The following is a 60,948-nucleotide window of genomic DNA, read 5'->3' as shown; positions in this document are numbered from 1 at the left end:
CAAATAAAAATATTCATCAGAAATTTTACTTTTTTATAATTCTGCCCGCACTGTCCCTAAAACTCCAATTTCCCCTTTCAAATCCTGCTACTTCCAACCCCAGGTCACTATCATCTGACGATATCGATGTATCTGTTTGATGGATTGGTTCGTCCGTAATTTCCGTGAATTCATCCTCCCTTCCCAATTCTACAGTATTACTTGATATTTTAGTTACGCTTTCAAATAGGTCCGTATCACTAAGACATTGATTTGCGGTAGCATTAGGTGTACACTGGTCCTTGATTGTTTATCAGATTTCCTATTGGATAATTTGGCTTTTTCTGGAGATGAATAGGAGCACGGTGAAAACATGCTAGTGGTTCCCTCGACCGATGATACCGGAGTAGCTGTTACGTATGATTTTTTTGCAGGTGCCAATCCAATATCAAACAGGGTTGGGCTGGATTCGTGTTATTCTGAAGGGTATGGTCTCGATTTTCGCGTGAGTTCTTTTTTATTTGATTCAAGTGTCGCTTGATCAATCTTCGCTGAAAACAACTTCCCTAGTTCCAGCATAATGTTTCATCTGAACTTTTTGCATATGCTCAAGATTGGTTTTAGCAGCTTCTTCACTAACCGTGCCTTGCAAGCGATTTGGTATCATCAACTCCAGCGAACTTCGTAGGTCCCTCCCTAGCATCATGTTGGCAAGAGAGAATCCAGTTGAGCAGTGCACTGCCTTCCTATAGACCATCAAAAAGATGACAACTATAATGTGAACATTCATATTCTGCTCTTGTAAGCACTTTAAAAGGGATGTTTTGAAAGTTTTGACCATGTTCTTAGCTTCACCGTTTGTTGCAGGGTGCCCTGGACTTGTCAATTTATGATGTATGCCATTCGCTGTCAGAAATTTTTTAACATCGGCTGCCACAAACTGGGTGCCATTGTCACTAACAAGTTCGTCAAAAATTCCGAATCTGGCAATGCATTCAGCTAGCTTTCCCAAAACAAATTGCGCTGTGCACGATTTTGTGGTGAAAACTTCCACCCACTTCGATAAGGCGTCTACCATGATAAGGAAGTACGTGTTACGAACAGGTCCCGCAAAATCTATATGGATCCTACTCAACACCTTATTTGGTGGTTTCCATGGAATCAGTTGTGCTTTTGGTGGAGATTGGCTTTGAAACAAACAAGCCGAACAATTTTTTGCATATCTTTCTATGTCTCCGTCAATACCCGACCACCAAACAGCCGATCTCGCCACACTTTTGGTTTTCGCTATGCCAAGATAGGACCGATGAATCTTAGACAGAACCTGGTGCCTCAACCTCAACGGTACCACCACTCTACAACCACGCATCACCACGCCATACTCCAAGGAAAGTTCTTGTATAAACTTTGCATATGGGTTGTGCTCAATCGTCGAACCATCTCTATCACCTTTTAACACCTGGATCACGTTGCTTAGACTTTCATCTCTTGACAATTTTTCCAACAATTTTGGCACACTCAATAGTCCACATTCATCAGTGTTAATAAAATTTAAATAGGAATCCTCTTCTTTTCAAACCTTTCAAGACTCAACCGGAAACCGGGATGGATAATCAGCAATATTTAATTGAGACCGAACATGTGTTATATCATAACTAAAACCGGATAAGAAATGAGCCCATCTCTGCATTCTGCTAGCGATAGGAGGAATACCCTTCATCGGATTAAAGATGTTCAGTAACGGCTTGTGATCCGTTCGGATACGGAACTGATTGCCAGCCAAAAAAAAGAAAAACTTATTGACGCCGTAGATAATAGCCAATGCTTCGCAATCGATAACACTATAATTCACTTCAGCTGGGTGAAGAGTCCTGGAACCAAAAGCCCCTGGCCGCTCAATTTTCCCCTCTCTTTGACTCAACACAGCTGAAACACCTCGGTTGGAGGCATCACATGTTAAAAACAGCTCCGCTTTCGAATTAAAATGTGCCAAAGTAACGTCTCTGCCAATTTTATCCTTAATGGTCTGGAATGCCTTCTTGCATTCCTCGCTCCATTGAGACTTCCCCTTACCCTTACTAAGTAGTGCACTACGAACACTTGTTCGAGACGCTGTAAATGCTCTTCATCCGTGGATCCAGTAATGATAACATCGTCCAAAAAATTTGAAACTCCTTCCACACCACAGAACAGTTTCTCTAATCCTCGCTGGACTATTCCCGAGGCCGGCTTGACTCCGAAAGGCAACCGATTCATTAGATACACACCCTGGGTTGTTGAAATAGCACACAACTCCTTTGAACGTTCATCCAACTCAAACTGGTTGTAGGTCTACGAGAAATCTAATTTAGAAAATTTTCTGCCACCGTTAAACTTAACAAAAATTTCCTCCGCCGTTGGTAACGGATTTTTCTTTCTTTCAATAAACTATTCAACGTTATTTTGTAATCTCCGCACAAACGTATGCCACCATCGGAACCAGTGGTGTCCCCCACTGACTGCTATCACATTTCGTAATAATACCGTCTTCTTCCATTTTATCCAATTCCTTCGATACTTCGTTCTGGAACTTGAACGGAACCTGTCTTGGTTTCTTAAAAGTAGCCACTGCATTATCGGTCAGTTACAGACTAATTTGAGCGTATATTTTTTTTTATATCTGTATTATAGTGACTTTCAACTAATTTGGCTGGTTCGTCACTTTTACTTCCATTTTTGGAAGAATGTCGGGAGTGAGAATTGAACTCGTGACCTTTAGCGTGAGAGGCATGGATGTTACCACTACGCCAGATCGCCTCCATTTGAGCGTATTTGTAACGCCCTAGACCTTCCTTAAATAATTTCGAATGCTGTTTCAGAATTTGCGTTAGTTTTGATTCCTCACTTAGATTCACATTTTGTACCACTGCCAATTTTACATTGAATGCTTTCATAAAATTCTTGCCAAGCAAGGGTGGGCCACGCACTTTTACTAATGCAAATAAGACACGCCGAACTTTATCATTGTATTTAATTGTAGGAGTGATAACTCCCAGCACCTTCATCCTTTCTCCGGAATACAACTGTAACTTCAGATCTGATTTTTCCAAACGCCACCGAGATAGTTTTTGTCTGTAGAATTCTTCCGAAACAACACAAAGACCTGCGCCAGAATCCAATTTGTCTATTCTAACATCAATCTTGTACCAATCTACGTTCCTATCCGCTCCAATTTTATTCAAACTGATAGTAGCATCCTTACGTATGGAATTTTGATGTAAGTCCACTTGATCCACACTCTTGCCTGCCCTCTCATCGTCTTCTGGGCTCGTATGCTCGTCCGCTGACACATAAAAATTACGCTGGTCATCGCACGTCACCTTCAAATGGCCTTTCTTGTGACACTTCTTACAGATGTATTCCTTGAATCTGCAATCGCGTTTGAAATGCCCCGTCTTGTAACATGCCAAACACTTGCCATTGGATGCTTCTCGCCACGGTTCAGCTTTCGTCTCTCTTGTCTTGAAGTTTACAGTCTGTATGCCCTTCACAAAGTGGAGAGGGGTTAAGGGTTCATTCACTTCATATTTTAGGGCCAATTCTTGCGCCTTCTCTAGAGAAAGTTTTTCGTCTTCTTCGCACACTCTGTCGAACGCCTTGCCTTCCAGTCCGTCCACCAGCTTATTGACAAGGTTATGTTGTAGCGAATACCCAAACTTGCAGTTGGCTGCTAGGTTCCTAATTCGAACTATCCATTGATTGACAGATTCGTTGCCATTTTCGTGTCGATGTGCACGGAAAAACAATCTTCTTTCCTTGTGCACTACTAAAGGAGGGGTAAAATGTGTAGTAAGCATATTACATAGTTCCACATACTCTATGTCCTTCGGCTGATTCGGCGTAAACAAGTCTCGCAGTAGCTTATACGTTTTTTTACGTTTACTTTCTTCATATTATCCTCCACCTTGTTCGACACAAAGAACTGCTCGAGCTGCTCTCTATAGAGCTCCCACTCCTCCATCTCCGCGTCGAATGTACGGAATAACGCTGCACCGGCCGCCATTTTCAATGCCCAACCGTCACACCGAAGTTTAACATTTGCTTTGTTTTTTTTAGTCCGTTTTTACTTCAATCCACTACAGTATTCACTAGCTCGTCGCCAATGTAGTGTTGTGACTAAACGAAGGCAATAACAACTCAATTATAATTTAATTGTACATTTATTGTATAATAGATGGATGTTTCCTCGTTACGATCTTATACTTGAATGGCTGAAAGCCTTTTTTTCACCTTTCTTCTGTGCTTAGAGGTTGGTAGCTTGTCGGTAACAGTGTTGCTAAGCTGCTGGTGATATATATCTTACACTTATGCTTCATCTGTATGGAAGCCCCCCTCCCTTTTACAGAGAGGGAAGGAGTGTTGAATCACGATAGAAACCTCGACATGCCAAATTTGGCTCGATTTGCTTGATTAGTTCTCAAGTTATGTAGAAATGTGTGTGGGGAGAGTAGTATCGAACCACCTTCATCGATTCCTAAAACCTCTATATGCCAAGTTTGGTTCCATTTTCTCGATTAGTTCTTGAGTTATGCAGAATTTATGCTTCATTTAATTGGCAGTTCACTGCAGGGGCACGCTTAGCTGTGTCTACATAACGGCGGTGTAAAAGTCCGACACCGCATAAACCATTGCTTAGCAACCGTTGGCACTTGACATCACTTCTATCATTTACGAGCACTAGGTAAGACGTTTCTCCATTGAGACAGCTACGCTGGGTGATTCCCTAAGAAAGTTATATTCATGAAACTCACAATATATACATCATTTTAAAGCTTAAAGTTTTCAGCTTTCAGAATATTTCACGAACATATTGTTATCTTGGTGTGTGTGTGTGTGTGTGTGTAGATGTAGCGGGCAAACATATAGAGAAGAAATAAAAAATCGATCTTTTTCTATTTTTACAGAAGTTTTGTGAATTAACACAATTTTTTTCTAACCAACTTTATCAACAAGCTTTCATTTGGTACCTATAACGTTCATGTAGGACCTTTCCATACAGAACAATTTTTGTTTGAATGAAAAATTACCCCCTCGTCTTTGATGATGAATATTTCAACAAACAATGATCGCACCGCAAACCGAAAGGTAGTTCTGAAAACTAAAATAAATTCTGTACAAGTTTAATTAGTTGCTTTGACGAAAACAAATTGATTTAATTTTTTTGCACCAATTTAAAAAAAAGTACCAAAAACAGGATTTTAGAAAAACTTCTGTAATTTTGCAAATATTGCAGTGAGTACTAATGTTAGCAGGGAAAGTTTTAGCCTAGTGTATCCCCAAAACACCTCTGAACGTTTCATATTGATACGTTCAGCCGTTTTTTATTTCAGTCGTTCGATCAAAGTTTGAAGTAAATTGAAGGAGCACTTCAACGCACATTGTATCAGAAATTCATAATGCGTACTCTTTTGTCTTCATGCGTTTGTAGGTTCTAGGATTGCGAGGAGTGTTTGTTCGTTCTTTGTTTTTAAGAGGCTTTAAACTTTGCAGTTCATTCGCCGTAGATGCACTCCTCGACCACAAAATCATGCAAACGGAATTTTATTAAAATTATTCATCATCAAAAACGAAGGGGAAACTTTTCATTCAATTAAAAATATTTCTGTGTTCAAAGATCCTACAGACACTTAATGGGGATCGAATGAAGCTGGTTGATAAGGCTAATTGAATTTGAATTCTGTAAAAACAGAAAGTAATCGAATTTTTATAGCTTCTCTACATTTTTGTCCACTAAATCTACACACACCAATATAACAATATGTTCGTAAAATATTCCAAAAGCTGAAGGTTTAAGTTATAAATTATGTATATATCATTATCTTAATAGAATGTTTGGAATGCTTATTTTCGACTCTCAAAAGTATAGAAAAAAAAGATCTGCATGGTGGGGTACGATTACGAGTTTGAGTCACTGTATTTACCTTTGATAAAAAATAAACTGTTTCAATACTTGAAAAAATTGATGGCAATATAGTTGCCACTGCCTGTTAACTTTGCCTTGTAAAGTCACTTCATCGCGCCTTTGATTATGCAAATTCAGAACAATATTTCTAGTGCAGCGAAACAAATAGGCTTACAAAGAAAAAAATCAACGCTTGAATTTTTCACCAAATACATTGTTTATTTGAAAAAAATGCATGATCTTATACAGCTTATCCTAAATATTGTTGTATATTCAACGAATTTAAACAAAATTTTGTGTCGACGCTCTAAAATCGCAGTTTTTCTACATAAAAATGATTCCCAAATTAATTTCGGACATTTTTAGCAGCCCTAAAAAAATAGGAATATTGTTAGATACATTTAGAAGTCTTTGGGTAAGCAAAATATTGAAATAATATTCCAAGTGCAGCGAAAAAATTCGAAATTGTTCGTGGCTGGCAATATAGTTGCCTCGGCCAAGGCGCAAAACTTTACGAGACCATAACCCGTAGCATAATCTGGAATAAAAAAAACACAAGAAAGCTCTACGAGAATCTATCTATATATATATAAAAATGGAGTGATGTCTGTCTGTCTGTCTGATTCTTATAGACTCGGAAACTACTGAACCGATCGACATGAAAATTGGTATGTAGGGGTTTTTGGGGCCGGGGAAGATTTTCGTGATATTTTGAGACCCCTCCACCCTCTCTAAGGGGGGGCTGCCATACAAATGAAACACACATTTCTGCATTACTCGGAAATTAACCAAGCAAACGAAACCAAAGTTGGCATGTGAAAGTTTTAGGGTGCAATAAATGTTTCTATGATGGTTAGACAGTCCTTCCCCCACTCAAAGGGGGGGGTTGCCATACAAATGAAACACAAATTTCTGCATTACTCGAGAACTAATCTAGCAAACGGAACCAAATTTGGCATGTGAAGGTTATAGGATGCAATAAATATTTATATGGTGGTTAGACACTCCAACCCCCATCTCTAAGGGAGGGCTGCCATACAAATGAAACACAAATTTCTGCATTACTCGAGAATTAATCAAGCAAACGAAACCAAATTTGGCATGTGGAGGTTTTAGGGTGCAATAAATTGTGTGTGTGTCTTTGTTCTACCATATTTCCTGTATCAAAAATTTATTCCATGTAACGGAGAAACATGTTATTTGCAAGTGGTTGAAAAATTTTGAAAATCTTGAAAAATAATCTGATAGTATAATGATGAGTTTTGGTAGAAGTACTAGGATTTTTTTAGTTAAAGGTAAATTCAACGGGGTCGATTAGAAGATCAATCAATGAACAGTTCTGCGATTGGATTCATGAACTTGCGCTTAGTAAGAAAACGTGAATGTTGATAACAAAAAACAAATTTTGGGCGGGACGAAGTTTGCCGGGTCAGCTAGTAGACAATAAATTGAATACCCTCAACGAACAACGGTCGCCATTCTTAACATTTCAATTATATTTTCTAACTTTTTAATAATTTAAATAATTAAAAAATATACTAGCACTACAGAAATAAGACACCATCTTGTCGATGTTACTTCATTAAACAGATTGGTAAGTTACTAAGTTTTTGGTTCCTTAGCTACCAGGAGAGGAAGGATTTTTGATACAATTCGATATCAGTCAGCTACACATGTGTACCAGAATGAACGATCGACACTTTGAAACACTGGAATGTCCAAAAGGCTGACGAAGATTAACTCAACGTTCAAACGCATGCAGGGGATGTATGCATTGGGTTAACAACAAAGCGCCTGATTATTGAATCGCAGACAAAATAAAATACTCTTTCGTCGTTTATGTTATACTCATCCAATTTATTCTCAGTGTTATCAACTGAGGGGACGGCGTCCAACAAGCTTATCATCACTGTAGAGACTATTTGCGGAAGCAACGAATTTCTGCAGTCGCAATTCGTTCGCTGTGTCAACCAGATCGTTCCCTAGAGACCAGAAAACATATTTTGAGCCACGATGAAACTGGTGAGCACGAAGTGTGATGTCCTTTCATAACTGAGTAATTTCTCATGTTACAATGATTTCAGTATGTCCTATTTGCACTTATTGCACTGTTACTCGGAATAGTTTTTGGTGCCCCCCAAGAAGTAACCAACAGTCTGGCTGGAAATGAGGTAAAATTCAAAGCAGAATAAAATTCACCTTTTTTCTTAAAAAAAAGTTTCATTTGATAAAGGGTACCACAAAACGTGAAACAACTGCTAATGCAGCGAAGAAGTCATCTGAGGAAGATTCCGAGTCTACTGAAAGTGACGAAATCAAAATTATTCTTGATGCTGATACAGCTTCCTAAGTGTGATACATTCGTCCATACGAGTGGGAATAATTTGGAATAAACAGATCTTTAGATGTAAATCGGTGTCTTTGTTTAAAGGATTTTGAACACGATTAAATATCTTAGATCTTGATCAAAAAGTTACGAAGTAAAACGAAGACAGTTATTGGGAATCAGAATTAGGATTGGGCGATCTTTATAAAAAGATCGATCTTATTGAATCGATTTTCCAAACAGCGTAGGGATCGATCCACTGATTAAATCAGTACCAAAGAATCGATCTTTGCTGAATCGATTTTTGAAAAATTAGAAGCTTGTTTCGATTTATATGCTTATCCTATATGAATACTGTCGTTTCTTTAAACAGGGAATACAAATTTCATATTTCTATTCAAATATCAAAAGCATTTCCTCTTGTTCCACAGCATGAAGGCCACAGCTACAGGGAATTCATCTTGCGCCGTCAGGTAGTTGTTTTATTTGATGAATTAATCGAAAAAGTATCATTAGAAATTGAACAACAGCCCAGAACTTAGCTAACAATGATCCCATAAAAGCCAATCGTGCCATACGATTCTCGATTTTGGCGCCAGATCTAAAAAACAACCTTTCGCCAGTAATTAATGTCAACATCAGGTTCATTGATCCTACGCGCAGCCTGTTACAGTTCATCCCCTATGTAGCTTCCATTAGTTCTGTCACTGTCAGCATTTGTACTGAAGTAAATCGTAGAAGAAGCGATCCAAATGCTGACATTATGTTTAAAAGAAATGTTAGCTGGCCTTTGGTGAGATAAAAAATCGATGTACACTGAAAAACAAATCTACAAAAAGATCGAAAAGATCGAAAGCAGAAAATCGATTTTCTCGATTTTCTCGAGTACAAAAGATCGATCCAAAAAATCGGAAATCGGAATGGAAAAGATCGATTGTTTGAGAATCGATCCGGGATCGCCCAATCCTAATCAGAATACTCATATGTTAATAAATAATCAATTTTACTACTGACTACAGAACGCGATCAATTCATAACTTTTACCTCCTAAATTCAGCGATGATAATCTTTTATTACAAGAAAAATCATATTACTGAAATATTGTTTTTTGCTAATCACTGTTTTATTTCATATACTGGAGAATGTAGTTATCTCGCTTCGAAAAAACTGTTCATCTTTTGAAGTCATCTACAAATCGGCCCTTTCTCTACTATTCCCTACAATAGGAATTGTTAATCAACGTTGCCATCATTAGTATTGAGTGATTGTCAGAAAGAGATTTCTGTAGAATTTGGCGTGTAGCATGGGGTCAAGCGTTGTCCAGATCCAGCTCAGTGATGATAGTTTATGATACACCACACCGAGTGGAGCAATGATTGTCTGATTTGACTTTCGACTACGGAATATTGTAAGAAATTCCCACATATTCTACGGGTTTAGAGTTATAGCAGATAGCAGAATTCCGTTCCGTCTTTGAAGTAGCTGATTATTATTGTTCACAAGCAAAAAAATGTTAAAGAGTTGTGTCCAAACCATTACCGCATAGTTGACGTAGAACTACGTTAATATATTTATTGTATGTTGATTTTGAATATTTTTGAACAAGATACGCCGCACTTGCAGTCGACCAGGTGTTAGGAAAACGCATTGTGATCTACATATATATATATGGAAAATTACAAGCTCTCAATTCAGTCCTATTTTAACATGTTAGATATTGAACATTATATAGTTATCCATATTACATATTACATATTACGAACTAGTAAAAATGACTTAAAATTGAAACGGCGAAGTTCCTCTAGGAACTTAGGTGCCATTCTGAAAGAAGATATACACCCCTATTCCATATTTCGATAGATTCGGAATACAGGGTCTTTCAGATTAAACGCTTACGCAACAAATTTTAATAACGCAATAAAGCTTATTTTAGGACATTTTCGATGTGATCACCCCTTTTTTCGATAACGCGTTTTAAACGGAGAACAAAATTCTTCATGCTCAACTCTAACATTACGACTTCGATGCTGTTGAAAATCTAACTTATTTCTTCTTTAAGTTCCTCCAAATTTTGTGGCTTATTAATATAGCAACGGTCCTTTACACACCCCCAGAGGAAGTAATCGACTTCGAGAAATGTTCAAATTCTTACCATAAGAGGACAAAGTATTATTATTATTAAAGTATAATATTATCGTCCCGAAGTGGGGAATGCAGTGTTACCATCGACGAAGCGAAAAAAATTATAAGGAGCTATTCGATTTATTTGCGTGAGCGTTTAAACTGAAAGACCCTGTAGATTATCATATTTGGTGAAAAGAAAATCTTTTACGCATATGTTTGAATTTCAATAATGACAGAGTTATTTCACTTCTTCTCTGTTTAGGCTTTAATTTAAAAAATACACTACGTAAGAGGATTCCGTTGCTTCCATTTGAACGATGAGAAAATTTTATACAGTATACAGTTGTGAAACATCCAAATTAATGGATTTTAGTAACATTTTAGAAGTGGAAAACATAAAATTTATTGATTTTTTAGGTGTTATTCTTAATGTTATCCAAAAATACAAAACAAATTCGAATGTTTCTATAAACCAAATTAAAGCACTCTAACCGCTCTACAATTCGTTATTTGACACCTAACTTCTATCTTCTACTCTTTCGCTGCAATATAATTTAAAATATTTTTTTTTCTTAACTGTATATAATCGAGTCTAAAATTATACATGATCGAATCATATATAACCGAGTCCGACCTGTATATATAATGGATACCAACGGTTGTGATCGATCGAGAGGTCTGCCAGAACAGAGCTTGAAACGGTGTGTTACGTGAACCACCCTGTTATAAGAATGACTAATATTATAGTGGAAAGCATTATTGCTGCACATTTTAAAAACTTAACAAGACTTTGAGCGTGCGCAAAATGAAAAGAAAAAGCACAGGATGAAAAATTCGGCAAGTAATAAAACGTGAACAGGTTCGTGCAAGATAATGTGTTGGAGCATACGAGTCCTTCAGGCAAGTATTAAATTTCTCTGTATTTTAAACCTATTTAACGACTTCATAACAAGCTTGCCCATAGGTTACAAATTCATTTGCGTTCTGAAATACGTTGGAGCTTGAATGATAATATACTCATCTTCTCATTTTATTCCAGAGCTAAATAAAATGAACTGAAATAAACTGATTGAAAGAGAATTTACAAAATGCTTGGTTACCTATGTGCATGGCGTAACAATTTTTTTTATTAAATTATTTCAGGAAACATAAGATATTAAAGATTAAAATATGTGCCAGAGAATAATTATTGCTACATATATGAAGACTGATACCAGAGGAGAATCGATCCTTTTTTTTAGATTTAAAGATAAAGAGTAACTAAGAGCTATAGAAAAACAATTGGGGAGAATAATTGGAAGCTACTTAAACTACACAGCTTCAAACTTTGAGTTCGATTTACTCGAAAACATAATTATGTTACTTAGTTGGTCTGACTGAACACCACATATACATCACGCACTTGGACGTATTACATAAGGATTTAACTGAGATGTTTTAGGATCTTCAAAATTTTCAAATTCCTCATTGGATAATAAGTTCGTACTATATCACAGCCATGGAACAAGCCAAAGTGATAATGCAAGAAAAGTTGATTATCATCAGCACAGATGAGGAGCTCAAGCAGGAGTACAACCAAGGTTGTGAAAGTTCTGGTTACAACGCAACATTGAAACACAGTATCCTGTGATGTGGGATATGGCTGGAAAATATCTTCTCGTTTTTCCCTCATCATGCTTTGTCGAAAAAGGCTTCATTGTGGCTACAAACAACCATAAACCGAAGGAACCATTTGAATTTATTTTGTTGAATATGATAAGAAATTTTATTTATGTATTATAGAGACTTTCAACACTTTTGACTGGTTTGTCACATTACTTCCATGTTTTTGGACGAATGTCGGGAGTGTGAATTGAACTCGTGACCTTTTGCGTGAGAGGTACAGATGTTACCACTACGCCAAATCGCCTCCGTGAGAAAATAATGTCAAGTTTACTCATTGAACTAACTGCAATGTCTTTATATTGATAATTATCCAGTAAGAATAAAAAACTAAAAAAATTTGGCTATAGGGGTCTGAGGTATGACTTCAGTCTGGAAAAGGGGTTTCTTGCCCAAAATAGTTTGAGAACCCCTGCTCTAGATCTATCGAAAGGAACCTCAAACAAAATCCAAAGTGATTCTAGAGTTTTGTAAATTCAAAACGATAAAGGACTGGTCTTCTAACCTCCTTATTCCTGGATCAAAAAGTCGCAAACACTAGTTCAGAGAAGTTGTGAATTTTTCGCCGAATTCTTTCGCGAAAGTTACGCCGCCAAATGAAGATTCCGTGGATCCACTTGACTTCACTCTAATGACGTGATTGAATTGGATACGTTTGAGGTCTCATCTGAAGAGTTTATCGCAGTTGTAAAGGAACTGGTCCATGGATGGAATTCCTGCATGTGTTATTAAATAATGCTCTATCGAACTCATGAAGCCACTGCATATTCAATTTGTCAATGTCCTTGGCCAAATTCTCGACCGACTGGAAATCATCCGTACATGTTTTCTCTCCATAAGAAGGGAAGCAAAACTGATGTCAGATGATATAGTGGAATCACTTCTCTATGTGAATGCTCGAAATAGCTAGAAATCACCATTTCCAACTTTATGTTCAACAGAATAAAAGGTCACATTTCACAAACCAGCATGGTTTCTACCCAGGAAGTGTAACTACAAACGTCATTCAGTTTATCCCGATCTGTCTTCGAAATATCGGTCTGCGTAAATAAGTGGATACAATTTACACCGACTTGAAAGCAGTTTTGATCGGGTTGACCACTCTATTCCTCTGCGTAAACTGCGTCACATGGGCTGCTCTGTGTCAATGTCAATGGCTTTAATCGTACTCTGTAATAGAACTCTTGCGGTCAAGATTTGTTCGTCAACTTCAGACTGGTTTTGTAACCCCTCAGAGGTGCCTTATATTGTGAGTACAAATTGAAAAAACTGAACATTTGGACATTGATCAATTCACGAAAATTATCTATTTTTTTTCAATGAGTTCTTGATTAATTTCTTAGATTTCGCAATCGATTTTGACACTTCCCATTCATCTACTACAATATAGATGATTATAAAATTCCCAAATGTTCTAATGACGTCGAAATGAGAGCTTCGAGTTTTCTATACATTCGTGTCCACAATGCGTTCCTCTGACACGAACATAGAAATCGTTATAGTCCGTGTTAGGAAAACGCATTTTATACATCTATCGAGTTGCACAACGTGAATCACAAATTAACTTATTTTACGATTATAAACTACGAATGAAATGTTCTAATCTCACGGTACATTTGTCATGATGGTTGAAAAGAATTCCTTGGCTCGCCTGTTTCAAAACGATTTCCGAGTTTATTCTTGATGAGCTGCACATTTATGCACTCTGTGCGTCGAATACGCTTGTGCTGAAATTCGTCCCTACATTAGAAATTTATTGGAGTATATTAAAAAAATGTATTTAATACTAGCTGACCCGGTAAACTTCGTCCCGCCCAAAATTTGTTTTTTGTTATCAATACTTTCAAACATTCACGTTTTCTTACTAAGCACAAGTTCATGGGCCTGATTCTCGAATACACTACGAATACACTTCGAGGTGGAAACGGAATGAAACGTTTTCGCGATGACAACGGTACGGTGTCGACATCTGGATACGATATTATTTTCCCACTAAACTTATCATTATAATATCAAATTATCTTCAGATGAAATTTTCGTATGAGATGATTATACCACATGAAGAAAACAATGTTTTCCACTCACATTGAATACCAGTTTGATACGAAGAAGTTAATTTTCATTAATGATTTTTTATTTGAAAAGTGTTCATTCTGCATGAAAACTCATCATTATCTTCGCTTCACTAACTCGTAAAACGTAGTTCAATGGCGTGCCGTTTATTTCGTTTCCACCGTGAAGTGTATTCGAGAATCAGGCCCCATGAGTCCAATCGCAGAACTGTTCATTGATTGATCTTCTAATCGACCCCGTTGAATTTACCTTTTACTATGAAATTCCTAGTATTTCTACCAAAACTCATCATTATAATATCAGGTTATTTTCAGTCACAATTCTCGTTCAAGATTTTTCAACCACTTGCAATAACATGTTTCTCCGTTACATCGAATAATTGTTTGATACAGAAAATATGATAGAATAAAGACAGGCCCATCCCCTCTTCTCTCCTTAGAGAGGGGGGAGGAGTGTCTATTCACCATAGATATATTTCGCGTCCCCTAAAATCTTCACATGCAAAATTTGGCTCCATTTGCTTGATTAGTTTTCGAGTTATGCAGAAATTTGTGTTTCATTTGTATGGGAGCCCCCTCTTAGAGAGGGGGAGGAGTGTCGAACCACCTTAGAAACGTTTCTTCTCCATAAAACCTCCACATGTCAAATTTAGTTCCGTTTGCTTGATTAGTTCTTGAATTATGCGGAAATGTATGTTTCATTTGTATGGCAGCCCCCTTCCTTTAGAGAGGGGCTGGAGTGTGTAACCACCGTGAAAACATTTATTGCGCCCTAAAACCTCCATATACCTAATTCGGTTTCGTTTGCTTGATCAATTCTCGAGTAATGCAGAATTTTGTGTTTCATTTTTATGGCAGACCAAATGAGAAATACTGGGTAAAGTGACCAAAAACATCACTCAAATTAAAGTTTGATGGCCACACAATGGACGATGGAATGGTGCACAACATTATGAGTCAAGTCCATATATGATCATATGTGGTGAAAAAACGACATTCTGATTCTCATTGGTATATGTATGCAGATTCAAGAAATATTATTTAACGTGACTAATAAGGTTATCAATATGCACTAAAATTGAAATATATTAACGTCATAACGCCAATTCTCCGCAGCGTGATGACGCCTTAGCCGATGAACAACATCAGTTGTATTTGAAAATAAATCTGAAACAACCAAAAACACGTGACTCTCGCAGAATATGCGAAAGTGATGCTACGGTTAAGACATCGCACTTCGCATCGCATACACTGAAGAGGTACATCTTCATCTTATCAATAATGCTCATAGCTCTGCTGCATTGTTGGTTTAGAGTTCAACGTCTAGGGATAACCTCGTCGATCCGATCCAAGTTACTATCAGCTGGTGAACTGGATGAGCAGCGTGAGATCTATGCTCCGTGACTTATCGAGGACTCGTTTTGCCCTATACGAGGAGCAAGTCTGCGTGTATTGAAGCAATCGAACAGAACATTGATAATCATAAAGCTGTTCGCGTAAATCAGTTTTCAGTTGAGTTCCGTTATAACCAGACGCCGCGATCGCGAGGCAAGCATAGCCAGTTCAAATAGAATTGATAAGACAAACTTATTATTTATAAATAACCGAACAGGTGCTTAGTTTGAACAAAATGTTTCGGCTGAAAAGAAGTGCTTTTGCGAAGTTAAAGACATTCCATAATGAGAATTCTTTTTTGAATAGAATTCCTGGTAGATTATCCAAACAAAATTTATCATCTTCGTCAACGTTACCGGAAAGCGCAGATGTGGTGATCATTGGTTAGTATAAAACATGGACCGGTTTGCTTATGTTTGAATATACAGTACCACGATCATCTGTAACTCAAGATATCTAGCGAATTCTAAAAGTTTACCGGCCTAATTATACGGATTGATGTTTGATCCGTGAACCTGTATGTAACGAGATTCACGTCCTTATCAGAGCGGAATAAATAAAAGAAGCGAACACTGATTATAAACGAGTTCCAATTTCTCTCTGTTTATAATTGTGTACTGATAATTGTGTGCTTTTCAACAGGCGGAGGATCAGCTGGATGCAACACCCTGTATCAGCTAACCAAGAGAGGAATTCGGGCAGTTCTGCTAGAGAAAGCGAAGCTGACGGCAGGAACCACATGGCACACTGCCGGATTAGTTTGGCGTTTACGACCGAACGATGTGGAGATCAAGCTTCTGGCAGGCACCCGCGACGTTCTCATGAACTTGGAGGCGGAAACTGGACACAACTCGGGCTGGATCAACAATGGAGGATTATTTATTGCTCACTCAGATGAACGGCTGAACGAGTACAAGCGGATGGTTACCCTAGGTAAATGTTTTGGTATCGAAAGTCACATTTTGAATCCGGAAGAAACCCAGAAGCTGTTTCCATTGCTTGATCCAAATTCGTTCACCGGGGCATTGTACTCACCCGGGGATGGAGTGGTCGACCCGGCTATGATGTGTACATCCCTAACCAAGGCCGCCACCGCAAATGGGGGGTTGATATTCGAGGATTGTTCAGCGGAGAAGATAGTGACGGGAGAGAATCTGTTAGGTGTTATGGATGTAAGAGGCGTAGTAACCAACAAAGGTACAATTCGAACAAATACAATCGTTAATGCTACCGGAGTCTGGGGTAGGGATCTTATCGAACCGTTAGGTGTTCATCTTCCCTTGATCCCGATGAAACATGCGTATGTAGTTTCGGAGACAATGGATGGCGTTCATCAAATGCTGCCGAATATTCGCGATCACGATTACGCAGTATATTTCCGCATTCAGGGCAAATCGATATGCATGGGAGGCTACGAGAATAACCCTATCCTGCTGGATAGAGTAGCTAAAGATTTCCACTTCGGGTTGTACGACCTCGATTACTCGGTATTCGATACTCACATTCAGGGAGCCGTAATGATCTGTCCTGAGTTCGGCACTGCTGGTATTAAGAGTACCGTTTGCGGTCCGGAATCGTTCACGCCTGACCACAAGCCACTTATGGGACCAGACCCAATCGTTCATGGTTTGTTCCATAATTGTGGTTTCAATTCGGCTGGGATGATGTTGGGTGCAGGCTGTGCCGAACAGCTGGCCCAATGGATCATACACGACAGACCTGATCTGCATATGTTCGCATATGATGTGCGACGGTTTAGTCCGAAGCAGAGGAAGGCCTACAACTGGGCCACTGAAAGGAGCCACGAAGCATACGCTAAAAACTATAGCATTGTATATCCGCACGATGAACCTCTATCTGGGAGAAACTTTACTGTGGATCCTTTCCATAAAGTGAGTAGATCGATTAGCGAAGTAACCAAGTTGTTGCAGAACTATGTTTCCTTCGACAGCAAATGATACAATATGGGGCCATCATGGAGGAACGGCACGGTTGGGAGCGACCCGGGTACTTCCTAGCCGAGGACACTGTAGTCGTACAGCCGTACGATTGGTACGGGTTTTATGACTATCCCAAAAACATCAACACAAACTATGAGGAAACGTTGAAAAAAGATTACACCTTCGGATTTCCTGAACATCACGATCTGGTGAGATCAGTGCTCGAATGGTCCAAACATTAGGGTTTCACTTTATTCCAACACACAGATTGGGGAAGAAGCGCATACCTGTCGTCAAGAAGCGGTGGTCTTCAATCTAAGCTATTTCTGCAAACTGTTTCTCACTGGAAGCCAAGCGAAAGAAGCTGCCGATTGGATTTTCGCTGCTGATTTGAACAAACAAATCAATAAGTAAGTAATCCATAAGATGATCTAAAGCCCATCCAGCTGATTTTGACGTAATACAGGACTATCTACACTTGTGCCTTGAACAAACGTGCTGGCGTTGAGAGTGACGTTACCGTCAGTGTTGTTGAGTCCGGACAAGGCGAGCTGCACGATCCCATTTTCAAGGTATGAATGTATATTTCATTCTATGAAATCTAATGTACTATGTTTGCACAGGGCCGCGGTTATTACATTGTAGCAGGAGGTGCCTCCGCTTACCATACAAAATCTCACATTTGGGCAGCGATACAGGAGAAAGCTTTGCGCGCAGTTGTTACCGATCATACCGAAGAATTGGGCGTTCTTTCAATTCAAGGCCCGAAGAGTAGAGAGATTCTCCAAAAGATAACCGATTTCGATCTCAGTGATGAAGAGAAGCTACCTCTGAATTCGACTGCGGTTTTGAGTATCAAGATTAATCCATTTTACACGTGTAACGTCAGGATTCTTCGAGTAAGCTTCGTCGGAGAACTGGGATATGAACTGCACATTCCGGAAGAGAGATGTAACGATGTGTATAACGCTCTGATGAAAGCTGGACATAAGGATGGACTAAGGAACGCGGGATATCGTGCACTATATTCGCTGAGCAGTGAGAAGGGTTACCATTTATGGGGTAATGATTTGCGGTCGGATGATACACCCATTGAGGCAAACCTCGGGTTCACCTGTAGAAAGAAAGGTGATTATCAAGGAAAAAGTGTTGTCCAAAGACAGCTGGAACAAGGAGTGAACAGAAAATTGGCATTCTTCACGTTGAATGATCAGGTAAAAAGCAACGCTGTACAATATCGATTTCCAATTCAAAATATCCAAATCAATAGGTTCCGGTATGGGGTTTGGAAGCAGTGTACCGCAATGGTGAAATTGTTGGCCACCTGAGACGCGGCGAGTACGGCTACACTTTGCAGAAACCCATCGGTCAAGCCTACATCACCCGGAAAGATGGAGATTACGTAACAAACGATTACATCCAAGGTGGACGGTATCAAATTGAGATTATGGGTAAATTATACGATGCCCAGTGTCATCTTAGAAGTCCCTTTGATCCCAAAGGCGAACGAATGCTAGGCATTTATAAATAAATTTTACTGCTTTCGTTTTACTGCCTTCATAAGCCTCCCAATTTCCCTGTAAGGATAAACTTATCGCTGTGAAGTCTATAAAAATTTATTACGTGTACCCTCGCAAGTGACATCCAATAGATCCAGAGTTCAGCATGTCGAGCTAATAGCAACCGCTTTGCTGGTCCTTATATGTGAGAAACGATCAACCACAAATTTGTTGTAATTTGATCTTGCACAAAGGCGGATGAAAAGGACGACAATTTTCAAGTGACTTTCGCAAAAGACTACGACAGAAAACAAAACAAATGAAAGAGAGAGTGGTCGGAAAAAAGGTTACGCTCCTTGAATCCAGCCAAACACACGAGGAAATCTGATCTCGCTGTCTGAAGTCTGGAGTTAAGCTCTGGTAGTACTTCCACAAAACGAACGGCCACAGAAATGCCATAATAAATTATCTCTAATTTGTCACCATTTGGTCACAGTTCATTTCGGAACGACACGCGACGCTTTCTGCTTAGCATGGATGAGTTTCTATGAAAAAGGGAAAATTGCATGATACTTCATATTCAAATTAAGTATAATTATGCGCGTTTTGACATTGATTTGATTTTTTTTCGTATTACATTGACTGCTAAACAGCAGTGAGTTGTTACAGTCAATTATTTTAATAAAATACATTTTTTTGTGTGGAATAGACGAAAATCGTTCCCATGATGTGCAAGCTATTATGGCTCATCAAAAAAATAGTTTTTTGGTACCAAAAAGACGAGGGAACTGATTGCCTTCTCATTGACATAACTTTATGAACCATCTAAACAAGACTTTGCGCGCCTTCCGATAAGAAATTAAATTCCTCTCAATTAATTATTTATTTTTGGTATAAAATTTGACAGTATTAGAGCAGAATAGGAAATTATCATGAATTAACCAGACTTTTTACTCAACTCCACGGGCTTGTCGGTTTGTTTTTTTCAACTTTCGTTTTCGTCAAGCAAAAGTAAACTGAATACTTATATTAGATGTTATAATTCCTTTCATTCCCCGCGGCGAGTGACGTGAGATAGCAAAGTTTATCAAAATTGACTGATGCCGAATGTCTTAAAATTGCATGAAACATCGAGATTTACTATTATCTATAAACATTGTCAGAAATCGACTTTTCAGACGAAAAATCGACCGAGTACAAAAAAGTTTATTTTTGACAAAAAAAATTTCGAGATAAAAGTAAATTTTGACGTTTTACACAATTTTAAGACATTCGGCATAAAAACTCCGATTTCAAGTACTTCCCTTGGATGATATCTCGGTTTTCAAACTACTCAAATTTTGACGTTTACGACACAAGTAAATGAAGTCCGATTGAGCTTATATTTTGCATATGGTATTTTATCGTGCAAATCTAAATTTCGCAGGAAGTCCCGTATAAAAGATCTATCGACCTTTTATTGGCATCCTAAACCATATGTTTTCCCTCGTATTCCGAAAAAAATGAAAAAATTGCCTCGTATTCGGAAGTCCCAGAAAGTCGATTTTCGACTAGAAAAATTTACCGAGATGACAATAAATCTTAACGTTTCACGCGATTTGAAGACATTTGGTATAAAAAAAAATTAAAACACCAATTTCATGTTGAGACTCTTCGGAACCTTATCAAATTATGGGCCCTATTCCAGAAAACGAGACAAGCAGACGAGTAGACCGTTTGGCCGCACTCGTCGATGAATCAGTCGGATCGTCTAGCTTGTTTGATGTGTTTGTTCACCTTGTTGATTGAAAGCATCGGTATTCTTCTGCTCCGCCTTTATCTTCAAAAATTGTTTCACGGCTAAACTAGTATTGCATAAGCAATGTATGTTTTCAACTGCAACCATCAAATTCAATTCAGTAATTGCTAGATTTTACAGATTTTCAAATCCAAACTCTTCCTCTTCCAAACAACACAACCAAATGTAATCATTGAACTCTTATCCAGGGATGCTAGATGACTGTTTTGAATATATTAACACGGCACGAAAAGGGTGACGAAAATCATCCTAAATCAGTCTGTGCTGAACTGTTCAGTTTCTATTTGGTATCTGAGTCCATAACATATGAGGACACGACTTCAAATCTCATCTAAGTGACAAACTGTAGTAACGCCTTTGGCCTACCGTGGCCTGAGCCATCTCATGTAAATAGCTGCGTAGAATAAAGGTGCATCGCTGCGCTGATTTTAGTATTGTTGAGCCCCTCGTTTCTATGAGTATGAACGTCAGATTCAACACAACATGTGTAAATAAATTTAAAATAGTTTTCTTGTCGTTATGCTATGTTGTTCTTTTTAATGTAATAAATGTTTTTTTGTTTGAGTTAAATATTTTATAGAGTTATTTACTGGCTAGCGGTGTGGCCTAAGTACCGGCAACTGTTTTTTTGTTGTTGTAAAGGTCTTTTGTTGCAGTTCGTTGAACATTCACTCCTACGCTCCGAAGCGAGCTTCGTTGTGGACAATATTTTCGCTAATTGGTCCAGTGAGGAGAATTTGTTGAATTTTGTGGTCTGGGGATCGGCCCAAGCGCTCTCGGGTTTTAATCGTGTCCTCTGGAGAAGCGGTGTTCGGGTTCACTTTGCAGCGCAGTTCAAATCGAGAAACAAATCGGGTTTGGGGAAAGGGATAAACCTGCCCTCGGAGCTCGATTCTCATTGGCCGGGCAACCAAAACACGGCGGTTGGCCTCCCTTACGGGAGTGGCGCTTAAACCAACTGCTTGACTGCGTAGAGCCCCGGTTAGGAAGGACTCACACGCCTCGAAGGCGTGTCGGGTTACAAAGGGGATTTTCAGAAAACTACTTACATATACGAATGTTAAATTTGAAGGGTTTATTCAACACTTTATTGTATACATGAAATTGGGCTTTTCGAAAAAAAAATTGTTTGATGCCAAATGTCTTAAAATTAGATGAAACGTCGATATTTACTGTTATCTCAAAAAAAAATGGAAAAAATCGACCTTTCAGGCGGAAAAAACGACCAAGCCTATTTTGACAAAAATATTTTTTTCCGAGATAACAGTAATTCTCAACGTTTCATTCAATTATAAGACATTTGGCATCAAAATTTTATTTTTAAAAATCCCGATTTCATTCATTTTTCGTGATTTTTCGGTTTTCAAAAAACATAAATTTTGACATATACGACACTAGTAAATGAAATCCATATGAGCTTTTGCATAGGATATATTATCGTGCAAAACAACATTTCGCAGCATGTTCCGTATGAAAAAGCGAGGTAACTATTTTGGTTGGCACCCTAAACCGTACGTTTTGCCGAAAAAAGGAAGTCCCAGAGAGTCGATTTTTGACAAAAAAAAGCTCGAGATGACACTAAATGTGTCATCTCGAAATTCATGCAATTTGAAAACATTATGCATCAATTTTTTTAAACCCCTATTTCATGTACCCATTTTTTTCCCATTCATCCATTAGCACTCTAATGCTCATAGATGTTAGTCCGTCTCCTGTTATAAGTGAAAAATCTGATGCTATATCCGCTATAGTTTCTCCACGATGTTACTCAATTGGAAGATAAAAAATAATAAATGGAAAAAAAACTGATATTGAAAATTCTTGGATTTTGGCACCTCAATGGGTCAGCGCCCCCGGCAACTGCCGGGTTTGCCACCCGCACACTACGCTGCTGCCTGAGGGAATCCGCATTGCAGATACATGCAAGATGGGAGACTTTTTGTTCCCATCGAAGTATGATTTCTAGCACTGTCATCAAAACCGAAGTGCCTAGGGAAATTGACATTGCAAATACATGCAAGTTAGGGGTACTTTTGATTCCATCGAAGTTTGTTCCCTAACGCAGCCATCAAAATCAATGTGCCTGAGGGAATCCGCATTGCAGATACCTGCATGTTGGGGGAATACTGTTCCCATCGAAGTATGTTCTCTAACACAGCCTTAAATACCAAGGTGCCTGGGGAAATAGGCATTGCGAATACATGCAACTTGGGGGGGATTTTCGTTCCCATCGATGTATCTTCCCTAACACGACCATCTAAACCAAGGTACCTGGGGAAATTGGCATTGCCAATACATGCAAGTTGGGGGAAATTTGTTCCCATCGAAGTATGTTCCTTAACACAGCGTTTGTTCAAATTCTTTACTTACACAGCAAATATGTTGAATTAATTTGAATTCGAAAATTGTTTCATTCAATCAATAATTTAATCAATACAAATACATTGATTACTAAGCCAACGGTTGTCCTACGTCAACCTTGCGGTTATATCATAGATATAACCCACTCTTTTCTATAACAAAAACTGTTTATTATCTTGAACAACAATAAGTTGAGCTACAATATTCTTCGAAAAACGAATATTTTAGCGGTATGTGGACGCAGGAAATGGGCATATTTCTCAGGGTGACCACTTTGCCCGTACTTCCCCTACGTCAACCATGCTTATTTAGGCAGTTTTACCGGACGCAAAAAAAAGGTCGATTATAAAACTGTACTATTTTCAATTTTTAAAAGTAAAACGGGTTTGCTACCTTGAACGAAAATTATCTAGGCTATAATATTCTTCGAAAACGGGATGGTGGCGGTAGGTGTACGCAGGAAATGGGCATATTTCATAGGATGACCAATTTACCACCGTTTTTCCTATATCTACCCATCCCTAACTATTTATCAGTTTCTACTCAATCTACTCTACTCAATTACTATACTTTGTTCATATTTATCTAAAGACTCCAGACTGCATGATATCGATTACTCGATACATATGCGTGTAACTTGGCCCAGCGTTAGCTAGGAAGCAAAGTAACCATTTCATAGTAGTGATTTCGTCCACATTCTTTCCTAAATGATATGTTTTAGTTCAACCAATTAGTGTTAACATCGAGCAAGATGCACAATATTGTGAAGGTGGCCGTACACTGTTTGTTTGGAGGTGAAATATTATACACTTTTTGACAGCTAAAGTTTGGTTAGAAATTTGTATAAACACTGTTTTGTTTGCCACTTTTCAATTACAAACAATGTCAAGGATCGAACGTGGAAAAAATCGACTAAAAGATTTAAGGCTTCGGCCAAACAGTGTATGAGCACCCTAAGTGGTACGAATTCAAAACTGTTTTGGTTTGTTTTGATTCACCAAATATCCATTAAATATTAACACTCATCAAATGAATTAAATGATACGATATGGTCGATTTTTCTCCCCTCTTGTTTATGATAAACACACGATCTATTTCGTCTGCGATTGGTTGAACACCAGCCAATGCGAAGCACCGAAGATATTCACTCCTCCCATATAAGAGAAGCACTGTGGCTGATGAATGTGGAAAACGCGGTTTCTCTCAGCACTTTTCCACGAGAAATGAGAAAGGCAAAACGTGGAAAAAATAAACAAACCGCTTTAAGCCAAGATTTCGCTCCTGCGTTTGAGCCGCTTTGAGTGTTGTTTGAGGAATGACTAAAGTTTAGTATTATACGAACGGTGTTCTCGGCCACGCGGAATTGTGTAGTTTGGAGTGACCGCGTTGTGATTGTTTCAAGTAGAGGTGCGTTTCAGGAAATGTTGTGATAGATAAATTAAACTAAGTGAAATAAAACAATCTTGTGGTTGCATTGACAAAGTTATAAATATATTATATTTTGCTGAAATGCCGAGACGAAAACGAAGCAGTTCACCTAACTTGGATTTGCTGGAAGATGGATTCGACGATGAGCTGAGTTCTAATGGTAAGAACATTGAAAAAAGTGGAATGAAATACAGATCAAGATATGATGTGAAACAAAGTAATGTCATAATATCAATTGATTTTGAGAAAAGAGGTGATATGCGTAGTGGAATAGTGGAATGTACGATACATTGAAAACGAAACGTGATGGAGTAGAAGCTTAGAATAAAGTGATTCCAGACCAGACCCAAATTGCAATTGCAATAAATTCTGCAATGAGCAAAGTAAAAACGACTGATGTTTGGTTGAGGTGCTAAAAGAATTTCAAATGGCTTCATAATTGTTTAGTGAACAATGTATAAACAAATAGTGATGTCGTTAATGTGACATTTGTTCCTGTCTGTGAAATGTGGCTCTAACTACCTCGATGAACATTGGCATGAAAACAATCTTTTTCGCCTATTTAAGCGCATTTACGCTCTAACGGACCGTAGTTCGTTAAACCAACCAGAACGAATAAATGAAATTAAAACTTGTAATTAAATGACAATATACGAGTGGTAATAAGCTTTCGAATGGAAATAAGTAATAAAAATGTGATAAGCATTTGAATGGTTGATTCGCTTTAATTCTGTAATTTCAATAACAATCATTTGTCATTTATCTTAAGGGGGTAGTACACAATGGAAACATGAAAAAAAAAAATCTGACTTAAAATGTTCTATGGGATGTCTACTTTACTGTAGTTTTCGTCCCATGTTTATCCGATGCTCGGTTCCAAAATTACAAGCCAATTAGTGGACCTAAGTCTTTGCGTAAGGCGCGGATCAAAAATTTAAAACGCGTTTTTCTCGAAACTAAGTTTTGCAAACTGGTGGGAGTTCTACCTCCGGAATGGTCCATCTGATTTTGAGAAAATAGTTTTTTTTTCAGATTCCCCACTAAATTTCCTGTCATCGTACGAAGGATTTTTTTTTGATATTTTGAAAAATAAAATTCTGGTGAATATTTTTGTCTAGATTTTTTAGGCAAAAACGCAATTTTTTCACGAATAATGTCGCCATCTCGTCAAGAATCAATATTTTGAAAAAATCCTACGTACGATGACAGGGAATATATCCAAGATTACGTAACAAAATCATTAGTTGAAAACGGTCCACCACTCCCAACTTGTAGAACTCCCACCAGTTTAGAAGGTTTTGGCTGCAAGGGTTCAACAAACCGTTTGCGGCTATTCAGGGGACAGCCCAGTTGACAAAAAAATATTTTTTGTTTGTTAGCAATATATACCTAATATAATTGTGATATGAGATTGATCATAGTAATTTATTTTCTCGTTTGAAAAAAATCGCGAAAATCACATACTTTTTATGATGTTCATAGTGTGTTCCCCGATCCGAAAAGTTAAAAAAAAGGTGTTTTGACGAATCATTCGAGGGTATGAAAATGTCCATGCGTATCCACGGTCCACGGCCATAGAATTCACCAAATCGAAAATGTTTTTTTCGAGTTTGTAAAATTTTGGAATCTTGTAGTTAAAGTTCAGTTAAGAAATAGCTCCATTGATTGTTTCTTCATTTCTCCTTCCTTTGCAAAGAAATATAATGCATCCGACAAATTTCTTCTGAAGAGTACCTCGTTGAGCTCCCTTAAAAATGATGATGAATCATGCCAGAAGTCTTCATAAATAATTAATTGTGGTACCTCGAAGTTTTTTTGAAGCGATGGATTCTGTTGCCAAAACTCATTTCTCCTTCGCGTAATTGGCAAATGCCAGGTCCTTTGGTGGAGGGCAAAGGTGCGCGCTTATTGAATTCAACTTCTGAGATAACTTATACAAAAAATAAATGCTTCATCATCAGAAGCGGGAGAAGCATCATTACTAGAGAGTGTATGCAGTGTCCAGTAGGAAGGAGGGGGTGTTCTATGTTTTTTATGGGTGGAGAAGAGTGGGTGTTATGGTCGAACATACCACGTGGAAATTTTTGGGAGGAAGGAGACTGACAACATAAAATATCCTCAAATGTCCAACATTTGAAACAGAATTCGTTTATATTAACAAACTAGCTAATCCAGCGAACTTCGTCCTACCCACAATTGATATATTGATATAAATCATTTCGAACACTCATGTTCCCACAGAAATTATTTTTATGTACGTAATCTATACTCGCGGTATATAATTTAGTTTTTTACATATGCAGACTAAGACGCATCAATCCTGATACTGACTGTTTAAATCCGTTGCTCCGTTCTTGAGTTAAATCGTGAGGAACGGACATCAAATCATTTTTATTTATATAGATCAAGTTTATAAATACATAGTTACCCTCACTTGATTTATTTGAAACTCATTGTAGAGAGAAAAAACAATATTGATTTGAAGTTCATTGTGAAAACATAAACACTAACGAAACATAACCGTTATTGAATCGAATGCATGGTGAAAATAAAAACATTTTTCATTTGAAATTTGTGTTGAATTATTTTTATGCAATTGTTTATTTTTATTCTACATCTTGGATTTCGGTTCTGAGGTTTCCGATGCTTTGCCTTGGAGCGCTAGTGCTTCGTTGTGCTGTTGTGGGGTTTGCAGAGACAGACGACGTATCCTCATGAAGCTAGAATCCCAATCTCTTCCTGCCAGTTTTGCAACTTGGTTGAATTCGTGCTGGAGGTTTTTGGCTTCCACAAAATCAAACGCCAGACACCGTAAATCTTTGAGAGTCATACCATAGAAAGCTCAGACTGCTCACTCGTAAATACCTATCTGGACCGCACTAGGTACTCGCTGACAAATTCCAGCAGAAGTAGAAATGTCAATAGAAGAAGATTCAAATCATAAATCACTTGCTGATATGAGCCTTTTCCTCAGAGCTGATTCAGAAATACGGAGGACTGCCGCAATCCGACACTTCTAGACTCCCTTCGAAGCCTCTGTCGGGCCATTTGAGCATTTCTGGAGTGCATTTCTTCAAATCAGTTTTCTTCTTGTGGGTCCCGTTAAAATTTTTGTTGAAAACATTTTATAATTTTTTTTCAGAGCAAAACGCTAGTGCGAGCTTTTACCCCACAGCCACTGCACACCTTTGCCTCACAAGCAATTTTTTAACTATTCGAATTTTCAAAAAAAGCTCTTGAACTTTTTCACAAAAACGAATACACACTATCATCTACTATAAAATGAAGGTTTCCTTGACTGTGTAGTTTCGAACTTTCCAGCTATTTTAGGTAAGTGAATCGTCATCTCCAAAACTGAAAAAATTAGATCAAAACATCGCAAAACTCTTTTCTCCCCATAATTTTTTGCCACTTTCATGAAATGTACATATCTTGTTTATATGTGTTTTCCTCGTTTGCTTCAAAATGGCCAATGCGCACCTTTGCCCCACACTACTCTATAGATGAATCATTGTTTTTATTGAACATCAAAAACGTTTTTACATGGGAATTTCAACATTTTCAAAATAATCTCTTATTTACGCTGAGTAGGGGTGAGAATGGGTCAAGCATAAAACTGAACATATACAGCTAAGTTGCAATGTAATTCAAATATACATCAATACACTCACAATTAGTAACAATTTTCGAAATTCAACGCTTTTTACACCGTCCCTAGACAGATTTTTTCGAACCTATGAAGAGGAATTGGAGACATGCACGTATAGGGGGAAAAGCGTCTCCTTAGCGACAACTTTTCAGATGCCACATTTTCCAGAATGGCTGAAGCTGCTAATTGAAAGTCTTAAAAACAATCAATATATCATTTTGAGTTCGGGATTCAAGAAATGTGGTAATCATCCGATAACTGTAAAGCCACTACTAAAGAGCATCTCACATATTCCAAGTTCACCAGAAAGAATTGAGACCAGAGGAATCTAAGAATTCCTCAATTCAAAACGAGAAATAGTTGATGAGGGCGACAAACTAAATCGACGAAAGAAGTTTGATATCACTCTAGGAACCAGCGTCACGGCGGAATTAAGAAAAATCCTTTCTAAACATAATTCTTAAATGAAAACAATATTCCCCAGCAAACATTAAATCGTATAATTTTGCACGTGCCTACCCAGCAAAACATTAACAAGCGTAACATCATATGCCCTCAAATTTGGTTGGCATATAATGCGCCTAACTGGCATATGCATGCAAAAGTGGAGGCCATATACCCAGCAAACATTTTTTATTACAGACATAGAAAAAAAAACAAATGGCGCAAAATATTTTCGTGAAATGTTTACTATAGCCTCACGAATCGCCATTTTTATATATGAGTATTTATGTTTGTAGAAATAATAATTGTTTGATTGACTTGTGTTGGGAGTGGAATATGAATGTTTGAAATGGCACAGATTTATGTCTGGTAAAAACTGCTCCGATGTGGATTCGAACTCCGGTCGTCTGGATTATCATCCATCAGCTATCTTGCGCGGCTATCTGAAATTTAATTCAACAGCGGTTAAAACTTTCGAGTCCATCAGCATTTCATTGACATTTCAATATGATGTAATATGTTCTTTACTAGGATCTAATATGATTCCCTGTTTCATGATTTTCATCAGCATGCAACACGATTTACTACAGTACTGAATCCATTTAAATTATATGCTTATACGACACACAAACTGCATCAGCGTAATATACGCATATGATGCGGATTAAATATATTTTACGACAATGTGCATCATAAAATTGATGTTTATTATACCGAATTGCGACTTTATTTGATAATGGTATTTAAAATCGAGTTTTTACATTTTATGCGATTTCAAATATACACGATACATACTTTGATTGATATTATATGCGATTGTGATTTATTCGGATTTCTTGTAAGACTTGGCACGTGAAAAATTATACGATTTAATGTTTGCTGGGTAGTCTTACAAGAAATCCGAATAAATCATAAATCTGAATTACTCGAGAATTTATCAAGCAAACGAAACCAAATTTGGCATGTGGAGGTTTTAGGATGCAATAAATATTTCTATAGTGGTTAGACACTCCTTCCGCTCTCTAAAGGTGGGCTGTCATACAAATGAAACACAAATTTCTGCACAACTCGAAAGCTAATCAAGCACAATTTGGGATGTGAGCCTTTTTGGGTATGAGAACTGTTTCTATGATGGTATGACACGTCTCCCTCCTCTGGAATGGAGAGGGGGTCCCATAGAAATATTACACATATTTCAACCAAAAATATTCCAGCCAAACATGGCAATTGAAAATTTTCGGAAAACTCTGAAGGAAAAAGGGAAAATTCGGAAAATAAAATTCCCATATGTTCTACAATTAAATAGTGACAAGTGCTGGTAGTCCATTTGATGTTTGCGCTAGCGAAATTGATCTTTGTTCGAAACTGGAAATGGATTTTAATGTGATGAAACGCACTCCTATATCTTCTTTTATCTATACCAAAACAAAGGATCGCCAGATGTGCTGATAAGAGCAGAACTCAAGGAAGGAATTGTCCGATTTAGGGCTGTCTTTATTCTATTATATTTTCTGTATAAAACATTTATTCCATGTAACGGAGAAACATGTTATTTGCATGTGGTTGAAAAATCTTGAACGAGAATTATGTCTGAAAATAATCTGATATTATATTGATGAGTTTTGTTAGAAATACTAGGAATTTTATAGTAAAAGGTAAATTCAAGGGGTCGAATAGAAGTTCAATCAATGAACAGTTCTGCGATTGGACCCATGAACTTGCTCATAGTAAGAAATGTTCGAAGGTATTGATAACAAAAAAAAACATATTTTTGGCGAGACGAAGTTTGCTGGGTCAGCTAGTACAATATAATTTTTATATAAAAACATCAAATTAAAAAACATCGTTAAGCTAATACATATACATATAGCTCACAAAAAAAATTAAAAAAAAATTATTTTTCAAAATCTTGCATGTATCAGTTTAGGATGTTTTAGGATGCAATAAATATTTCTATAGTGGTTAGACACTCCTCCCACTCTCTAAAGGTGGGCTGTCATACAAATGAAACACAAATTTCTGCACAACTCGAAAGCTAATCAAGCACAATTTGGGATGTGAGGGTTTTTGGGTATGAGAACTGTTTCTATGATGGTATGACACCTCTCCCTCCTCTGGAATGGAGAGGGGGTCCCAGCACTTGCTTTTTCAAGGAAAAACTAATTCCGACTAGCATGACACCCATACCCAAATTTAATACGACCGCAAAGTCTTAATCGCCACCTATCATAATTGAATGCACAGCTATATATTCGATTCTTTCTTTCTATACAGATGAAAAACCAGGAACACCTATACAAAGGAATGCCGCCAACGCACGAGAACGAGCAAGGATGCGAGTTCTGTCGAAAGCATTCTTCAATTTGAAGCGCAACATCCCCTGGGTTCCAGCAGACACAAAGCTATCCAAACTGGATACTCTACGACTGGCTAAAAACTACATTAGCTACCTAGCGGCCACCTTAGATGGTCAGTCAGTGGAAGATTTTTCCACAAATCTAGCGCAGCCACCGAAAACGGTAAGTAATAACCTGCTTCCACTGCTTCGAAGGTGGCCAAGACCCCATATGAAAAGGCAGACAGCAAATTTGAATGGAACCATCCGTTTGCTGTACTATTCTATTAATAATAACCGCTATTGACTTTTGAGATTTGTCTGTGGGAATGCGAGTGGCAGCGCTTCCAGGTGGATTGTTTCACTCAGTTTTAACGTCTCGGTATTCCACTCTCTCTTTTTGTGCGATCAACTAAGTGGATGTTTTCCAATCATCAGAAGGAAATTGAGCGCTAAATGAAGGCAAAGTGTGAAAATACGTCAAGCATGTTCCTTTACATATGCGCCCAAAAAACCATCTATTATAGTGTATATCAAACGTGGACATTATGAGGGAAAACTGTCGCTAATTGCCTCTTCCGATTTGAAGCCGTCGTCGTTAGAAATAATATTTTTATGAGCTATTAGCCGGGTTTAAAACTGTGTGGTACTGGGATAGGGATTTGTGTAGAATAAAAGCGCAATTTGCGTTGTTATTAATACGCTTTACGATAATCGTTACAATGATTGTTGTAAACAACGTACATCAGAGGCGAACAATGAAATGTTTACAATTCTTCAATTGCTTCTTGTAAACAAATGCTTTGAGGAAGTAAACAATGCCCTCGGTATCTTCATGAGACGCAATACATAAATCAACATACACTAAACAATACGGCATTATCATATGGATGAAGCGATATTAAGAGTGATCATTTGTAGAAGATAGATCTTGAATCGTCAAGCGTTGGGAACGTGGAAAAGGACATCCATATTAATGATTACGCATATGGAGTGTCTATTGCATAAACAAAAAATCTAATAATAACAGACGCCTTGCTTGTTTATTCAGCAGAAGTTTCTCTGACCGTAATCTGACGATTCAAAAAGTATCAGGTTTCATAAGAAGTCACACAGGAAACACTTCACATTGCTTGCGCGATTCCCACAATGAAGCATGATGCATATTGACACATATGAATAAGTACGCTAAAATTCTGCATTTTCCACTCGCTTCCTTTTCAGGCATGGCCGTTCATTTTCCAGCCAGTGCAAACACACGAACCATCAAAATCAAAGCTGGTTCCAGTGGTGGCAACTCATGGCAGCTATCCTGAGAAATGGCCCAACACCCATTCGTGTGGTGTGACGAAGGCGGCATCACTGAAGACGGAACATAATATCAAATCTCAGAAAATCTCGCCATTAAGATCAACGTCAACATCTGCTGCTTCAAAAGCCAATGGACCATTCGCTCCCGGAGCGTCACATTTTATGGAATCGCAGACTACCGAATTGGATCATCATCAACACACCCTGCAGCATACCGCTAGTCAACATCTGCAGCAGCATAGTTTTCACCATCAATCGACCGCCAATAATTATCCTCATCAACTTCTTGTCACTCCGATGAGTGAATAGTATTTGAAATGTATGTTTCGCAAGTTCGTACTGTAGTGATCAAACCAAAGCAATATATGTATTAATTATTTAATAACCATTAAATTTAATTTGATAGACTATGTAGACTGCAGTTGTAAATAAAAAATGGTTCCTTACTATATAACCTCACAGCATAGAATTTTGAACAAGAGCAAACAGATATCTTCATAATTCAAACATTTGATATCAGTTTGAGTTAAACGTTCCTGTATTTTATTCAATTCATTGGTCTTTTCTCAGTAATTAGAACTTCAAACAAAATTGTTTCGAAAAACGACGAGTGTTTCGTATAACAAAAAGCAAAAAACTAAAAGTAATAAAGTGTATTCTAAAACAGAATTCAATATACAATCATTGACAATGATTGTGCACTATTGGATTTACAAGTATTAGGGGAAGTCAGGGTAAAACCGACACCCCCTGTTTTCTCAGATTTTTTGCACAGTTTCCGATGTCCCCTTTACACACTTGGTATTTCTTACGTTTCGAGTCACCATACAGCTGCGGAAGTCGCTTTGCTGTCAAAACAAACAACAAAACAGAACCGGTAAACAAACAGGAGTTAGAGTTGGTCCTTGTCAGAAAATTTTGGAAAATTTAATACTTTTGCGAACCTCATTCATCTTAGATGTTCTGTTTGTCTTGTGAGACGATAGCAATATTTGTTGCTCATCGATGCTCGAAAACACCGGACCAGGAGCAGGAATGCATCTATCATCTGCTTGAGAACCGTCTGGCTTTTGAACTGGCCAGAAAAAAACAATGTGAAACATCCTTTCAATACGAAAAACACAAGTGCTGAGATTTCTAGACCGGAATCCGAACCATTCGTTCCATAAATCTAAGACTGCATCAGCAGCAAGAGCTGTGAGACTGAATAAGCTGAACAGCGAACAGCTTTTTCTTGCAGCTGAGATAACAGTTCGGCTGAAAAATTTCTAAGGTAACACAGTAAAACAATTTTTTTTGCAAAATACAATTTTATTATTTAACTTAATTGCCTTCGAGGGCGATACAGCGATTATAGCGATCCTGCAACTTTTCGATACCATTTCTATAGTACATAGTAGTACTTTTGGGTTTTGCTCATAATAGGCCTCAGTTTCGGTAGTCACTTCATCATCGGTCTTAAATTTCTTGCCAGCGAACATTCTCTTTAGGTCTGCGAACAGAAAATAGTCGCTGGGGGCCAGATCTGGAGAACACGGTGGATGCGGAAGCAATTCGAAGCCCAATTCATGCAATTTTGCAATCGTTTTCATTGATTTGTGATTTTTCCATTTTTTTCACAATAACAAAAGTAACTCACGAACCAATCGATGGATTGCTGTCAAATTTTGACACGTATCCATTGAGAGATGGTGCTTTGTGATAGTCAAGTACATTTTTGCAAGAGGTGCCATCTAGACGTCAACCTTGTGAACTTTTCAGCCGAACTGTTACATGAATTTGTTTGCTTTTTTATCATTCAAAATCTGAGCAATCCAATTACATTCAATTTGCCACTATTTTCCCTCTCCCTTCTTAACATTCCTTTACCCGCGCATAGGTCTGTGAGACCAAGAAATCAATAATTGGTTCATTTCTAAGAAAACATTAATACTACGACCAGGGCTTTGCATAATCATAGTAAACTGAGGATAGTCGGCTGACTATCTGACTGACTATATCCGTATTCAGTTAGTAATGACTTTTGGCTTCTTCACGCAGTTTCTCCGCCAGAACGACTAAACAGTCAGTCGGGCGTTTAGTCGTTATCTTCCTCTACCGACTCGATCATATCATTTCATTCTTCCCAGTTAAATTGTCCTCATTGCATTTTGAAGTGATTTCCCCCAAAACGAATTCCTTCTTCTCTTTCTCTATCCCATGCACGTGTGCATGCATCGATGTTTGAGTTCAACGTGGTTTGACATTCGCTACAGGTGAGCTAGATTATTTTTTATCGTACACGAAAATTACGCGTATAAAATAGCGTGCAGTGTGTATGCGCTATTTTGCACGCTATATACTAATACTAACGCGAGGACCTTTATAGCATACTTGATAAATATATAAATTCGAAGCTACTGAGAGTAAAGTCGGTCTTCATTTTTCACCTTCGAATATTTCGGACCCTGACTAGGATTGGGCGATCTTTCGAAAAATCGGAAACTTTTTTCCTAATTTATCTGCTTATTCTATAGGAGGGTCGTCTTTTCTTTAAACAGGGAATACAAATTTCATATTTACAATGAAACATCAAAAGCATTTTGTTTTGTTCCTTAGCATGCAGCACACAAAAAATTTTAAATCTAGAAAAAAACAGGACATTCATCTTGTGCCATCAATGAGTCATTAGGGAGGATATTAATTGAAAAGCCATTATTAGAAATTCAATAACTAGTATTTGTCCAGTACTCAGCTGAGAACGATCCCATAAAAACCAATCATGCCATGAAGGCAAGCTGGCGTAGTGGTAACATCCATACCTCTCACGCACAGATCACGAGTTCAACTCTCACTCCCGACATTCTACCAAAAATAGAAGTAAAAGTGACGAACCAGCCGAAATGTGTTGAAAGTCACTATAATATAGAAAAAAAAATAGAAATAAAAAAATCGTTCCGTACGTCTTTCATTTAGTCGAAGCCGATTCTTGATTTTGGTGCCAGGTCTCAAAAACTACATTTTGCATGGAATTGATGTCAACATCTAGTTCAGTGATCCTATGAGCCACTGGTTACAGTACATCCCCTTAGTAACTGCCGCAAGTGTCTGTCTGTATGCGATCCAAATGTTGACATTATATTTGAAAAAAATGTTTGGTGGTCTTTGGTGGGATTAAAATCGATTTTCTCGATTTTCTAGAGTAAAAGAGATCGATCCACAAAAATCGGAAATCGGTATGGAAAAGATCGATCTTCTGAAAATCGAACCAAGATCGTCCAATCCTAGCCCTGACTACGACTTTGCGATTCTCTCTATCTTCGTCATTCGTCGTTTGTCATCGTTTAGTGTATCGCATGTGTTGGTACGAAGGGGACGTCACTTTTTTTAACACTTTCGGTCTGAAACATCGACACGACTTTTTTGGTTAACTGACTTTTTTCATATTCTAGAATACCGTTGAATGAAATGTATAAATTAATGTTAGTGGCGTGGAATATGTATTGAATATAATGCATAATATGATTACCGAACTATTCTTATTTGATGTTAGTCTTTTTTGTTACCGGATTGAACAGATTCATATATATCCTATCGTTAAATTCATACGTGCAAAACCAAATTCCAATGTTTGAGCTTCGTATAGTTATTCACTAAATGAAATGGTCATACAAATACACACTTGCGCACTTGTGGAAGAATTGTAAAAAGTAAACTATAAACTAATTGGTGGCTTACGGTTACTTTTTACCGAGACAGTTTTGGGGATATTTTTTATAATGAACAATATCGACAAGAAAACAAGAAAAAGAAAAGGAAGTTTCGAGAAATTCCTTTATATCATCTTTTTATGTCCCATCTAAAAAAGACATTAATTCATTTTACCGAGAATACTGAAACAAAGAGTATCAGAAATATGCAAACTTTGTATTCCAGAACCTTTTTCATCTGGTATTATCTAGAAGTTCGTTATACATTCTTCACACACTACAACTGCATGAAATGTAAAAAATATGTTTGTTTCGAGCATGCAGTTACGGTATGTTCTTGTTCTTACACCAATGAAACCACAATCGCATAATACGCTTTTAGGTTATTTTGTAGCTCTTTCACGGATTATATTCAGTTGCTTTCTTTCAATTAATAACAGTGAAAAAGTCGAATTTCGAATTGTGACGGAGTATCAAAAATTACACTGTATTGAGGAGGCTCAATTAGATGACTTTTGGAACTGAACTCAGACGGAGAAAACATATTTTCTGGAGTTTTGACGTAGTATTACGTCTTTCGGGAACATATTGGGGTACAAATTCAAAATCGAAAATCGAGCACATCGTGAAGATTGTCCAATTTCAAACGCTTATTGCTTAGTCATTTCATGATGGATTGATGAAATATTTGCGTCAAACGATTACGGCACTCCATAACAATTTTTTATATTTAAGAAAATAATATATGTTATGAAGCTAACTATCGAACAATTGACAAATCTCAACTCATAACAGAAATGCCCACTTCTGATTGGTCGAAATTGACGACACATGCGGCGGGTCCCTAACTGAGACATCAAAACCAAGCTGCCTGGGGGAAATCGACATTGCAAATACATGAAAGTAGAGTGAGCTTTTGTTCCTACCGAAATGTATTCCCTAACAGAGACATCAATACCAAGCTGCCTGTGGGGAAATCGGCATTGCAAATACATGAAAGTAGAGGGAGCTTTTGTTCCCACCAGAGATCGAAATGCTCGCCGATTTGAGACGAAAAACATCCGTTTTCACCTACAGGGAAAAATAGCTGAGAATATAGGAGGCGAGAGAATGTTATACGCTCACTTCGATTCTCTTGTGAATTGGTTTGAGCCCAATGAGATACATATCGAGGTGAAGCAGTAGGCGAAGTATATTTGTATTGGCGACCAAAATATGGTTTCGTAATTATTTGCGTTCTTTACGAAGTGTATATGGAAGAAACAAAACAATGTTCAAAATACTCACGGTTTCATGATGGTTTGAGCCAAATTTCTCATGAAATCTTGCAACTTTTTGTCTTTCAACGAATGACAATTGTATTGTGGCCTATTTCCCCTATAAATATGGTGAAAAAACCCAGAGAGTAGTCGTAGTTTCAGTCTTCGAAAGCAGTAACATTTTCAGTGAAACGCTGCTTAATTGAAGACTATTTTCTCACATCACATACACCCACACTGAGAGCCATAGTAATATAAATATAGTATCGTTAAAATAAGGAAAGTTCGTTTGTTTGTATGGCCGTAGGGAAGTGAAAATGTTTCACTAAAATATCACTTTTGTTGGTTTCCTTCGACGTGATTTCACAAATGTTCACTGCATGCTATCACATGTTGTTTATAATACGCGGGAACATAAATAAAATGTAAGTTTTTCATTGATAACACACTTATTGAAAAAAGCATTTTTACACGGATGCGGTGGGCAATCAAAGATAAACACAACGACTGACGTCACTATTTGAGAAATAGTTTTGGCAGCGCATGCTATGTCACTCGAAACTCTACCATCTTCATTACCTTTTTTCCAGAACATTGGTTTGAGCCGTAGAACAAACTACTCCGATTGACATTTGGAACAGTAATGAAAAATTTATTGAGCCAACAGTTACATAAGGCTACTCCGTTATTTGCTTACATCGACTCCTACTGTGATTATATTGTCGCAAGGTATCAACACTCTTCCTCGACAATATCTTGTAATACTCCTATCTTCTCGCGTAACGTCTTCAATCGTAATTCTTGCAACGGCTTCGTGAGAATATCTGCCAGCATAAACTCGGTGGGGCAGTACTTCAGGTAGATCTGCTGCTTCTCTTGAAGGTCACGTACGTAAAAATATCTGGTTTCTATGTGATTTGATCGTTTTTCAATTCTGTCGCTTTTAACCAAACGAATACAGCTTTGATTGTCTTCATAGGTAGGAACTGGCTTGGAGACATCTTCACCATATCGATCAGCAACTTTCGCATCCAGTTTAATTCCTGACATGCTTCGGTTAATGCCACGAACTCGTCTTCGGTGGACGATAACGCAACACAGCTCTGTTTGCGGGATGCCCAACTGATGATGCCTCCTCCAAATCGTATCAAGAAACCGGAATTGGACTTCCGATTCCGATGGTCGCCTGCCCAGTCCGCGTCCGCGAACATCTTCAATCCCGCAGCCGTGTGGGATTTGGTCAAAGGTAGATTTCAAGTACCTTAGTGTCCTCTTAGCTTCTTGCCAGTCCAGCTGTGTTGGGCAGCTTGATTTCTGAGCCAGCATGGATACGCTTGCTGCTACGATCGGCCGGGTTTGAACTGCAATTTACAGCAGACCGCCGATGAGACTCAAATATGAGCATTGTTTGGCAAATGTGTCTCATTCTCCTCCTCCACAAATATCCGAGTGGACGACTTCCAACAGATCTGACGCTCGTGATCCGGACAAACGTGTTCGCTTACCCATAGCACATATCTTGCATTTTTCGCTTCTCCTGGTCAACGTATCATACTCGACTCCGGAAACAAGGCCACCTTTCATCCTTTGCAGACTGTCATAGTTGATATGACCCAGTCTCTTATGCCACAGCTCGCGCTTTCTTGAGACGAACAAGCCAAGGCTTCTGATGACTGCAGCTGATCCAGCTTGAACAGGTCACGTTTTCTACTTCCAGTAGCCATCATTTCACCATCCGGATTGATAACTTTAACGCCATCCTTGCTGAACGTTACTGTGTGGCCACGCTGACAGTACCTGTGTTGATTTCAGCCACCATGAGACCAGCCATTTCGGAATTGCTTTACACTTCAGCTACAGAACACACGTCTTACCTTCACCGCTGCCCAGACACGAAAGAGGACGAGTGTTCGTGCTGCGTGATTGGGTTTGATGATGCAGGGTTGTACTAAACCCAAAAGTGGGCGAAATGTGAGCGCAGGGCTGTGTCGCATTGACACGGTGTGTATAAAGGGAAAGACTGCACATTGCAGGTGAAATACGTTGGATGTAAAGGGAGGATTACATACACTATCCACACAGTACCGTACACCAGGCATTTCCTTTCTTGACAAGATTTGAAAAACATTCCTTCGCAATATGGCCAAATTTACGACTTCACCAACATTTTGGCCCTTTGCTGGATGACGAAGAATTCGGTTCTTATTCTTCTTTCTTCGTGACTGGTTTCTTCCATGGCCTGTTACTTGCGTATGCAGCTCCCGACGAAGGTACTCGAATTTCCTGCAGCAGCTTGGTTTTTATGATGTCTCCGGTAATTGCCACTCCGGAATTCTCGAGAGCCATAATCTTTGGTCGGTATTCTTCAGGCAATCCTGCCAGTAGAAGAGTTCCGATCCACTCGTCGCTAATTGTAAATCAGATTCCTCGTAACTGGTGTGCCATTTCTACGATACCATTGATGAACGTTTCCATGGAGTCACCGGTAGCTAGGGACGTTGTTATCAGTTTTCTCAAGAGGCCGACTTTCCGGGTCAATCCGGTGTCCTCGAACGCTGCTTCCAACCTTGACCAAGCGTCCTTCGCAGAAGTAGCTTCCCTCACATGTACGTAATTTACCGGATCCAGTAGAAGAATTATTTTCGCCTTGGCTTTCCGGTCCTTCAACGCATCCACGGCCGCCATAGTTCCGTCTTCATTCTGCTTCGGTTTTACTGCTTCCCAAATATCTTCCAGTTCCAAGAATGTCCGCAAACTTCCACGTCGGCCAGTTCTCACGACCTAGCAGAAGTGGTATAGATGGCAGACTTGATGAACTGTACATCCGGATTGATGCAACATCTCCTCCGCCTGTCTGGAAACTTGTCGTTGAAGTCATGTTCGTTTGAAAAATAGCTTGAAACTTGATTTCACTGGAATTGGGCCCATAACCTCTTATGAATTGGTTAGAGCCGTAGAACAAACTACTCCGATTGACAGTTGGAACAGTAATGAAAAAATTATTGAGCTAACAGTTACATAAGGCTACTCCGTTATTTTGCCTCACATCGACACCTACTGTGATTATATTGTCGCAAGGTATCAACAGATTCTCGCGAAAAATTCAATGCCGATTTTTATGTTTCGTCGTGTTATGATAGCCGACAAATGGTTTCGTTTTCAGTGACTCCTTGATGCCGATAATTGTTTTTCACTTCTTCAGTACAGCTGAAAACATTGCATGAAAACATGCGGCAATATTGGATTTCATCGTGAAGTGAACATGAGATGGATTAATATTTGTACAATTCAGACGTTGTCCAAATGCAGATCCTTTGGACGCTGTCCTAACAGACTAACGTTGGTAAAGTTAGCTTTGATTTTTCGCTCCATATTTTCAATACTAAATGAGAGACGAAAAAGCATTCTCGTTAAACTTCCGAAATATAGATTTTCCACACCTCTTTCTCTTCTTTTAAATTTAAATAATGAAAATAAGTAATAATACACTAGCCATCAATGAAAATTGAACGATTCTATCGTTTTATGGGTATTGTTGGCCCAAAAATTTATAACATAAGGGCTGATTCTCGAATACACTTCACGGTGAAAACGAAATGCACGTTACACCATTGAACTACTTTCCACGAGTCAGTTAAGCGTCATAGATAATAGTGGGTTTTCAGACAGAATGGGCACTATTCAAATAAAAATTATCAATGAGAATTAACTTCTCCGTTTCAAATTAGTGTTCAATGTGAATGGAAAACATTGTTTTCTACATATTAGGCTGTCAAAAAAGTCCTGCGGTATTTCCGCGAGGTGTCGTTGTAAGCGCGTAGTTATAGTTGTATTCATTGTATCGAGTCATACTATAGCTTGTTGGAAAGGTATTTTTGCGCGCTATAATATAGTCCTTGACAGTGTTTTGTTTGGTTAAGTCGTTCGTGAGTTTTAGTGTCGCAAATATGGAGCAAAATAAAGAGAAAATCCGACATATTTAACAGTACTACTATGACAAAGGCAAAAATGCATCTCAAGCTGCCAATAAAATTTGTGCAGTTTATGGACCCGATACAGTTTCCATTTCCACCGCACAACGATGGTTTCAACGTTTTCGTTGAAGCGGATGGTGACTGGCGATGAAAAGTGGGTCACTTACGACAACGTGAAGCGCAAACGGTCGTGGTCGAAGCCCGCTGAAGCGGCTCAGACGGTGGCCAAGCCATCATTAACGGCCAGGAAGGTTCTACTGTGTGTTTGGTGGGATTGTCAAGGAATAATCTATTATGAGCTGCTTCCCTATGGCCAACGCTCAATTCGGACCTGTACTGCCAACAACTGGACCGCTTGAAAGGCATCTTTGATAAGCAGAGGCCGCATTGTCGTCCATAAGAACAACACACACTTCTTTGGTGACGCGCCAGAAGCTCCGGGAGCTCGGATAGGAGGTTCTTTTGCATCCGCCGTACAGTCCGGACCTTGCACCAAGTGACTACCACCGGTTTTTGTCCATGGCGAACGAGCTAGGTAGTCAGAAGTTAGCCACAAAAGAGGCCTGTGAAAACTGGCTTTCCGAGTTTTTTGCCAATAAGGAAGCGAGCTTCTATAACAGGGGTATTATGAAGTTGGCATCTCGTTGGGAACAAGTCATCGAACAAAACGGCGCATATTTGACTTAAAACAGATGATTGTAACTAATTTTATGAACAAATGAAAATTCAAAAACAATACCGCAGGACTTTTTTGACAGCCTAGTATTTTCTTCAACATTTCATCTGAAGATAATTTGTTCTTATAATGATAAGGTTTGGTGGGAAAATAATTTCGTATCCAGAGGTCGACACCGTACCGTTGTCATCGCGGATACACTTCGGGCCTGATTCTCGAATACACCTCACGATGAAAACGGAATAAACGGCACGCCATTGAATTACGTTTTACGATTAAGTGAAGTGTCACGGTGGAAACGGAATGAAACGTATTCGCGATGACAACGATACGGTGTCGACATCTGGATGTGAGATTAGTTTCCCACTAAATTTATCATTATAATATCAAATTATGTTCAGATGAAATTTTTGTATGAGATTATTATATCACATGAAGAAAACAAAGTTTTCCACTCACATTGAATACCAGTTTGATACGAAGAAGTTAATTTTCATTAATGATTTTATATTTGAAAAGTGCTCATTCTGCCTGAAAACTCATCATTATCTACGACACTTCACTAACTCGTAAAACGTAGTTCTATGGCGTGCCGTTTATTTCGTTTCCACCGTGAAGTGTATTCGCGAATCAGGCCCTTTATATTCAATGCAATTAATGACGACGCAATTTTTGTTTATTCTGCCTCATACTCCACCCCATAAATTACTGATCATCAATCTGCCACCGAAAAAATATTCCTACTTTAGAAAAACCTTGAGTTTCCATGTTTATGTATTTCAAACGTCATCGGAGTGAAACATGTGCGTCTGATTTTCAACGTCGCGTGGATGCTTGTGCTGCTCCTTTTTATACTCTAAAAGTGAAAAAGTTGTTCAAAACTTTAGTGAACAGATCAAGTGAAGTGAACATGTCATCGCAAGATGAGGAACGCATGGAAGTAGCTGAAGATCAGAACATTGAAGACGCCATTCTCGCCGGCGAGAGCGATGATGACAACGATGATAAAAACGACGACGGAACGAATAACGAGGAGGATGGCCAAGTCTACCTTCCAGGACGAAAGCTAAACAACGATGAGGAACTCGTCTGTGACGAATCGGCTTACGTTATGCTACACCAGGCTCACACAGGAGCTCCTTGCTTGAGTTTCGACATTATTCCAGATCCACTCGGTGAGGATCGCGAAACTTTCCCGTTGACGGCGTTTCTGGTCGCTGGCACACAGGCGGCCAGAACACACGTTAATAGTGTTATTGTCATGAAAATGTCCAATTTGCACCGAACATCGAAGGAGCGTGACGATGAAGAGGAATCAGATTCCGACGAGGAAGATGAGGATGAGGAAGATAAGCGGCCACAAATGAACTGCGCCATGATCAAACATGCAGGTTGTGTAAATAGAATTCGTGCCACTACATTCAATAATACGCACTATGTGGCCACTTGGAGCGAAATGGGTCGAGTAAACATCTACAATATCAGCGACCAGCTGACAGCGGTGGATGATGACCATGCTTGCAAGAACTATGAAACCAATAAAGTTGGTGATGATATTAAGCCGGATTTTACCTTCTCCGGTCATCAGAAGGAAGGATTTGCTATCGACTGGTGTACCACGACAAGAGGTATGCTAGCTACCGGGGATTGCCGAAGGGATATCCACATTTGGCGCCCAAATGACAAAGGCTCATGGACTGTTGATCAACGGCCACTCGTGGGGCATACAGAGTCTGTCGAGGACATCCAATGGAGCCCAAACGAGGCAAATGTACTGGCTACTTGTTCAGTTGACAAATCAATAAGAATTTGGGACTGTCGAGCCGCCCCATCGAAGGCTTGCATGCTGACCGCGGCGAACGCACATGAAAGCGATGTGAACGTAATTAGCTGGAATAAGAGCGAACCTCTACTGGCGAGTGGTAATTCGCCTTTTTTAACTTTTAATATGAAATCGATCGATCGATAATTTAATTTGTTATTTTAGGTGGCGATGATGGGTATATGCACGTGTGGGATCTTCGTTTTTTCCAGACTAAATCAGTGGTGGCAACATTCAAACATCACACCAACCACATAACAACCGTCGAATGGCACCCGAAAGAGTCGTCAGTTTTGGCGTCCGGAGGAGATGACGATCAAATTGCATTGTGGGATTTGTCGGTTGAGCGAGACGACGATGACGAAAGAAATGATCCCCAGTTGAAAACACTGCCACCACAGCTGCTTTTCATTCATCAGGGCCAAACAGAAATCAAGGAACTTCATTGGCATCCCCAGCTCAAAGGGGTTATTCTTTCCACAGCACACAGCGGATTCAACATTTTCCGAACGATAAGCGTTTGATTTATTTTAGATTACTTGCCTTATAATATAACATAATGAGAAAACCGAAATGCTCTTTTTTTACTAGGAAGTACAAACCCGCCCGAAAAAAAGCTTCACATATCCGGCAAAACGATCATGCACTCTGTTTTTCAAAGAGCTGGGTGTATATTTTGATTCTAAATGTACCTGGGGAAGACATACTGAAACGCATCTGAAACAGAAGTGCCAGGAAAAAATTTCTCCAAACAATAACAGGAACATGCTGAGGTAGTGATGTCTAAATTTTTCATTTATCCGATTATTGATTAATCGTTGGGGCATTTTTCAATGCTCAATTCATTCGAATAATTGATTTTCGATTAATCGAACGAATATTTTTTTCTTGCAATAATCACGTATCATGTTGTCATTCTGGTCGCGTGGTCTATCAGGTTGTCGATGTTCCATTATTGGTTAATTCGAATTCCTCTATTTGGGTAACATTTTGTTGCAGTTAATTTTGACGAAAGATTCATATAATACTTTCTTACTAGTTTTCAACAGTATTGTTGATAAACTTATTGGTCTCAATCTCGATTAGAGACGGAATTAATTTTTATTCTCCATTTTGAATCAGGGCTGAAAAAATCCCATCTGCACCTCGAGGTTTGTATGGTTTAACCCTTCAACGGGCAACTATATTGCCACCTACCATTTTATTTTTTTCTCTTCTTTAACAAAAAATTATCACTTCTAGCCTTTTGCGGTAACTAGTTCTGATATCTAGCAACATGCCTGATTTTTTTGAGCGCGAAAAAATCAAAAACTATTCATTTTGGAGCCATTTTCATGTGAACAACTCCTAATTTTGAGCAGTAAGGGCAAATTTCCCGAAAAGTAATTGAAAAACAGTCATTTTGTTGAAGTTTTCAATACATATGAACTGTTTAGGACCTGCTGAGTCTGATCATGAGTTTTATTAGTTGTTTTTGTTGTAACTAACATCAAAAATTCAAATATAAAAAAAAATTACCATCAAGTGTTTACCGCTATTGCCACCAACATTTTACGCTAGACGGGCCAGGTGGCAATTATATTGCCACCAACATGTTACGCTAGACGGGCCAGGTGGCAATTATATTGCCACCAACATGTTACGCTAGCCGGGCAGGTGGCAACTATATTGCCACCAACTTTTTCAATGTTTTAAACTGTGTTGCACATTGAAAATCATTATTTGTGTATTTTAGCGTGTGTTGTTTTATGTTCATTGTTTTTTTTCCGTGTTTTTGTTTTTGTTTATCTTTCAGTGGAGTAAACATAAAACTGATAATTCGTAGGAACAATTCACAATTTTCGAGATACTAGCAAAACTCATTTCAAAGTTTTAGTGTACAATTTTAATATGTGCAAAATGCTGTGATCACGTAATGGAAAACAACGATTCTCTGTGGCGAACCATTTTTTTTATTGCGATATAACTTCCGGTTACACATTTCAGCTGAAGCTATGTCGAGCGAAAGTGAATCGGACGACAACCTCGAAAAAAAGTTGGAGGAGATTTGTGGATTTTCTCCTGATGTATCTCAGGATGGTTTTGAAACAGATGCGGGATCGTTTACCGGCATCAATCCGGATTTATCCATAATCGATATTCTTGGGGCAAGTGACGACTATGATAAGGACAGTGAAACTGAACGGAATACATCTGAAAAAGACCTAGAACTCTGCGCCTCTGGTGTCCATAACCGTCTTTAAATGTTAATTTTTGCGCTGGAAAACGTAATTGTTTTATAATGCTGTTACTTTTCATGGCACATACAGAACCGGTCGATGGCAGAAAATTAGAGGAGACTTTTGAACTGTCCGATAATCTCGATGTATCTGAGGACGAGTTGGAAGCTGATCCAGAAGCATTGAACAGACGCAAATCGCTCTCAGTTTTCCTCGATAAGCTTTCGCTAAGAGAAAATGATCATGCTAGAGACGCTGGGACGGAAAAAACTGCTTCGATAAATGAACCACAACCGTCTTCTTCGGGTCTCCAGAACCGTAAGTATTTTTAAGAAATCTGTTATTCAGCCTGTATTAAAATGATGATTATTCTGAAATAGACCAATCAGACGAAGAAGAAACTGACTGGAAAAAAGACGATTGACCCCAGCAACCCAACGTGAACAATAATTTTCCGCACAACACGAAACCGTCGGTTTATTTTGCAAAATTTTTCGATGACAGTGTAATAGAGCTGTTGGTCACACAAACATGTACGCAGTTCAACAGTCGCCCACTTCTTGACTTATTGAACTCTGCATGCCAAAATGCTGCCAAATGCACACCATCGCAGTCAATTGATGAAGCGATGATTCAATTCAAAGTCCGATCCTCACTAAAACAGTATATGCCACTCAAGCCGGTAAAAAGAGGATATAAGGTCTGGGTCAGAGCCGACAGTGAAACAGGATACGTATTCCAATTTGATATTTATTCCGGTAAACGTGACAATAAATCACCAACTGTCGGTCTGGGGGCACAAGTAGTAAAGCAGTTGACCCAGCAATCCAAGATTGTTTTCAAGGTCATTTAAGTTGTGACAGATTTTTTACCTCCTACGAAATAGTACAATATCTATATGATCACGAAATTCACGTAACAGCTACAGTCAACTGTAAAGGCTGATTTAGACGATGCCAGTCAGCGCGCTAGTTGAAGTATCCAGTGAATAGAGAACAGACACTCGTCAAAATTAGAGATGTGCCATCCGCTCATGAGCTGTTCCGAAGAATCGACTCTTTGAAGTGAGTTGACGCGGAACAGCTCGCAAAAAAAATCAAACAGCTCTTCAGCTCACTTTGATGATGATGAAGGAGAGAAAAGAGCTGTAGAATTGAAGAGAGTGTGTGAGCTGTAATATTCAAGTGAACTGACCGTCTCTCGCTCTCCGTGTTATGATAACAGTTCAGTTTCATTTGTTCCTTGTCTTTTCAACTGTTATATTCGGGTTGACGGAATTGGGCTTTGTTTTAGGGGGCGCCAAAAATAATAATTGACTTTCAGGCAGAATGAGCACGTTTTTAAAATTCAAATTATGAATGAAAATTAAAATCTGTGTATTAAATTAGTCTAAAACACTTTGTTTGTAGTCGGTGAAAAAATCTCAAAAAATTCTTCTTGAAGACAATTTTATATTATAATGAAAAGTCTCAGTAAAAATATCGGAAATGTATAGACAAAAATTCATTTAAATTTTAACATTTTAAACTGGCTTCGTCTTCTAATCTGATAAAGATTACACTATCGAGTTTGGGACCCAAATTGAAAGTCGCCACCAGATGTCGACTCTGACAACTGAGCTGAAGAGCTGTTCATAAAGAACAGCTCTTCTAGATGAGCTGAGCTGATCTGAGCAGTTCATCATGATGAGCTGGATTGCACACCTCTAGTACGAAAACCAGGAATAAAAGACCAAAAATACAATGCACTAAGTGTAAGATAACGCTTTGTGCAACACCGTGTTTCAGATTGTTCCATGAAAAGCAGAATCTTCCATAAAATGCTCCAGCCAATAGTGACAAAATTATTGTCATGTTTCAAACTGTTTTTATAAGAATAAACAAAGGTGTAATAACCTGAAAATTTTTAGTATAGGGTTTTCCACCAATTACGGAACGCCAAAAATTGAACTGAATTGACTTCTTTCCTCCTCTTCGAAACGTTTTTTTCTTTACTAAATGCATTCAAAATATCGTATCATCATAGTCCCTCCCTCCCGCATCAACGTTACGTAATCTGTGAATGAACCCTTAAGTGTAGGTTGATCAACGTAAAGTATGTAACGTATATTTCCAACAATCATCCTTTGCTTATCATGCATTTTGTATGGAACTTAATATTTATTGTACGCTTCGTCACAACTTACAATGGGGTGATACACAAATTACGTCACGCAAAAAAGCATTTTCAACCCCCTCCCCCTTGTCTCACTTTTTGAATGAATCTTAGTTTTGATTTGTATGAATAGTCACGGTTCGAAAAACCTCCCTCCCCCTTGGAGCGTCACATTATTTGTGTATGACCCCCAACATCTGCCCCTCCCCCCTAAAAACGTTACATATTTTTTGTTTGATTCTTTCCTTAGGCTCATGAAACGGTTGGGGCCTCTAGAAGTAACAGCTATATTGCCACCAACATTTAGGCTAAGGTTACTTTGGATAGGAGTACGCACGAAAATTTGATTGTACGAATAGAAACAAACAATTTTGTTCGATAGAAACAGACGAATTCGAACGAAGCAAGGGGGAAGCAATGTAACCACACCAATACAACTCAATGTGGTTGTTTACTTTCACTATTGCATACAATTCGTACGATCACTTCTCTGCATCCAGTGTCACCGCCGCCTTAACGTTAGACGGGCCAGGTGGCAATTATATTGCCATCAAGATTTTACGCTAGACGGCCTAGGTGGCAATTATATTGCCACCAACATTTTACGCTAGACGGGCCAGGTGGCAATTTTATCGCCACCAAGATTTTACGCTAGACGGCCACCAACATTTTACGCAAGGCGCGTAGAAGTATATCCTAAGGTGGGCCAACTTGCTAAAACCACTCTTCAGCCATCTTGGAAGTCTACTGTGTTTTGTTTGTAAACAAAACACAATACGCTTGTGCTCAAGCTCGCTCGTGATCAGTCTGTCTCTTTCACACTTCAAGGAAAACATTCCCCTTCTGCTTTCTTCCGTACTGTTTTCATATACCGCTCCCCTAACCAACTTAGTGACGAAACGGCCTCACCTAGTACCATAGACCCGTCTTGATTTTACGCTAGACGGGCAGTGGCAACTATATTGCCACCAACATTTTACGCTAGACGAGCAGTAGCAACTATATTGCCACCAATTTTTTCAATGTTTTTAATTGTTTTGAGTATTGAAAAAAATTGTTTTGTGTATATTAGCACTAAAACATGTCGTTGCATTGGAGTTTGCATTGATTACGTGCGTAGTTCTCACGGCCCGTTAAAGGATTAAAGATCTCACCAAGGTTTCTACTCTGGCCCTCGTGAAAACTAATCCAGCAACTGTCTGTGACCTCCTTTACACTTTCAGATCCTGTGAGGCACCTTCGAGAGCATGTTATGTCACGGGTATAGCTAGGACCAGTATTAGAATGAACAAATGTGGATCCCGGGGAATGATTCTTCATCAGTAAGTCTAATATTTCTGAGCAGGACCCGAAATCTTCGAAGGTGAAAAATGAAGACCGACTCTACTTTCAGTAGCTTCGCTTCGACTAGAACTGTTTCGGCAGTCGCCCACAACAAAAAGTGACTTGACTAGAAAATGAATTTACTAGCGTTGACTAGCGAGGAAGACTGGTGAACTAGTCCAGCCAGTGGTTATTTTAACTGACTCAACTAATAAATACAAATCTTCCTCTCCATTCAACTGACTTCAATCCACATTGCTACTCCCCTAGGAACGAAATTTATAGCCGTGTACGCAACCTTATTTTTACGTCCATATAAAGAGGAACGAAAACATGATTTCTGATGCAAAAAAGAAGTTACCCCATCAATGGACGGTTTGTCGTCTACCCATCGTGAACTCAAACCAACGAACTTGGACATTTATCAAGTAGGCTATAAAGATCCTCGCGTTAGTATTAGTAAATAGCGTGCAAAATAGCGCACACACACTGCACGCTATTTTATACGTGTGAGTAATTTTCGTGTACGATACAAAAGAATCTAGCTCACCTGTCACGTATGTCAAACCACGTTGAACTCAAACATCGATGCATGCACACGTATATGGGAGAGAAAAAGAGAGGAGCGAATTCGTTTTGGGGGAAGTCACTTCAAAATGCAATGAGGACAATTTGACTGGGAAGAATGAAATGATATACTCGAGTCGGTAGAGGGAGATAACGACTAAACGCCCGACTGACTGTTTAGTCGTTTTGGCGGAGAAACTGCGTGAAGAAGCCAAAGTCATTACTAACTGAATACGGATATAGTCAGTCAGATAGTCAGCTGACTATCCTACTATGACTATGAGTATGCAGAGCCCTGCTTCTGAGAAAGATTTTGTGTTTTTTTTAAGGGAACCTATCCCGTTCGAGTGAACTTTTGCAAGAGTCCTACTGAGTCTTGCAACGATTGGATTACCTTCAATGCTTTATTTATCAATGCAGTTATTTACCCAGGATGTTCGTTTAGGTCGTCTTACTTCTCTGCTATATTCGGCTAACACGTTGAGCCCCGCGTCAATCCCTAGGGGCCGACACTGAACTTTTTGGCAGGAGAGATCAATCCGAAGTAATTTTAGCTCTGTTGAACAGTTTCCGCACTCTTTCACGAAGCCGCCTTTTGTTCCTCCAAGGAATGTTTATTGTCCAAGAAACTTTCTTTAGTGGACAATTACTGTTATAGACAGAGATTATCATATCGTTTGATTATTTTGAAGTTGATTCAAGTTGTAGAGACGACCTTATTCTTATATTGAGAATTTTTGACTCGCGTTCAAGTGAATATCATTCCCAATAGTTTTTATTACGATCACGTTATTATCTGTACTGTCAAGCCACCATCCCATTCAAACATAATGTGTCTGTGATCAGACAAAGACGCTTCTTCCGAAACTTACCAGTTGTTTATTTTCTCAGAAATTACCGGACTGCACAGTGTTAGGTCCAGGAATCAGACAAGAAATTTGTAAACGTTGGTTCATTGCCTATACTGGCACTGATTGTATCAGAACTACCCTACAAAGCGTGATGAGCATTGACATCACAGCCGATGGTGTAGCCTTTGATGAATTCTCTGTAGTAATTTACGAACGTCGCAACCTCTTGGGTGGGAACACCAGGAACTTAGCCAGGAAAATAAACCAACGCAATTATTATGTCAGATCCTTGGCGGTATCTCAACTCGGATCGCGACGATGTGCTGTTTAATGAACGCTTTTATAAAAAATCATTTAATATGTACATTCACTAAGAAAGCAGTTCTTGGAGGAGTCATGCTTGTCATGCTGAGCTGGCACCGCTCGGCACAGGCACTGCCAGATTGCCTCGGATTTCCAAGATTTTTGGAGTTTCGAAAATCCGCGTGTGTGTGTGTGGTGCGCATCACACAAGTGAAAAGCGATGTTTAGTATTTGAATTCTGCACTGTGTCCATTCGGCGCTCTGGTGTTTGTGAATTTGGTACACTTAGTACCAAGAGAAATACGTGTTTGTTATAAACGCGCGCTGATGAAAATTAAACTCGAGTGCAGCGCATCGCATATTTTCTGAAGACTGGTCATAAGACGAAAACTGTCTTTTCCCGACTCCCTAAGGCTTCTGTCGACTCCCGATCCCGTCAGGCTAACGCCTAATGAGCCTTAATAAAAACATATATATTTTGGAAAAAAATAATAAATAATTTTTTTTTTCCAAAATATATTTTTTATTAAGGCACATGTGGCGTTAGCCTGACGGGGCCGGGAGTCCAATATTTTGACAATTTTTGTCTTACAACTATGTTAGTAATATGTAACCGATTACTCGCGGTTGGCTCGAGGTTAGTATTACAAGTGTTCTCATAATTGGTATGTTGCAGTCTTCGATGTTCTATACGTGTGCCCGACACGGGCTACTTCCTATTGGGATGCAGCTGACCATTAATCAGCAACGCTCCCTAGTCTGTACCCCATATCTAGCGTGGTGCGTCTTTCTCGACTCGAGGAATCCAGAAAATGGTCACTAGCCGGCGCAATCATCAGTTCGTGTAGAGTTGTCATGAGCGGTACAACCTTTGGCTCTTGTTGAATGATCAGTGGACTGCACAACCTTCGGCCCGTGCATCTGTAAAGAGTGTGTGTATGTATTGCCGCGACTAAGTAAAAGTTTATCGAACGGATAGGAGGGATATGAAACGGGGACACAACGAAGGAAACATCATTAAACGTTGACATCGGCGTTTCTGAGGAACAGGTATAGATGAAGCAGAAGATCAGGATCCCGGCTACCTAAGATATCCCGGACGGGGATATCCGATTGTCTGCCTTTTGCTCTCAGTGCTCTAGAGAGCTGAGAGCGAGCAGCATGGAACCGGATACACGACCAGACAACATGCTCGATGTCGTGGTAGCCATCGCCACAATCACAAAGATTGTTTGCTGCGAGCCCAATGCGATAGAGATGCGCGTTTAGGTTGTAGTGATTGGACATAAGCCGAGATATCACGCGAATGAAATCACGACCTACATTCAATCCCTTGAACCATGCATTCGTCGAGACCTTAGGGATAATCGTGTGTAACCAACGACCGAACTCATCTTCACTCCACATGCGCTGCCAACTAACGAGTGTGTCCTGACGAGGAATGTGAAAAAATTCGTTATAAGCAATTTGCCTTTCAAAAAGTGTGCCTTCTGAAGCGCCCACCTTAGCTAGCGAGTCCGCTTTCTCATTCCCCGGAATCGAGCAATGAGAGGGAACCCATGCTAAGGTAATCTTGAATAATTTTTCGACCAAAACACTCAATAGATGTCTTATTCTTGTTAGGAAATAAGATGAGCGTTTATCAACTTTCATTGAGCGGATTGCCTCTATTGAGCTGAGACTGAGACATAATAAATAATGTTCATGTAAATCTTTATTTCTAAAATAAAAACTATAAATTGCGAAAGTCTCGCTGCTGATCTTCAGATTCACGCCAGTTGCTCGACTGAGTTTTCGGTTTGCCTAATCATAGCGAGGTTAACCAGATGTCTCATTGTCGGTCGTCCATGTGGGCAATTCTAAAAAAAAGCAAATTATACAAACTCTATCATAGCACTTACTACAAACTAACCCATGGTTGTTCTATTTCACCCATGTGATTCACCAGCTTTCTCATCTCTGCAACCGGGAGGGCCTTCCCAATCATTACCGATTTACGACATGCCCTGGAAGCGAACATTGCTCTCACACGAGATGGCCTGCATATCGTATTGGGCGGAGCATCTTGTAGCATGAAAACCAACTCATCGATGTCTTCTTTCCCAAATTCCCAATTTTTGCTGAACGGCTTCGATAGTAATTTCACTTTCTGCGTTGGCAACGCTCCACCGTCGATCTCGAATTTGAAGCCGTTCATTTCGAACACTTCCAAGTTATCCATCAGTATCATTTCATTCACAGCGGTTAACTCCAGAGGTTGTGGAACAACCAGTTTCTGACTCTGCAAAACTGTGTTCTTTTGAAGATCCTCAAAATTATACTTTTCATCTGTTGCATGCTGATCAATAATGAATAAATCTTGCTCTAATCGAACGATTATGAAGCCCAGATTAAACTGTCCAATTATTTCCATTTGAGAGAACTTCTCCTTCGATATTTCTGTCTGCAGTTCATCCTCTGCTGCACGATTGTTCGTAGGATTGATTTTGCTTTTGAACTTCAACCGGTTAAGTTGGGTTTTCCGGTTTTCAGTTTTTTGTTGGATTAATGTTTGTTCTTGCTTGATGATATCCTTGAGGGACACTATATCTATGTGTATGTTCTTTCTACTAGTCGATCGAAATGATATATCTGTTTCATTAGGAATATCTTCTATTTCGGTAACTTCAACTGGTTCCATCCTGTTTGTTCTTATTAGTTCCTGCGTTTCTCCATCCTGAGAAACCATTGACTTGGCATCTTCAATCGTAATGGGTCTTTTCTCAGGTGAGCAACCGTTCACTGAATCTGCTTTTTGTAAGTCGGGCTGTATCTTCTCAAAGCGTAACAATGATCCCTCAGATGGACTCTTGTTGCGACAAATGGTAAGGTGAATCTTCTCTTCGGAAACAAGCGGAACTAGAAATGTTCCAAGGAGCGATGCATTAGATAATAATGTATAATAATATACTAATAATAATAACAAGGTTAGTAAAGCCTGTTGCACGTGTCTCGTAGCTCCCATTGCGACATTCAGCCTCTGCCCAGGAACTCCGGGTCCCTAGGAGGGCCTTCCGTCACGCGGTACTAAATGAGATGCGAGCAACCCTTGGAAAGATCGGGTAACCAACCCCGGTGGGACCTTGGGACGTATGAAAACAGGGATGGTGGGCTAGTGTAGCGTCTGTTCACCATGTTATGAGCGGCCCACAACAGCGTCTGTATTCCAGGTTAGGAACGGCTGAGATACCGTCCTTCAGGCAGGTTGAGGACTCTAAGAAGCAACCTGTGCCAACCCGTGTTTTCCCGGGAATAGGAAAATAACCAAACATGGAATTGAGATCATAGAGAATTTTATTAATGCGATCAGACGAGGGCCCCCGGACTGGAGCTGGTCCTGGAACGGAGGTACATGCGAACGGCTAGAGGAATTGATGCAAAAGCGGACCCCTAGTCAATGGGCTCAGCCCGTAAACCGAGCGAGGCCATCAAGTTGGAATTGCAACGAGAATTGCGTAGAGAGAGTGGAAGATCGAGCGATATGTCGAGAAAGAGCTCTGCTAGGCTGAGTGCATTGTTTGCTAGTGAGAGGCGTGAATCGATTGCACCACCACCGGATCCAGTGGAAGAGCCTAGAGGACAAGAGCCGGCAGAGGATCAACAACGAGATCAACTAAATAACGAATTGGCTTCCCACATGGATGCAGCAGTGACCCAGTTTTACGGAACGGAGCTCTCAACCCAGTTTATGGGAGAACCCTATTCAACACCGAAGTAGCAGGATGTGGTTGGCAGAGGAAGAGGAATACGGAAACGGACTTGAAGCAATGCCTGCTGTTGTGGTAACCGGCCATGATATCAACGAAGCTATTCGATTTGCCAAGAATTGGACTATTCCAGGACCAGATTTCGTGCACAATTTCTGATACAAAAAAATTTCTTCAACTCATGGGCGAATGGCAGAGTGCTTCAATAAGGAGTCCCGGAGTTCGTGACCAGCGGAATTACTCATCTGATGCCGAAGGATCAAGACACAGCAAATGCGGTGAAGTACAGGCCAATCACATGTCTAACGAGCCTGTATAAGCTACTTACGTCGGTGATTAACAGAAAGATTCAAAAGCATTGCAATGTTAACGAAATAATAACAGAAGAACAAAAAGGCTATAAACAAAACACGTGAGGCTGCAAAGATCAAGTCATTATCGATGCAGTCATCGTCGGACAAGCTAGCCGAAACAAAAGGAAACTGAGTATGGCGTACATTGATTACAAGAAAGCATACGTTTCAATACCGCACACAATGATAGGGATTTGTCATACAAAATCAAGGAACTCCAGGAACAATTCTTGATTGGGATCAATCAGGTTTTAAGAAGAAACCTTTTCGGTGGGAAAAAAACCAAAGCCATCAACAAGCTTGCCGTTCCCTTACTCTACGTACAGTTTCGGGGTACTGAAGTGGACAAAAACCGATTTAGAAGCCATTGAAAGAACAATGAAAGTAACGTTCACTAAGCACCGCATGCATCATCCAAAGTCACCCATAGAGAGATTCACCTTGCCACGTGTTGTAGGAGGAAGAGGTGTTATTGACATCAAAGAGCATTGCGTTTCCCAGATCCAGCAGTTGCGGAGATACTTCGTAGAAAGTCAGACCCGTCACGATATCTATCGCGCTGTTTGTGAGGCGGACCACGGATTCAGTGCCCTACATCTGGCGCAGGAGCAGTACGAGCTAAGCTGCAATTTGCAGATTACACAAGAAAAAAAAAACCGTGGAAGCAAAAAGAACATCATGGGACGCACCCCCATCGTTTAGAGCGCATATTAACAAAGCATTATCGAACACGTGGCTGGTGCGAGGTGGACTTTTTTCTGAAACAGAAGGGTTTATGGTAGCCATCCAGGACCGGATAATAGCAACCAAAAACTACCGGAAGTACATCTTGCACGGAAACGTTGTCGACTGTTGCAGAATGTCCGAATACCAGCTATTCGATATTGTGGTCTTTAATAGGCATCCGTATTATACCAGTAGTGATCTCTGCTACTGGTTTAGTTCCACACTCTCTCACGCAGTCATTGGAGGAGCTGCAAGTAACAGAGCAGCTTGCGGTTCTGCAGAAAGCGGTTATTCTTAGGACATGTAACATAGTACGCAGGTTCTTGAATCACCACAATTAGAACACGACGATTGTGCAGACAATATTATAAAGAGAGAAAAAAAATACCACAGAGCCTAATCCTCCTTTGGCATTCAGGAAGTCCGGGGGTAGGTGAATATTCCAGCTCAATGCTGAGAAATGCCATAACTCTATAATAATAATAATAACACATCAGATCAACTTACCGCCAAGAACCAAGTTATCTGACGTTCCCTTTGGTTCCATGATCTCGATTTTACGCCCATCCTGTAAGCTTTCTTCTTCTGCTTCGATAGACGAATGAATCATCTTGGGCATTTTTTGCATCTTATGTTCATTCTCTGAGTCTGATCCCGATTGATTGCCATTATCTACGTTTGTTCTCGGGGTTACTCTGATAAAATCGTGCATTGTCGGCAACGTCTCCGATTTTTCACGCTTCCTTTTTCCAGTCCCACTTACCGACTGTCCGTCCTCGCTTGCCCTTGTGGCTTTCCACTGATTCAAGACATCCGACAATCTGCTCTGTTTGGAGACATCCAAATCGGAAAGAGTATCGTCATCTTTGACTTCGCGATCGGATTCGAATGAAATATTCAGGAGTCGAGTAGTTCCACTCACGTTTAAATTTTGTCGTTTGAAAGTTGACGGTATATTTCCGTATGTTTTGAGTAAAGATTTTTTGAGAGCCAGAAGCAGTATTTTTTCATTGTTTAGCAAAATCTGCCGTTTGTCCGGTGTAAGATTAACATCCACATCCCCACGATCCATTTTCAAATTCAAAAAGACGAACGGACTTTGATTAGCGTTATATTTGTGGTATGTTTCGTTAACCAGTTTAATTATTTGTTTCGGTTCACATGGACGTGAGTTTACGAAGAAGAACTGACGATCCTTAGTTGAGCGTCCAGATCCGTGATCACAGCTAGAAACGTAACCATCTATGGTGTACCTGGACAAATTAAGATTATCAACCTCTTCCTGTGTGAGTGAGAGACTATCGTCGAAATCACTTTCATTGAGATCCATAATCTTGCCACTGCTGCTTATCGCAGGTTTCAGCTCAATCAATTCCGCGGCTTGTTTCGAACCAAACACCGTTATTATGTTATCCAGTACGGACCCCTTCCCTTGGGTGTTCATCACCACCGTCTTTGCACCTTTCTTGTTCTGATTCGTACAGACGATTCGCACTCCAATCGAGACCAGACAATAAGCCTGCAGTATTTGGCACATTTTGGTGAACTCCCTTTTAACGTTTTTTTGGAATTCTTTTTTACGAACGGGAAGCGTGGAGAAAAGATTCGACAAACTTATCGTTGTGCCAATGGCTCTAGCGCATGGACTTCGTTTGGATATCACTCCACGATTGTTCAGGTCTAACTTGGTTCCATGCGGAGCTGATTCATGCCTTGTGACGACGACCATATCGGAGAGAGCGCACAATGAGCTAAGCGCTTCTCCTCGGAATCCAAATGTTTCAATGCATGCTAGGTCCGAAAAATCCTTCAGCTTCGAAGTGTGATATTTGGCAGTCAAACCCTCAAAGTTGCTTTCTTCGACCCCGCTTCCGTTATCTGAAACTTCCACCAGATCCGCTCCATAATCTTTGAGCCTAATCTCTACCGATGTAGCCCCTGCGTCAATCGAATTCTCAACGAGTTCCTTCACTGCTGTGGCCAAATTTAGCACCACTTGACCAGAACAGATTCTATGTACGGTATCTTTATCGATGGCGTTGATTTTTTTAGAGGTCTCGCTGGTAGGTGTAGGTTGTATCGCGTCTTCTGTTTCCATGATGATTTCATTTACGCAAGATTCAGATCAAGAGCGGAACTTTAAGTTCTTGCGTTTCGCGTAGAAGATATGAACGACTGTTTGCACTGTTTGTGTTGACTCCACACGACTTGTTATAAAAAAAACTCGCGCGAACCTACTGGCTGCGTTCGCTTTTTTACAAGTGATTCTGAAGGGCTTGACGTAAAAGAGTGAATAGGATAGTATACTAGACGAAGTATATTTTTGTTTGTAAACTAAAAAATGTGTCGTTATTAATTGGCGATCTAACGCAAAACGTAAACGATCGGTGAGACATCTAGATTCTGTTTTTGAACTAAGAAAATGATGATGAGGTAACCTAAAATTGAAAAACAAATCACGTATGTTTTACTTCCGGACTTTCCAAGGTAGTTCTCACATGTAAGAACCATGCATTTTTCTACTTGTTTTTGATGGTGCTCTCGAATTACCGTCTTTGATTCAACCATTGTCAATATTTATACAATTTTCACTACTGAAAGGGATAAGAAAATAACATGTTATATATAAAAATGCGCAGAATTAAATTTCTTAAAAGCTCATCGCAATCAAATAATCTTTTATGATTATAACATTGTAATTTATGGAAAGAACTATAAACCTTCCATAAGCTCACATGACAAAATTTAAAACCATCATCGCAGCGCCGCCTAGGTGTAGATTTGTACGTTAGATCGCCAATTGCATTGATCCTGAAGTATATATTAAGAAGGAAAAAATGTTGAAAAAACTGACGAGTTTATATGTTGATCTGAATACTCATAAAATCATAAAATCATAAGAAGATAAGAAGAATTCGCTAGCTCGGATAGGCGCTTCAGAAGGCACATTCATTGAATGAATGATTGTAAATAGTGAGTTTTCCCACAAACCCTTCAAAGTAGGCAGCGCGTGTGGAACGAAGTTGAACTCGTTCGGCATTCATAATTGTGTTGAAATTTGGGTAAAAAAATATTACCTGACTTCGCTGCTTCTCTCTTAAAGGGTCTAAAGACCTCTTTACTACCCTAGATATAATCTGGTGGATCGCATCGTGCGGCCGCTCGCTTCCCGCTTTTAGAAGTTCTGCCGGGATACTGTCCTTCACAGCTGTCTTGCCATTTTTCAGCTCATTGGTCGCCTTTTTAACCTCGTCCTGTGTTGGGAGTTCCGCAGCTTGTCCGTCGCTCACAATCCTTACCCTGTTCCTGATTTGATCTTCTTCTTCCTCTCCATTCAACAATACCTGAAAATGGTCTTTCCACCTGGCTACAACCGTCCGCTTGCCACTAAGCAGGTTGCCATAATTGTCGTTACACATGGTCGGCATAGGAAAATGTTTGCTCCTGATGGTGTTGACTGTTTTATCACGCGTCGTTTCTCGCATAGCTGCTCTCTGCGCTGGCGAGCGCATTCGTCCGACGATGGACTCTTTTTTCGACAGCTCTTGCATTCCCGTACCTCTCTCTGTTCTGACGCGTAGCCACAATAAGCATACGTCTCCTGGCATGGTTCTTCTCGTCGTGGCGCTGGGCTTCGAACCAGCTGTAACGCTGTCTTCCTCGTGTCGTGTCTTCCACCTCTCTTGCAATCGTTTCGATGGCACCATGGATATATTTTCTCAGACTATTCATATCTCCTACTTGTTCTCTCTGTTCTTCAATCCGTCTATCTAACTCTCTGGCGTAGTTTGTTGCCACGCCGTCCGCTTTCAACCACTGAAACGCATTGCTCTCTTGGTGCGAGATTTCAGCACGTTCGACAACCGTGCAAGGATCTTACAAACGACGAGATAGTGGTCAGAACAGTGATGTCCATATCCTCTGTGTAGCGAAGAGAAACTTGAATTCACCCACCCACTCCGTCATCCTCAACGAGAGCGCTCCTCTTTGGTCTATAATCACCGAAGTTTTAGATATGTGCGAGCGCAAGATGAAGGATCGCGCTAGAGTGTGGAAAAAGAACGCACAAACTTTCTACAGTGCAGCTAATAAATTCACTAGAGAGTACACTCTGGTAAGCTTCTACCTGTGCGCTCTGAAGGAGCAGAAGTAGCTTTCAATTAACTTAGCGCTGTGGTTCGCTGAAAAAAGTGAACCAGGTGAAACATGCATATGAATTATGAGCCGAATGAGATTGCACTCTTCAGTGTACTACTCAGTGTGGCAGAGTGCGGATCAGCGAAATTTATACCCGCGTACGCAATCTTATTTTCACGTCCATATAACGAGGAACGAAGACATGATTTCTGATGCAAAAAAGAAGTTACCCCATCAGTGGACAGTTTATTGTCTACCCATCGTGAACTTAAACCAACGAACTAAGATATTTATCAAGTATGCTATAAAGGTCCTCGCGTTAGTATTAGTAAATAGGGTGCAAAATAGCGCACACATACTGCATGCTTTATATACGTGTGAGTAATTTTCATGTACGATACAAAAAAAACTAGCTCACCTGTAGCTTATGTCAAACCACGTTGAACTCAAACATCGATGCATGCATACGTACATGGGAGAGAGAAAGAGAGGAACGAATTCGTTTTTGGGGAAGTTACTTCAAAATGCAATGGGAAGAATGAAATGATATAGTCGAGTCGGTAGAGGGAAATAGCGACTAAACGCCCGACTGACTGTTTAGTCGTTTTTGCGGAGAAACTGAGTGAAGAAACCAAAAGTCATTACTAACTGAATACGGATATAGTCAGTCAGAGAGTCTCCTGACTATCCCCAGTTGACTATGACTATGCAGAGCCCTGCTCACATCCATAACATCCAAAGAGTGTCGACCGTCGTTCAGGGCGTGATCGATTTGAGAGCAGGTTTCACCGTTTGGATGTTTCCAGGTGTACTTGTGAGTTTGCATCACCGATGATTTTACAGTGTGTTTGGGAACTCGCCATAGGTTCGTTCGAGCTTCTCGTA

At 39.4% G+C, this 60,948-nt stretch overlaps 5 protein-coding genes across 5 annotated transcripts; 3 read left to right on the top strand and 2 right to left on the bottom strand.

The window, feature by feature from the left end:
* Window positions 1-263: 263 nt before the first annotated feature.
* LOC129766829 (uncharacterized protein K02A2.6-like) lies at window positions 264-4,021 on the bottom strand. Its single transcript, XM_055767427.1, has 5 exons — window positions 3,902-4,021; window positions 2,759-3,848; window positions 2,441-2,586; window positions 2,053-2,298; window positions 264-323 (listed from the first exon to the last, which is right to left on the bottom strand). The coding sequence occupies exons 1-5, from the start codon at window positions 4,019-4,021 to the stop codon at window positions 264-266; spliced, it is 1,662 nt and encodes a 553-aa protein (XP_055623402.1).
* An 11,451-nt stretch (window positions 4,022-15,472) lies between these two features.
* On the top strand, window positions 15,473-19,002 carry LOC129770447 (sarcosine dehydrogenase, mitochondrial). The gene is made up of 7 exons (XM_055773288.1): window positions 15,473-15,882; window positions 16,142-17,391; window positions 17,451-17,648; window positions 17,707-17,849; window positions 17,906-18,011; window positions 18,063-18,653; window positions 18,710-19,002. Exons 1-7 carry the CDS (start codon window positions 15,735-15,737, stop codon window positions 18,968-18,970), a joined length of 2,697 nt encoding a protein of 898 aa, XP_055629263.1. The 5' UTR covers window positions 15,473-15,734; the 3' UTR covers window positions 18,971-19,002.
* Window positions 19,003-24,419: 5,417 nt separating this feature from the next.
* Window positions 24,420-32,745, top strand: LOC129769215 (neurogenic differentiation factor 1). Its single transcript, XM_055771321.1, has 3 exons — window positions 24,420-24,685; window positions 30,893-31,137; window positions 32,178-32,745. Exons 1-3 carry the CDS (start codon window positions 24,607-24,609, stop codon window positions 32,571-32,573), a joined length of 720 nt encoding a protein of 239 aa, XP_055627296.1. The 5' UTR covers window positions 24,420-24,606; the 3' UTR covers window positions 32,574-32,745.
* Window positions 32,746-42,648: 9,903 nt separating this feature from the next.
* On the top strand, window positions 42,649-44,253 carry LOC129768126 (glutamate-rich WD repeat-containing protein 1). The gene is made up of 2 exons (XM_055769564.1): window positions 42,649-43,784; window positions 43,850-44,253. Exons 1-2 carry the CDS (start codon window positions 42,773-42,775, stop codon window positions 44,206-44,208), a joined length of 1,371 nt encoding a protein of 456 aa, XP_055625539.1. The 5' UTR covers window positions 42,649-42,772; the 3' UTR covers window positions 44,209-44,253.
* An 8,544-nt stretch (window positions 44,254-52,797) lies between these two features.
* Window positions 52,798-58,157, bottom strand: LOC129770677 (mismatch repair endonuclease PMS2). The gene is made up of 3 exons (XM_055773639.1): window positions 56,434-58,157; window positions 53,014-53,999; window positions 52,798-52,960 (listed from the first exon to the last, which is right to left on the bottom strand). The coding sequence occupies exons 1-3, from the start codon at window positions 58,022-58,024 to the stop codon at window positions 52,871-52,873; spliced, it is 2,667 nt and encodes an 888-aa protein (XP_055629614.1). The 5' UTR covers window positions 58,025-58,157; the 3' UTR covers window positions 52,798-52,870.
* Window positions 58,158-60,948: the final 2,791 nt, after the last annotated feature.

This window comes from Toxorhynchites rutilus, chromosome 2 (assembly GCF_029784135.1).
Source record: "Toxorhynchites rutilus septentrionalis strain SRP chromosome 2, ASM2978413v1, whole genome shotgun sequence".
Taxonomy (NCBI): domain Eukaryota; kingdom Metazoa; phylum Arthropoda; class Insecta; order Diptera; family Culicidae; genus Toxorhynchites; species Toxorhynchites rutilus.
Note: the sequence above shows the minus strand (reverse complement) of the source record. Positions and strands in the feature narration are given on the sequence as shown.

Excerpts from the sequence above, each read along its gene's own strand:
- LOC129770677 (XM_055773639.1), bottom strand. The coding sequence starts at position 58,024 with ATGGAAACAGAAGACGCGATACAACCTACACCTACCAGCGAGACCTCT. Across the intron at positions 54,000-56,433 it reads AGATAACTTGGTTCTTGGCG|TTCCGCTTGTTTCCGAAGAG; the intron begins GTAAGTTGATCT and ends GAACATTTCTAG. Across the intron at positions 52,961-53,013 it reads GTGAAATAGAACAACCATGG|AATTGCCCACATGGACGACC; the intron begins GTTAGTTTGTAG and ends GCTTTTTTTTAG.
- LOC129770447 (XM_055773288.1), top strand. The coding sequence starts at position 15,735 with ATGTTTCGGCTGAAAAGAAGTGCTTTTGCGAAGTTAAAGACATTCCAT. Across the intron at positions 17,649-17,706 it reads TTCCTGAACATCACGATCTG|ATTGGGGAAGAAGCGCATAC; the intron begins GTGAGATCAGTG and ends TCCAACACACAG. Across the intron at positions 17,850-17,905 it reads TTGAACAAACAAATCAATAA|GACTATCTACACTTGTGCCT; the intron begins GTAAGTAATCCA and ends GACGTAATACAG.
- LOC129768126 (XM_055769564.1), top strand. The coding sequence starts at position 42,773 with ATGTCATCGCAAGATGAGGAACGCATGGAAGTAGCTGAAGATCAGAAC. Across the intron at positions 43,785-43,849 it reads CGAACCTCTACTGGCGAGTG|GTGGCGATGATGGGTATATG; the intron begins GTAATTCGCCTT and ends TTGTTATTTTAG.
- LOC129766829 (XM_055767427.1), bottom strand. The coding sequence starts at position 4,021 with ATGGCGGCCGGTGCAGCGTTATTCCGTACATTCGACGCGGAGATGGAG. Across the intron at positions 2,299-2,440 it reads TGGTTCCGATGGTGGCATAC|TTTGAGTTGGATGAACGTTC; the intron begins GTTTGTGCGGAG and ends ACCTACAACCAG. Across the intron at positions 324-2,052 it reads TAGTGCACTACTTAGTAAGG|AAAAAGCCAAATTATCCAAT; the intron begins GTAAGGGGAAGT and ends ATTCATCTCCAG.
- LOC129769215 (XM_055771321.1), top strand. The coding sequence starts at position 24,607 with ATGCCGAGACGAAAACGAAGCAGTTCACCTAACTTGGATTTGCTGGAA. Across the intron at positions 24,686-30,892 it reads CGATGAGCTGAGTTCTAATG|ATGAAAAACCAGGAACACCT; the intron begins GTAAGAACATTG and ends CTTTCTATACAG. Across the intron at positions 31,138-32,177 it reads TAGCGCAGCCACCGAAAACG|GCATGGCCGTTCATTTTCCA; the intron begins GTAAGTAATAAC and ends CTTCCTTTTCAG.